General features: G+C 58.1%; 2 protein-coding genes across 2 annotated transcripts; one reads left to right on the forward strand and one right to left on the reverse strand.

Moving 5' to 3' along the window:
* On the reverse strand, positions 8,293-13,638 carry LOC108638510 (collagen alpha-1(I) chain-like). The gene is made up of 3 exons (XM_018066210.1): positions 13,570-13,638; positions 10,273-10,378; positions 8,293-9,257 (listed from the first exon to the last, which is right to left on the reverse strand). Exons 1-3 carry the CDS (start codon positions 13,636-13,638, stop codon positions 8,293-8,295), a joined length of 1,140 nt encoding a protein of 379 aa, XP_017921699.1.
* LOC108637086 (rho guanine nucleotide exchange factor 10-like protein) lies at positions 8,948-59,637 on the forward strand (the record flags this gene model as incomplete). Its single annotated transcript, XM_018054718.1, is given in 4 exon segments — positions 8,948-9,039; positions 50,315-50,390; positions 58,737-58,922; positions 59,598-59,637. Coding segments are annotated over 3 exon segments (260 nt in total), but the record flags the coding sequence as incomplete, so codon positions are not given.

A 67,456-nucleotide genomic window follows, 5' to 3' on the forward strand; every position in this document is an offset into this window, starting at 1 on the left:
TCACTTAACCTCTCTGGGTCCATGTCCGTATTCACAGAACCGGACAAAGCCATGTTCCTTGCAGGGCTCCCTGGAGGCCGCGCGCACAGTGGGTTCTCTGTAAAAGGGAGTGATCTGTGCAGGCTCCGCAGAGGGCGCGGGAGTAGATGGTAATGAACGCTGGGGCTGGTCCAGAAATCCAGTCTATGAAACTCCTGCCTGCAGCTTCTGTTGCACTGCTCATGGGAGTTTATGTGAAGGACACAGCGGGATAAGGGCCCATTGTTCCGAGTGGGGACGGTTTTATGACTCTTAGAAAGCGTCTTTCATCTGGGAGACCAGGGAGCGTATGGAACCTCCCAGCCCTGGGCGGTGAAACTGGGGGATGCTGAAGGCCCTGGGGCCGGTGCCAGGCCACAGCCACGGTCAGGCCCTCCTGCTGGCACAGGCCGAGGCCTCCCTGGAGTGTCACCGTGGCCTCAGGCTGCCAGCTGCCACGCCTCCCTTTGCCCAGGCCCGGGACCATCTCTCCTGGAGACCTGCTGTCTGGCCCCTAGTCCGCAGCCCGGTCTGCAGAGGCTGGAGGCTCACAGGTCTGCAGGGTTCCCTCTGCTCCCTCCGTCAGCGGCCGGCGCCGCAGCCTCTTCATGCTTATGGCAGCTTCTAGAATAGGCCTTGGACTCTGTCTGCTGTCAGCTGACCGGCAACTCTCCCTGCCTGGGAGGCTCGCCTGGCCCCCAAGCCCTGGGCAGGGGCAGTAACCTGATGCCAGGAAGCAAAGACCTTGTCTCTCTGTCCTTTCCGACTCCTTGGCCAGGGGCCAAGCAGAGAAACCCAGCCTCCCCTTGGCTCAACAGACAGCCGTGCGCTCTGCCTACTTCTACCCTGCGGAGGCTGCAGACAGCACCGCGAGCGGATGACGCTGGCTGCCCAGCTTAGAGCTGCGGGCACACGGGGTCTATGGGGTCTGGACTGATGGGCGGAGTGTCTTTATGTGTTTGTAGGTGCCTTTGATGGCCCGGTCTGGCACTTCCCCCTTTGTCTTTTCCCTTTTGGGCGATGAAGAAAGGCTAGAGCAGGATGTTTAGATATGCAAATTGTCCCAGAATCCCCGCTCATCCTGCAGCAAGACAGTGGCCATAGGCAGTGGGCACCAGCCTCCTTTCGTGATTGGACTAAAAATCCACTCAGGTGAGTGCAAGAGGAGTGTGTACGTGGGGTCTCTGTAACGACCCCAGTTGCTGGGATGGACGTTGAAGGCTAGGACAGAATATCAGTGTGCCTCAGTTTCCTCATCTGTAAACCGGGGATCAAAGTCCCCGCTTTATAGGGTTGCTGTGAGGGTGAAGTGAGTTAACGCATGCTCGCCGATTAAACAGCGGCCAGCAGAGAGTGGCTAGGGTAGTCCGCTGTTACTGCTGCCGCTGCTTTTGCTAGCGCTGGCTGATCTCTGTCTCCCTGTCTTTTCTCCAACTTCACTCTTTTTTTTTTTTTTTTGGCCTTTGCTGTGGCGTTTCTGGTCTCCCAGAACCTCAGCTGGAACTTGGCTGAGGTTTGCTGCTTCGTGAACGCGGCCCTGGCTCTGCCCCGCTTTCAGGCTCAGCGCCCTGCGGTCATTGGACTGACTCTCAGCTCCGCAGTTAGGAATTCCTGGGTGAAGTGAGCTGATTGGCCCCGCTTTGGTCAGCTGTCGACCCTTTGGCCCAATCAGGTGCTCCGGGAAGGAGCGGGGTGGAGGGTGGAGGAGGGGGGCGCTGTCCCGGCACGTGGCTGCGCATGTGTCCTGCCGCATCGAATCCAGCCTCTTCAGAGGCTGAGTTGTAAATCTTTATGTGAGTTGTAAATGTTTGGCAGGAATATCATGAAGTGGTGGTGTGTCTTTTTCACTGAATCACATCAGGAGCCTCATGATGTCCAAATGTCCCCAGACTGGTCATGTTAACCCAATCAGACCACTGGGTGAGGAGGTGTCTGCCCAGTTTCTCTGCCGTAAAGTTGCTCTGTCCCTCTTTGCAGTTAATGACTATTTCATGGGAAAGTACTCTGAGTATGCAAATAGCATTCCTCACTTTCAATTTATTCATTTACTTATTACATCAGTGTGGACTCTTGGTTTCCTACTGTGTTTAGTAGAATATGAATCGTTACAATCATTACTTATTTCAATGCTTAAATTGCCCTCCGTTTGGCTAGTGGAGGTCCGTCTAGTCAAGGCTATGGTTTTTCCAGTGGTCATGTACGGATGTGAGAGCTGGACTGTAAAGAAAGCTGAGCGCCAAAGAATTGATGCTTTTGAACTGTGGTGTTGGGGAAGACTCTTGAGAGTCCCTTGGACTGCAAGGAGATCCAACCAGTCCATCCTAAAGGAGATCAGTCCTTTGGAAGGAATGATGCTAAAGCTGAAGCTTCAGTCCTTTGGCCACCTCAAGCGAAGAGCTGACTCATTGGAAAAGACCCTGATGCTGGGAGGGATTGGGGGCAGGAGGAGAAGGGGACGACAGAGGATGAGATGGCTGGATGGCATCACCGACTCAATGGACATGAGTCTGAGTGAATTCCGGGAGTTGGTGATGGTCAGGGAGGCCTGGCGTGCTGCAGTCCATGGGGTCGCAGAGTCGGACACAACCGAGCGCCTGAACTGACCTGAGCTTGGCTAGTGGAGCCTCTTCTGAGTTGGTTTCTGTGTCCTTTTGCTGTGTTCCCATCACTTGTTGAGCAATTTATTAATTTCTGGCCCAACAATATGCTTCAGGCAGAGCTTGTTCTTCCCCTGGAGTCAGTCATCTCTCCAAGGAGCTTTGGTCTCTTTCAGCAGAGAGTGCTATTTGGAATCCATGGCCTGGCTGCAAAGCGTGTTCGTTGCGACTGGGCATCCCTGCTCCCAGGCTCTTTCAGGGCACAGAGCTCTGATCTCACACCAAAATCTCCAGTTCCAGTCCAACACCACAGAATCCATTCTCCTTCTCTCCCTTTCCGTATTTGTCATTCCTTTAAACAGGGTTTGCAGGTTGAACTCTTGGCTACCACTACACTAGGCTGTCTCTCATCTCTCATCAAAAATATGATGTAGGGTAAGTACGCTTATGATACTGTGGTATCAAATAGCATGTGTATCTAATTCTGTCAGTGAGATGTTGAATAATCTGTTAGACTGCGTTAGATCAATCCTTCAAAATCCTACAGGATTCAGTTCAGTTCAGTTCAGTCACTCAGTCATGGCCGACTCTTTGCAACTCCATGGACTGCAGCACGCCAGGCTTCCCTGTCCTTCACCAACTCCTGGAGCTCACTCAAACTCATGTCCATCAAGTCCGTGATGCCATCCAGCCATCTCATCCTCTGTTGTCCCCTTATCCTCCTGCCCTCAATCTTTCCCAACATCAGGGTCTTTTCCAGTGAGTCAGTTCTTCACATCAGGTAGCCAAAGTATTGGAGTTTCAGCTTCAACATCAGTCCTTCCAATAAAAATTCAGGATTCCTTTAGGATGGACTGGTTGGATCTCCTTGCTATCCAAGGGACTCTCAAGAGTCTTCTCCAACACCGTAGTTCAAAAGCATCAATTCTTCTGTGCTCAGCTTTCTTTATAGCCCAACTCTCACATCCATACATGACCACTGGGAAAACCATAGCCTTGACTAGACGGACGTTTGTTGGCAAGGTAATGTCTCTGCTTTCTAATATGCTGTCTAGGTTGGTCATAGCTTTTCTTCCAAGGAGCAAGCATCTTAATTTCATGGCTGCAGTCACCATCTGCAGTGATTTTGGAGAACAAAAAAAGAAAGTCTCTCACTGTTTCCATTGTTTCCCCATCTATTTCCCATGAAGTGATGGGACCAGATGCCATGATCTTCGTTTTCTGAATGTTGAGCTTTAAGCCAACTTTCTCACTCTCTTCTTTCACTCTCAGCAAGAGGCTCTTTAGTTCTTCTTCACTTTTTGCCATAAGGGTGGTGTCATCTGCATAACTGAGGTTATCAATATTTCTCCCGGCAATCTTGATTCCAGCTTGTGCTTCATCCAGCCCGGCATTTTGCATGATGTACTCTGCATAGAAGTTAAACAAGCAGGGTGACAATATATAGCCTTGATGTACTCCTTTCCTGATTTGGAACCCATCTGTTGTTCCATGTCCATTTCTAGTTGCTTCTTGATCTGCATACAGATTTTTCAGGAGGCAGGTCAGGTGGTCTGGTGGTCCCATCTCTTTAAGAATTCCCCCCCCTCCCCGCCATCTCTTTAAGATAGAAAGGAGCAAAAGGATTATTGTGCTTTTACAGGCACTGGGACTGATGGAAGGGGCTGAGGGTCCTATGGAGGGTGGGGGCAGTGCCCCGTGCTGTCTGTGTCCAGCTCTCTGGACGTGGGTGTCCATCACCCCCAGCAGTTGTTTTGGGAGAACTTTGAGACTACCTCCCTAAGAAAAAGAGCTATTCAAACTGTCCTCTCCCTTACACCAAGGGCCATAAAGTGGTAGCTCAGGAAAGTCATTTCATTCTCTACCTGAGCCCCTGGAACCACCTCCAGCTGTGGCTACGCCTTTGACCTCAGCGTGTGTGCGTGCTAAGTCACTTCAGTCATGTCCAGCTCTTTGCGACCCCGTGACTGTCGCCCACCAGGCTCCTCTGTCCTTGGGATTCTCCAGGCAAGAATACTGGAGTTGGTTGCCATGCCCTCCTCCGGGGGTCTTCCCCACCCAGGGCACAAACCGGCATCTCTCACGTCTCCTGCACTGGCGCCACCTGGGAAGCCCCACCTCAGGTTCTTTCCCCACAAATGGGGGTCTTGCCTTGCCAGGAAACTAGAAGGCAGTGAGGGGACAGCTCAGTGCATCCCAGCTCCCTTCAAGATGCCTGTCCTACTCAACAGGGACAGCAGTGTTATGGAAAGAGGTTTCATTTTGGTAAGAGACCCCATCGTCCTCATTCATGATCAAAATGCGACCCAGCATCTCTTAGAGAAGAGTCTGTGATTGGTTTGATGGCGTGGGAAATAAGAACTAGCTGCTTCACGCACGCTTTCTCGTTTATGCTGCCTGTGCAGGGGTGGCATCTCGGCTTGGGAAGCCCACTTTCCCATCCACCCATTTCTTTCCTGATCTGCTACAAGGCTGGGCTGATGGCACTCGGGCTGGGCTGGGAGGCAGAGGCAGGAGCCCCGGGTTCTCACCCTCGCTGTGTCGTCTGTTTGCTAAGTGACCATGGCCAGGCCGCTGAGCTTCTCTGGCCAACAGAAGACAGCGCTGTGCCCTGGTCCTCCCCCCTCGCCCGCTTGGCAGTGGAGCCCAGGGAGAAGAGTGCCATCCCACCCAGATGCAGCCTTCGTGATTATGCTTACACAACGGATCCTGCACCACCAGAATGCTCGGCGAGTGTGGAATTTTGGTTAATTGAATGTTCTGGGACATGGAAACAGTCCCAGAAATCCTTTTTGTTCCTTTTGTGGCTATTGAAAGCCACTCGCTCATCTATTTAGCAAATATTTGCCTCGTGCTTCCGCTCCATCAGGCTCTGTCCCAGGTGCTGGGGACTCCGGCCTGAGAGAGGCAGCAGAGTCCCCGCCCCCGGGGGCTCACACGCCGGGGCGGTGGGGGGGGGGCATGGGGCAAATCCCGCACGAAACACTGCAGGAAGGCGAGGGGGAGACTGTAGGGCGCGATGGGAGCCTGGGAGCCCCGTCTCGGGCTCTGGAGAGCAGATCCTTGAGAAGGTGCGGTCTTTTGGAGAGCATCCAAAAGCCAGTGTCTTGCGGGGCGGGGGGCGGGCGGGGGGATGTGGTGTGGAACAGTACCGGCATCCCAGGCAGGAGGAACGAAGGCAAAGGCCCAGGGAGATGCCTGCCCCTTCGTTCATGCTCGGAGCCCGGCGTGGCAAGTTGGGCAGGTGGGAGAGAAGGGGTGGGCATGTGTCAGGGCGGGACGACGGAGACAGTGAGAGTGCAGGATTGGCCTGGCCTGTGCCTGCCCGGTGGCTCGGCTGGTAAAGCACCTGCCTGCGGCGCAGACCCGGGCTCGATCCCTGGGTCGGGAAGATCCCCTGGAGAAGGAAACGGCAACCCACTCCAGTATTCTTGCCTGGAGAATCCCATGGACAGAGGAGCCTGGTGGGCTGCAGTCCAGGGGATCGCAAAGAGTTGGGCACATCTGAGCGACTACTTCTGGGGCCTGGCCTGGCCTAGAAGGGGAGGGCTGCGGGCTCATTTATTCTCGAGTATGTGTCTCCGTGCTGTGATTGTCTTCTCATATAAGTAGAACATAGAGAGAAAATGAAGTGAAAACACTAATTCACAGAGGGGTCGAGGTCAAAAGGGTGGCACAGGGCTGGGAGGGACGGTGACAAGTAGAAAAACACAGCTCTTTCTACGGGGCCCTGGCCCTTCGGGGCCTACAGAGTGTGGCCCGGGGGGACAGGCATCAACAGATCTTCAGATGTGTTAAGAGAAGCCAGCAATCCAGCAACTTATGGGAAACCTCTCAATTGTTAAATGTTGGGAGCTAATTAACAACAATAACAGAATCACTGTGGGCAAAACAAAATGCTTCTGTAGGCTGCATCCGTTCTATGAGCTGGTAGATTGCAATGCTGGCTCCAGAGGGTTCTACTGATAAGGGTCTGAGGGTGCTCACTTGGTGTGCTTCTAACCTCTGCCGGGTTTTGGGGACACAATGGGAGCCTGAGGTATGGCCTCCACCCCCAAGCTTGAATCATAGCTCCCCCCAAGACAGTTCAACTGCCCCGGAGACAGTTCAAGTCAGTACCTGCCCAGAATCAACTAAAGTGCTAGCGGAAGCAGCTAACCAGAGGATGAAGTGCTGGAGAGCTCAGCGGGAGAGGTGGTCGGGGAACAGGGGCCATGTGGAGAGGCGTCCTGGAGATGCTGGGCCTTCTGTTAGATCTGGGAAGAGGGTAGGCTTCAGTGCAGCCAGACATGGGACAGCTATTCCAGACCAGAGGACTCAAGAGGGCTCAGGCCCAGGAGGGAAACAAGCCAGCCAGAGAGGGGGTTGGAATAGGTCTGAACGGTTGTGGATGCAGGTCCGGGGGCTTGTACTGGTTCTTTCTGTGCCAGTAGAATCCGAATGTCTAAATTCTGGTCCAGGGCTTAATGTCTTGAGCTCTGAGGTCACCTGATAGACACCTGAAGATGTTCTTGCCGCTTTTCTCGCATTCCGGAAGCCTTCCTCCATTGTTTATTTGTCCCAGGAACGGACAATCCAGAAGTGCAGGGGCCTTGCCTGTTTTGCCCCTCGATGTTTCCTGTGCACCTAGAAAGATGTCTGGAAACATAATAGTGTTAGTCACTCAGTCGTGTCCAGCTCTTTGCAACCGCATGGACTGCAGCCTGCCAGGCTCCTCTGTCCATGGGATTCTCCAGGCAAGAGTACTGGAGTCGGTAGCCATTCCCTTCTCCAGGGGATCTTCCTGACCCAGGCTTTCCTGCATCTCAGGCGGATTCCTTACCATCTGACCCACCGAGGACGCCCGGAACATAGTAAGTGCTCAACAGATATTAACTGGCTGCACACTCTGAGCCGTGTTGCCCTGGGCCTGGGGGTTAGGATGACTCTGTGAACAGCTCTTAAGACAAGCTCTATGGGGTTTATGTTCTCTTGTGGAGACGGACAATAAACAAGCGACCCCAACAATGAGGGAGATGATTTCAGAGAGCGCGGACTGGTGTGGCCTGTCTCGCTCAACGGCAGAGGCCTGTTATCTGTGTCTCCTCCTTGTTGAGGGGGCAGGGCCGCGGTCTCTCTGGTTGCTTGTTTCATTCCTAGCCCCTAAGACTGCTGCTACTGCTACTGCTAAGTCACTTCAGTCATGTCTGACTCTGTGTGACCCCACCAGGCTCCCCCGTCCCTGGGGTTCTCCAGGCCAGAACACTGGAGTGGGTTGCCATTTCTTTCTCCAATGCATGGAAGTGAAAAGTGAAAAGGAAGTCACTCAGTCGTGTCCGACTCTTCACGACCCCATAGACTGCAGCCCACCAGGCCCCTAAGACTGGTGCCTGCCAAACAGGGAGTAGTTAAAAGAAAAAAATAGTGGGTTTTTTTTTTTTTTTTTTCTGATTGTTTGAATGAATAAACACAGGCCAACACAGACTCCAGCCTGCGTAACACCTGTGCCCTTTGGAGGCTGCAAAACTCATCATTATCAACCCGAGTAATTGCTGATAAGCCTGAGTGTGAATTTCTTTGCAAATAGGGAGGTAGCAGGGCAGTGTTTAACAACAGGAATAATCTTAATTAATGGCCTGATAGCTGTAATTAATTGCATCATATCCGGAGGTGTCTTTGGATTTCTGAGGGGGAGTAACTAGTGTTTGGCAGCTTTGGGAGCTGGAAGGGAGCGGTGTGCTAGGGTCTCGGGTCTACCACTTCCTTGCTGGGTGGGCTTTGCCAAGCCACAGCTCCAAGCCGCGGATTTCTCGTCAGGAAAATGGAGCCACATGGCAGGCTGGATGCTGAGCTCAGAGCCCTCAGTGCCTGCCGCTGCCAGTGCTGTGGTCCTGAGGCTGTTACCAGAAACGTGCGCGGGGCTGGCCGGAGCCCTCAGGAGGCCCCTCTGCGGCTGAGACTGGATGGGGGCCATCGCAGGTCTGCCTTTTCGTCTGGGGCCGGCCCAGGCATCCTCACCCTGGGGGAGAGCCCGGGGCAGACTCCTGGAAGGAGGAGAAGCAAGGATGGGCGCGAGAGCCCTCCCGGGAGGCCTGGGAGGGCGAGGCGACGCGCGGTGGGCGGTGAGGGAGTGGGGCCCTGTGTGACCCGGGGGCCCTGCGGGCGGGCGGGGTGCGAGCCGCGCGGCCGCGGGGGAGCTCCGGGCGCGGCTCGGGGCGCCCGGCGCGCAGGGGTTAAGCGGTGACCTCAGCCGCGGCCGCGCGGGGGGCCGGGGCGGCGCCGAGCGCGGGGCGGCGGCGGCGGGAGCCGGGCGGCGTGACCTCGCGGCGGCGGCGGCGGCGGCGCGGGGCGGGGCCGGCCCGGCCATGGGCGCCCGCGGCCGCCGGGCAGCTGAGGCGCGGCCGCCGGCGCCTTTGTGAGCGGCGCGGACAACAAAGGCCGAGCGGTGAGTGAGTGCGGCCCGCGGCGGGCGAGGCTCCGCGGCCGCGAGACCCCGGGCGGCGGCCCCGCGGGCGCCCCCGCGCCACCCGGGCGGTCCACCCCGCGTCCCCGGGGGGCCGCCCGCGCGTGTCCGGGCGTGTCTCCGCGCGGCTCCGTGCCTCTGGGCCGGCTCCGGGCGCCGCGGCTTCTGTCTGAGTGTGGGGGTCAGCCCTGGGTCCTGCGCTGCCGGCACCCCCGAGCGGGCTCCCCGTGGCCGGCGTGGCCTTTGTGCATCAGCGCGTGCGTGTGGGCGTGCGTGTGTCTGGGTGAGCCTGTGTGTGTCTGTGTGCCTGTGCGGGTGTCTGTGTGTGAGCGTGTGTGTCTATGTGTGTGTGTGTCTGTGTGTGTGAGCATGTGTGTGTCTATGTGCCTGTGTGTGTCTGTGTGTGAGCATGTGTGTGTCTATGTGCCTGAGTGTGTCTCTGTTTTTTTTTGTGTCTGTGTGTGTGAGCATGTGTGTGTCTATGTGCCTGAGTGTGTCTCTGTTTTTTTTTGTGTCTGTGTGTGTGAGCATGTGTGTGTCTATGTGCCTGAGTGTGTCTCTGTTTTTTGTGTGTGTCTGTGTGTGTGAGCGTGTGTCTCTGTGTGTCTGTGTGTGTGAGCGTGTGTGTCTCTGTGTGTCTCTGTGTGTGAGCGTGTGTGTCTCTGTGCCTGTGTGTGTCTCTGTATGTGTCTATGTGTCTGTGTATGTTTTTTGTGTGTGTGTCTCTCTGTGTGTTTCTGTGTCTCTGTGTGTGTCTCTGTGTGTGTCTGTGTGAGCGTGTGTGTCTGTGTATGTCTCTGTGTCTATGTGTCTGTATATTTTGTTTGTGTGTCTCTGTGTGTGTATGTGTCTCTGTGTGTGTGTGTGTCTGTGTGTGAGCGTGTGTGTCTCTGTGTGTCTCTGTGTGTGAGCGTGTGTGTCTATGTGCCTGTGTGTGTCTCTGTGTGTGTCTGTGTGAGCGTGTGTGTCTGTGTGCCTGTGTGTGTCTCTGTATGTGTCTATGTCTGTATATTTTGTGTGTGTGTCTCTGTGTCTCTGTGTGTGTCTGTGTGTGTGTGTGTCTCTGTGTGTGTGTCTGTGTGTGTGTGTCTCTGTGTGTGTGGCAGGCTCTGTGGGGACAGCTCGGGAATTCTCACTCGCACCCAGCGCTTCCCTCCCTCTGGTTCCCACAGGCCTTTAGGTCCTGCTGTCCCTGTGGTTGGGCTCCCCGCGCACCGGGGGTCCCGGGATTGGGAGGGGCCAGGGAGCGCTCTTCTTGTTTCTGCTCCTGCCGGCCTCTCCCACCCTGGAGCCCTGCCTGGAGGCGGAGCAGGGCGGCCTCCTGGAGGAGGAGAGTGTGGGAGGCAGGCGAGGACGTCGGGGTCGGGGCCGCGGGGAGGCCACGGCCGGAGCGCAGTCAGGCCTGGCCTCTGCTGGAGGCGGAAGACGTGTGTCCGGGGTGGGAAGGCGAAGACCAGCCTCCTGGGCCCCCGGGCTGGTCCTGACACGGAGGCGCCCCTGACGCAGCGGAGCCAGGGGGCAGTGCTTCCTGCCTGTCCCAGGCCGGGACCCTGGGCAGGGGGTCAGGAAGCCCCCGAGGCAGGGTCCTCGCGCCCTGCGGGGCGTGGTGGTGGGGAGGGGTCCCTGGCGCTGAGACTGGCTCAGAGCCCTCGGCCCTGCCGGGGCTTCCGTCGGGGGCATCCCGCCCCTCTCTGGCTGCTGCCCTCCGCTGCTCTCCAGACGCCGGGACAGAGGGCAGGCCGCGCGGCTCGCTGAGCGCTCAGCCCTTCCCTGCGGGCCTCTGTCTGTCCTCCCAGCACGGTGCCCCAGAGCGTCCGGGCTCCGGGGATGTGAGCCGCGCACCCTGTGACTGGGGTAAAACCTCTCTGAGGGGGCTCCAAACCCCTCCCGGGGCGCACGAGGCTGCCCTCCTGCCTTCCCATCAGGGCTCCCGGCTCCTTGCTGTTCCCTCTCTCAGGAAAGCTGGTCCCGTTCTCCCCTCTTCACGTCTCTCTCAGGGTCCTCCTCCTCTCTGGGCAGCAGAATTGCTGTTGGTGGCGCTCGTAGAGCCCTCACTGTGGCCGAGTGGGTTTTTACCTGCCCTCCCCCCGCCCGTGGACCTGTAAGCCGGCGAGAGCAGGGTCCAGGTCTGTCCTGATCACCAGGCCTGACGCACAGGAGGTGCTCAGTAAACCGGTGCTGATTACAGGGATCACCAGGAACTGATGGTTCCTAAATTGTGCTGTTTCTCAGTTTAGCTTTGAAGGGGTGTGGGGATTCCACTTGGCGGACTTCCTGGGGCCCTGGTACCAGGTTCATTTAAGAGGAGGGCCCACTGGGTTCCCTGGTGGCCCAGATGGTAAACAATCTGCCTGCAATTCGGGAGACCGGGGTTTGATCCCCGGGTTGGGAAGATCCCCTGGAGAAGGGAAAGGCTGCCCACTCCAGCATTCTTGCCTGGAGAATCCCATGGACAGAGGCTACAGTCCGTGGCGTCGCAGAGTCAGACACGACTGAGCGACTAACACTGTTATTTAGATAAACGGTGAGCCAACAGATAAATGAATAGATCTTTATGGAGCCTGGTGTGTGCCAAGTGCTGGGCTAGCTGGTGCGCATGGGTCATCTTTTAAACAGTGGGAAGGAGCAGAGTGGAAAGAATATAATCTTGGATTGGTTTTGAAAAGATAAAGTGGGTGATACATACCGCGTGTATGCGTATAACGGTAGCTTAGATTTACATTGCTCTTCCCATGTACTCTCTCTCTCTGTTTCTGCAACTGCTCCGATAGTTAGGCAGTGAAGCTGCTCACACCCATTTTACAGGTGAGAAAGACGAAGCTCAGCGTTTAAGTGACTGCCGAAGGTCACGGTTAGTGAAGGACTCAAGCCGGGGTCTTCCTGACTGCCCAGGCCTTGCTCTCTTCTGCAAGCTTGTCTTTAGTTTCTCTGGATTCCCGTCTGCTGTCTTTGTCCTCAAGACCGGGAAAGACAGTCAGACTCGTAGACAGGGAAGGGGCCCAGAGTTCCCCTGCCGCCCCCCTGGGCCGCCCGGGCCCAGCTCAGCTCCTTCCTTGCCGTGTGTCCCCAGAGAGTTCCTTGGTTTCTCTTTGCCTTGATGGAGGGCATTAGTGTCACTTTCCACTGGAGGCCTAGTCTGATGAGCTCCCAGAGTGGCCTGTCCCCACGCAGCCTGTGCCTGGCCCTGGGTAGTCGTGTGCTGGACTCAGTTTGTGCTGAAGTGCGAGAGCCGATTGCTAAATTTTAGCATTTTGTGAGCTGGGCTGTTAACTTGCAAGTTTATAGTATATAGTAAACTGGCTGTAGTGTGTAAATTTATACTTAAATAAATTATCCTGAAATCAAGGGTAATAAATACTCAAACTATAGTACTTCCTCATTATTTCAGTTTCTATTATTTGTGTTTGTGGTTATCTGTATCTTTTGTATGTATATACGTTTCTCTCTTTCTATATATATATATAAATATATATATAGATATGTATCTATGTATATGAATATATATATATATATAAATATATACCTATGCAAATCTCCCTCAACTTACGATGGGTCCTGATAAACCCATAGTCCGTTGAAAATTGAAGTTGAAGGAATTCCCTGATGATTCAGTGATTAGGAGTTAGTGCTTTCACTGCCAGGGCCCAGGTTCCATCCCTGGTCGGGGAACTAGGATCCTACAAGCCACATGGCATGGCCAATAAATAAATAAAATGTTAAAAAAGAAGATATCATAAGTCAAAAATGCATTTAATACACCTAACCTACATTATAGCTTCGCCTCACCTACCTTAAACAGGCTCAGAACACTCCCATTAGCCTATAGTTGGGCAAAAGCATCTAACACAAAGGCTGTTTTGTCATAGAGTATTGACTGTCTCATGCAGTTGATCGAACACTGGACTGGAAGTGAAACGCAGAATGGCTGTCTGGGTGCAGAGTGGTGGTAAGCGTCTGGGCTGTTTACCCTGGAGACCGTGGGTCTGGCCGGGAGCGGGGGCGTGCTGTCCTGCCCCGCGTCACGAGAGAGTGTTGTCCTGCACACACCGACAGCCTGGGAAGAGGCCCAGGCTCAGAATTCCAAGTGCAGTTTCCACTGAACGCGTATTGCTTTCACACCGTTGTAAGACTGAAAAATTGTAAATGGGGCCTTCGTCGGTGGGGGCTGTAACGTCTACCCAGCCGCTGCCGCCCGTCTCCTCCCAGCTCTGGGCTCAGTGATTCGCCTTGTAGCTTGAAACTGGCCACCGCGAGAGAATCGGATGGAGCAGTAAAGAACCCACCTACCAAAGCAAGAGAAGCAAGACACCTGGGTTCGATCTCTGGGTGGGCAAGGTCCCCCCGGTGGGAAATGGCAACCCACTCCAGTGTTCCTGCCTGGAGAATGTGGGCGGAGAGTTGGGCACGACCGGGCGACGGAGCACACGAGTGTTTACAGCACAGAAGCTGGGGACACTGGAAATCAAGCCACCCCTCCTTCCCCCTCTGGGGAACCAGGGGTGAGACACCCGCCTGCATGCCGTACGGCTCTGGCAGGGGCTCCCCGGGCACAGCCCCTCCCTGGAGCTGGCATTCTGGCATGGCGACACGCCATGGTCCTCACAGGAGCAGAGTGAGTGTGGCAATTCACCCGGGGGCGGGGTCTGCCGGGATGGCAGGGTTACACTGAATAAGTGGCCCTCAGATGAGCTCTGTGCTTCAGACACTGAGCGCTTACCTTCCCAGGCACGTGGGATACAGATACGTTTCAGTTAATCGAGAACCTGCTTGGCCGCTGATGGGAAAACCACACTCAAGACAGCCCAGGTATCTGGGAGGCCAAGCGGCTGGCGCGCCCGAGAGGCCATGGCCACGCTGAATAGCTCGGGGCTGGTGAAGGTGTCATGGCTGGGACGCGGGTGGCTGGCGCTGCCTGGGGCTGGCTTTGGCAGCAGTGGGCAGGACGCATCCGTATGGAGTCAGGGGCAGAGCAGAATCAGACTGTCGAATGGGCAGGCTGCAGCTCTTGGACAGTTTGAGAGCCCTGGCTGGGAGAGGGGTGTGTGCCCAGCTACATACAGGAGGGTGAGCAGAGTGCGGCAGAAGAGTGGGTGGGGAGAGGCAGGGGTCTGGGTGGAGGGAATAGCCAAGGCTGAGAAGCGTGAGCTATCGGGAGCTTAGTGAGCTAGGACTCAGTGAGCTAGGAGTCCGCAGGGCTTGCGACAGAGCAGGGCAAGTCCTGAAACTGTCTCAAGTCTGAGCGCCCAGCACCATCGGGGTACCTGCAAAGGAACCCGCCACACCTCCCCTTCCAGGGGCGTCCTGCTCTGTGGGTCACCCGCTCCCCTCAAAGTCTTCAATTTGGAGGTAGTTTCTTGTTATTCCCTAAGCTTGCTGCTACCAAGCATCTGTGGCTGGTGGACTCTTAAAAAAAGATTTCCATTTTAATATCAGGCCAAAAAAAGACAGAATTGGGAAGGTGTGTCTGCTTCCTTCTGTTCACCCCAAAGATAAAAGGAAGGGTATTATTAGGTTATTATCATTGTTATTAGCTAGGTTATTCAGTGCCTTGTTTTCCGGTGTCAGCTTGTGGCATGCGGGATCTCGTTCATTGCTCCCTGACCAGGGACTGAACCCAGGCCCCAGCACTGGAGAGCAGGGCTTAGCCGCTGGGCCGCCAGGGAGGGCCTGGTCACTCAGAGCTTTGGTCACTCAGCTGCTCCTGCCCTTCACTTAGGCAGATAATCAGGGGCTTGGATTTTAAAGACAACTCAGGCTTATATTTTATGGAAGACGTTTTTCACGCGTCGATTCATTCAACTCCCGCACTGAGCTTGCCGGTGGGTGCCATTACCCCACCTTATAGATGAGGGAGTGGGTTAGTTGCTCAATCATGTCCGACTCTTTGCAACCCCATGGACTGTAGCCCGCCAGGCTCCTCTGTCCATGGGGTTTTTCAGGCCAGAATACTGGAGTGGGTTGCCATTCCCTTCTCCAGGGGATCCTCCCAACCCAGGGATCGAATCCTGCATTGCAGGCGGATTCTTTACCATCTGAGCCCCACAGATGAGGAAACTGAGTCTTAGAAATGTTGAGTGACTTTCCCAAGGCCGCAGCGTAAGGGGCAGGAGCCAGACCCGGTGGGCCCTGAGCTCGTCCTACAGTCCCGCTCTGTTCCGTCTCCCTTCTCGCTTTGAAGAAGGGAGGCGGCGGAGACGGACACACGTCTGCACTCACACACCCTGCCCTTCACTGGAAGGGGATGTGTCTTCTCACCCACATAGCTGTGTTCATCGCCCTGCAGTTTAGGGTCAAGGCCTGGAACAGAACTCGGTGCTCAGAGGGACCGCTAGGCCTGGCGTCTGGAAAAAGCAGATAATAACGACTGGTATCTTGGAGAGCGCTGATGGCCGTAGCTCTTACTGACGCGTGGCAGGCTTGGCGGCGGGCACAGGGCTCGGAGCTCGTTCCACCCTGACGAGTGGGCTGTGTCATCAGCTCCCCTTGCAGCTCGGGTGGGTTCTCTCACCTGCCCAGAGGATCGGACACAGCCCTGGCTCTCACCCCTGTACCCTGGAGCCATGCCACTCTTTTTGGGGCCTGGCCCAGCTGTGCCCCCGAGGACCCCTGGCAGCGGGACGCACACACGGTGGGGACTCGGGGCAGGTGACAGGTCACTCGATCAGAGGTACAGGTTGTGCCCACCCTGGGTCAGAGTCTGTGCCAAGCCACGGGCTTCCCCTTTCCCCGACCTGCTGGTTTGCAAGCAGCCCTTCTGCCAAGGGGTTCATCTTGCCACCAGCCTGCTAGGAGGGCGGCTTGGTCCAGGCCTCCCCGCTGCCTTCGTGCAGGGACAGCCCTGGTCCAGGACAGGGTGGGTGGCTTGGGATGACCCCTGTGCACAGCTGCGCTTGGGGCTTGAGGCGGGGCGGTGTTTCTGGGGCTGAGCCCCCTGCTTCCCAAGAGCCTGGCCCCCGCAGGACGCCCCTCCAGCGGCTCCTGATCGGGCGCGTCTGCAAGTCCAGCCCTGAGCGGGAGGCAGGAGCCGGCTCCCGTTGCTGACCTCTCTGCACTGTTTGAAGTGGCAGGCTTGGCGTGAGCTTTAAAAATGTGGGCTTTTTATTCAATTTCCCTACGAAAACAATGGTTTAAATTAAGTAGAGGAATAACGGTCTCTGGAAATTGAAGAAGAATATTCCTGAACCCAGACATTACTCAGAACCTTTGAATTTCTTTTAAATCAGGGTTTATTTTACTTTTAAATCATGCATGTATTATGTGACCATTGACGAAAACTTGGAGAGTTCAGGGAGACTTTTTAAATCGCCCTTTGTTGCGCACCTGAAGACAGCCCCTCTCAGCACCGCGGTGTGCGGCCTCCATTTCTTCAGCGGTTCACCTGCTCAGTCGGCAGGTGCCGCTTCAGGACCCACAGAGGGCTGGGTCTGTGCCGGGCAGTGGTGCCCTGCTTCCCGCCAGGCCTCTTTCTTTGCCGCACCTGTATCTGCCCCTCTGTATCGGTTTCCTCGTCTGTAAAGTGGGGTCACACAAGCATGCTGCTCAGGACCGTGCCTCGCCCCCGCCTGAGCCTGGCAGGGTTGCCCGCCGTCGCCACAGTGAGAGGACTTGCCCCTGTGGGTCTTCTGTGCTGGCGGAGGAGGCAAAAGCCAGAGAAATCGAACAAGGCGACAGACTGAACGGCGTCATGAAACTAGTGCCGCCAAGGGAGCAGAGTGATAGGGCGGGGACAATGGGGGCGGGGACAATGGGGGCGGGGACAATGGGGGCGGGGACAATGGGGGCGGGGACAATAGGGGCGGGGATAACGGGGCGGGGATAATGGAGGCGGGGACAATAGGGGGCGGGGATAATAGGGGGGATAATGGGGAGCGGGGATAATAGGGGGGATAATGGGGGCGGGGATGACGGGGGCGGGGATAACGGGGGCGGGGGTAACGGGGGCGGGGATAATAGGGGGATAATGGGGGGCGGGGATGGTGGGGGCGTGGACAATGGGGGAGGGGATAATGGGGGGCGGGGATAACGGGGGCGGGGATAATAGGGGGGATAATGGGGGGCGGGGATGATGGGGGCGTGGACAATGGGGGCGGGGATAACGGGGGCGGGGGTAACGGTGGCGGGGATAATAGAGGGATAATGGGGGGCGGGGATGATGGGGGCGTGGACAATGGGGGAGGGGATAATGGGGCGGGGGTAATGGGGTGGGGGTGGCGGGTGGCGGGGATAATGGGGGGCAGGGATAATGGGGGCGGGGATAATGAGGGGGCGAGAAGGGGCTGCCTGTGGGACGAGTGGCGCAGAATCTGTCAGCCCGAGGCGGTCACGGGGCCTCTCTGAGGGGAGGCATTTAAGCTGAGTCTTTTTTAAAAAATGTTTTATTTTCAAATTTTGGGGCCACACCACGTGACAGGTCGGATGCTAGTCCCTGGGTCAGGTATCAAACCGTGCCCCTTGCATTGGGAGTTTGGAGTCTTAACCACTGGACCCCTGGGAAGTCCCCAAGCTGAGTCTTGAATGACAAGGGGACCCCTCTCCCAGCACAGAGCAGAGAGGAGTGTTCCAGGCAGGGGCACAGCAGATGCAAAGGCCCCGAGGCCAGAATGATCCGGCTGGTTTGCAGCAGGCGAGGGGAGGGAGCAGTGTGAGAGGCCGTGGAGGGCCCTTCTGATCACAGATCATGGCAGGAGATTGGGATCGTTAATCCAGGTGCAACAGGAAGCCGTTGGCAGTTTCCCTTTAGTTACCCGTGAATACTTTATTAATGAAATATGATCCCCAAGATTTCAGCTATTAACAGCGATGGAAAGAATTTTACCTTCTTTCAGATAATTTATTCAGAAATAAACTGAGTGCCTATGACGTGGAAGCACTGGGGTGGGTGCTGGGGGGTGAGGGCCTGACGCACGGATGGGAAAGGGGAAGCCCAGCCTGCAGGTGGCCGTGTGCCCCCAGCCGTCCCTCCAGCCCTCCACGGCCCGCTGGAGCCTCGTGGGCTCCGACGTACCTCGGGGAAACGCCCTCTGGCTGCAGGAGGAGAACCGGCCCAGGGGCTGGGTGAACTCGGGCCCAGGAGAAGCGTGAGCATGGCCTGGGTGTGAGTGGAGGCCCCGGGTCTGGAGAGAAGTCGTTGCATTCAGGTTGCTTACCAGAAAAAGAGTCAGCTGGAGTTTCTGGTGGGTTGGTCATGGGGTGGTCACCGCTTCCCTGGTGGCTCAGACAGTAAAGCGTCTGCCGCAGTGCGGGAGACCTGGGTTCGATCCCTGAGTCAGGAAGATTTCCTGGAGAAGGAAATGGCAACCCACTCCAGTATTCCTGCCTGGAAAATCCCATGGACGGAGGATCCTGGTAGGCTACAGTCCATGGGGTTGCAAAGAGTTGGACACGACTGAGTGACTTCATTTTCCTTGGTCATGAGGTGAGGGAAAGAGAGAAATCAAGAGGAGTCAAAACTTCTAGAATCTACTTTTGAATGTCTAGGTGGATGGTGATGTGATTAAAAAAAGGTGGTTCAGAGGAGGCTGGAAGCATAGCTTTGGAGAATCCAAGAATCTAATTGGGTTCGGATTTGAGAAACTGGCTGAAAAGTCCAGGCACAACGTGGGGGCCCCTTCCTTGGGTGTCAGTAGCACAGAGATGGTGCAGGCGGGACCATGCAGGGGTCAGGGGGATCCTGGAGGCTGGGAGGAGGCAGCTGGGCACTCCGGGAAGGGAGAGTGGGGTGTCCGGGAAGCCGGCACGATGCCTGGGACCTCCGCAGCGCAGAGCTGGTGGTCGCCAGGGCTGCAGGCTGTTGAGAGTGCAAGTCAGACCAGATGGAAGCACAGAGGCGGTGTGGGCCTGTATTGCAAGAGCACCTTTGGAAGACTGATGGGGCTGGAGTCTGAAGTGGGAGTGGCTGAGGGGCCAGGAGGGGACCAAGTGTCGAGATGCTGGCCAAGCAAAGAGGGGTTGGGAAAAGATGTCCTGGGGGAGGGAAGTGGGGAGACTCAAGGGGGTGGTTTGTGCTGGGGGCCAGGCCTGCTTCAAGAGGGGACAAAAACGAAAAAGGTTGTGTTTTAGCTTTTTGGCTTCACCATGAAGCATGTGGGATCTTGGTTCTCTGACCAGGTATCCTTGTCGTGCATTAGAGGTTGCAGGCTTAATCACTGGACTGCCAAGGACGTCCCCAGGAGCCTGTTCTTTAGGCAAATGAGAGAGGGTGGTCCCCGGTGTGACTAAGCAGGGGTGGTGGGCTGAGGCGCTGGGCCCTTGATGGGAGTTCAGTTCAGTCACTCAGTTGTGTCCAATACTTTGCGACCCCATGGACTGCAGCATGCCACGCCTCCCTGTTCATCACCAACTCCCGGAGTCTACCCAAACTCATGTCCATTGAGTTGGTGATGCCATCCAACCATCTCATCCTCTGTCGTCCCCTTCTCCTTCCCCCAATCTTTCCCAGCATCAGGGTCTTTTCAAATGGGTCAGTTCTTCACATCAGGTGGCCAAAGTATTGGAGCTTCAGCTTCAACATCAGTCCTTTCAATGAATATTCAGGACTGATCTCCTTCAGAATGGACTGGTTGGATCTCCTTGCAGTCCAAGTGACTCTTAAGAGTCTTCTCCAACACACAGTTCAAAAGCATCAATTCTTTGGTGCTCAGCTTCCTTTATAGTCCAACTCTCACATCTATACATGATTATTGGAAAAACCATAGTTTTGACTAGACGGACCTTTGTTGGCAAAGTAATGTCTCTGCTTTTCAATATGCTGTCTAGGTTGGTCATAGCTTTTCTTTCAAGGAGCAAGCATCTTTTAATTTCATGGTTGCAGTCACCATCTGCAGTGATTTTGGAGCCCAAGAGAAGAAAGTCTCTCACTGTTTCCATTGTTTCCCCATCTATTTGCCATGAAGTGATGGGACAGGATGCCATTATCTTAGTTTTCTGAATGTTGAGTTTTAAGTCAGCTTTTTCACTCTCCTCTTTCACTTTCATGAAGAGGCTCTTTAGTTCTTTGCTTTCTGCCATAAGGATGGTGTCATCTGCATATCTGAGGCTATTGTTATTTCTCCTGGCAATCTTGATTCCACCTTGTGCTTCTTCCAGCCCAGCATTTCTCATGATGTACTCTGCATAGAAGTTAAATAAGCAGGGTGACAATATACAGCCTTGACTTACTCTTTTCCGTATTTGGAACCCGTCTGTTGTTCCATGTCCAGTTCTAACTGTTGCTTCCTGACCTGCATACAGATTTCTCAGGAGGCAGGTCAGGTGGTCTGGTATTCCCTTGTCTTTCAGAAGTTACACAGTTTTCCATCCCAGCTCCTTGATGGGACAAGGGATGCTTTTAGGAAATGGGAGATGGGGTAGATTTGGATTGTACAGAAGGAAGGTTGGAGACAGTCCCAATGGACAGCCTCACGTTTCTCAATAAAGCCTTGAGCGGAGGGTGGAGAGGTCAGGGCCCACCAGGACTGTGAGGGTGAGCATGGGCAGGGTGCGGGCCCCCCGGGAGAGGTCATTCGGTAGCCCCTGAAGGAACGGGCAGAGATGCCTCTGACCCCCGTTGTGTGGTGAGAAGGGAGCAGGGAGGTCAGCGGCTGGTCTGAGATGGCTCAGTGGGGCTGAGCCCCCGTTCCCTGACTCCACGGGGTCCGTGTTCTCCAGGGCACTGGGTGCTGGGTCGCGGGACATGGGTGGCAGATGAGGGCAGTGTCTGAGCCGGTCAGGAGTGTGGTGTCCAGGCGCTCGGAGGACCCTGCGGCAGAAGGTCAGCACCCCGTCACGCCCCCCTCCCACTTGCCTTCCCCAGAGGTCAAGTGCAAGGAGCCCCCTTTTCCTGCCAGACCGAACTCCGCCCCCGGGGGGGATTGACTCCCCGAGCCCTCACCACGGGTGAGCTGCGGGTGCTGTTCCTGTGCTAACTCTGCAGGGGGAGAGGGAGAGGCCCGAGAGGTGAGGTGCCCCGCGGCAGGGGGTGAGGGCACGCAGCCAGCGAGCCGGCCGCCTTCCCCCAGGGCTGCCCAGCTTGCACAGGCCGCCTCCCCCCAGGGCTGCCCAGCTTGCACAGGCCGCCTCCCCCCAGGGCTGCCCAGCTTGCACAGGCCGCCTCCCCCCAGGGCTGCCCAGCTTGCACAGGCCGCCTCCCCCCAGGGCTGCCCAGCTTGCACAGGCCGCCTCCCCCCAGGGCTGCCCAGCTTGCACAGGCCGCCTCCCCCCAGGGCTGCCCAGCTTGCACAGGCCGCCTCCCCCCAGGGCTGCCCAGCTTGCACAGGAGGACCGGAGCTCAGGATCGGTTACCTTGCTGTTGTTTGCTTGTCCTCGCGTTCCTCCCCGCCTGGGCCTGGCGCGTTTGTGTCCGACACTTACCAGGAGCCGGGTGCTGGGCTCGCAGCTAGAGATGAGCGAGGAACAGCGGCCACGTGTCTGGGGCGGGTGTGGGGCCGGAAGGTGACTGATGGGGGGTGCGCCTGACCCGGCAGAGGTGCTCAGGGAACTACCCCGGGGTTGGGGGGGGCTGGGCAGAGGTGCTCAGGGAACTACCCCGGGGTTGGGGGGGGCTGGGCAGAGGTGCTCAGGGAACTACCCCGGGGTTGGGGGGGGCTGGGCAGAGGTGCTCAGGGAACTACCCCGGGGTTGGGGGGGGCTGGGCAGAGGTGCTCAGGGAACTACCCCGGGGTGGGGGTGGGGCTGGGCAGAGGTGCTCAGGGAACTACCCCGGGGTTCGGGGGGGCTGGGCAGAGGTGCTCAGGGAACTACCCCGGGGTTGGGGGGGGCTGGGCAGAGGTGCTCAGGGAACTACCCCGGGGTTGGGGGGGGCTGGGCAGAGGTGCTCAGGGAACTACCCCGGGGTGGGGGTGGGGCTGGGCAGAGGTGCTCAGGGAACTACCCCGGGGTTGGGGGGGGCTGGGCAGAGGTGCTCAGGGAACTACCCTGGGGTGGGGGTGGGGCTGGGCGGAGCAGGGAGTTGGTGCAAGGAGAGGAGGTGGCCCTGGTGTGCTCAGGGGCTGGGTGAGTGCACTGTGCCTCCCGCCTGGCAGGGGAGGTGTGGCCCAGGGCTCCGCCTGAGAACCCACCGTCTCACTAGGAGCTCACAGTTCAAGAGTTTCAGTCTGGGGAGGGATGTGATCAGTGTGCTCAGAACTTTCTGTCCTGGGTGGAGACTGCCTTGGGAGGGACAGGCGAGGCCAGGGAGGCCTTAGGGCTGTCGCAGGCTCTCTGACTCCTGGGTCATTGTTCGAGCTCTGCTGCCTCCTCTGCGCTTCCCAAACTCTGCTCACTTCCCTTGACTAAAGAGGTTCCTGAGACGCAGAGAGGTTAAGCAACTTGCCTGAGGCCACACAGCATGGCAGGGCACCCAGGTGCTGGTTCCTCAGCCGGAGTCTCAAGGGTGGAAGCAGGTGGTGAGTAACTTGCAGAGAGGGGCTCGCCGGAGTGCCACGGACCATCATCATCCGCAGGCCCCCTCGTGCCTTTAAGTGTTGCCCTTTGGCCTCTCAGAGGACGGGTGGTGCCCCTGGGGGGCCGGGGGAGGAGCTGGGTCACTGCTGGTAGCTGGGAACCTGCCTTCCCAGTAGCTGGAGCCGTGTTTAAGCAGTTTCCTGGGGCATTGGCTTCCTCCCCAGTGAGTGATTGGAAAACTCTCAGGCTGGGCCAGGTCATGTGAGGCCTGCAGGGGCGGGGGGCGGTCTCAGGGCGGAGGGGGCTGGGGGCCCCCGGCTGTGTATTACTGATGCCAGGAAGAGGCCTCCTCCTGGGGGCGGGGAGACATGGGGAGGAGGTCCCAGGGCCCGGTCACTTGGGGCGGCTGTCTCGGCTCTCTGGAGTCTTGCTTTGCCCCACCTGTGAGGCAGGGATGGTACTAAACGTGCTTCCAAGGGAGTGAACACATAAGCAGTGTTTGCTGAATGTGCCTGGCCGCACGCGTTGTCCTCTTTTGGCTCTCTGTGGCAATCTTTTCAGGTTTGTAGGGTTATTATCTCCATTTTACAGATGGGGCAGCTGAAGATCAGAGAGGGTAAGTAATTTGCCCAAAGTCACACAGCTCATCAGTGACGGAACGTAAACCTTGGTGTGCCGGGCTCTGGAGCCTCCCCTTGAAGCCCCTCTGGGCCCCATCAGACTTCCTTGGCAAATCGCCTGATGGAGTCCCGAGGGGCTTCTGCTTTCTGGCCACCCCACTTTGGGGGCACCCCAAATCTGGTCCAGCCCCTTGAGCTTTATCACGAGGCCTCGGAGCCCCAGTGGCCCGAAGCCCCTTGGTCGTCATTTCAGGAGCTTCCCAGGTGGCTCAGGGGTGAAGAATCTGCCTGCCGATGCAGCAGACGCGGGTTCGATCCCTGGGTAGGGAAGATCCCCTGGAGAAGGGAATGACAACCCACTCCAGTATTCTTGCCTGGGATTCCGTGGACAGAGGAGCCTGGCAGGTACAGTCCACGGGGTCACAGAGAGTCGGACACGACTGCAGGACTAAACAGCAGCGTCATTTCACAGCCACTTGGGGGCAGCATTTCAGAGAGTCTGACCCTCTGCTCTTTCACCGCGCAGGGCCTCAGGAAGAGCCCTGGGCTGGGAGCCCAGCACCTGGGTTCTACTCCCACCCCTTCCTCAAACCAGCCAGGAGAGCTTGGGCGACATTTCACCCTACCCCTGACTTCACCCTCAGCCTCAGTTTTCTCTTCTGCAAAATGGGCAGATGGAGAATCTAGGGTCTCTTAATTTACAAGTGTGAGGTTTCTGGTTTCCGGGAGTCTGCAACAATCAGGCGTTTGCCACTTTCCTCCTACTTCCCATTCTCTGTCCCTTGAGGGGAAGGGGGGACTGGATTGAGAAAACCTCTCAGGGAGCCGTACAGTTAGATAGCGCTTATGGTGTGAGCACTGACGGGGCACCTCTGTGTACCTGGCCTGGAGCGGGCCGCTTTATGTGTAACTGAGCGGCAGGCTCCCTGATACCGCGGAGGTGGGTGTTATTGGCTACGCTGCAGATGTGAAAAGTGAGGTCTAAAGAGTTTGGCTGACTTTCCCGAGGGCCACGCCATAGTTACCTGCATGCGAGGGCTGGACTTAAACGCCCAGGGGCAGCGCTGGGGGTCTGTGGGGGATCGTCTTGCCTCTCAGCCCATCATATGGAGGTTTGGGCAAAACCTGCCCTCTGGGTCCCACCCTGTCCACCCACCCTGGAGCAGTGGTGATGGGGGCCCGATCTGCAAACCCTCGCTGGATGAGTCACAGTGGAGATGTTGATGGGACCACGTCCGGGAGAGCAAAACCGCGCTTAGTCCGCTGTTGGCCAGAGCTCAGCCTCACGGGCAGCCCGGCCCTGGAGTGCAGGCCGCGACCGTGTACAGAGTCCGGGGAGAGCTGGGGGGTGGTGGGGGCTGAGGGTGGGACAGTGGGGTTTAGGACTGGAAGGGCCTTCTGGGACTATCCAGTCGCCGCTCCTGATTTTACATACGGGACATCTTAGCCTGGAGAAGGGCTGTGGCCTGCCCCGGGGCCCACAGCCAGTAGCGGCAGACCCAAGAGCCGCAGAGGAGTGGGAAGCTGGATTCTCAGCCGCGCCTCCTGGGCGCGCTCACAGGGGTGACTTCCTCCTCCCACTTCCCGCCCCCTGTCCCCCCATCCCCCGGCCTCCCATCAGAAGCCCTAGAGCAAGAACAATGATAGTAAATGAGGGATCTTTTTTTACTAAGGATTTCTGCTGCAATTTTCTTTTTAAAAATTGGAGTATAATTGCTTGGCAGTGCTGTGTTAGTTCCTGCTGAACGGTGTGAACCAGCTGTGTGCACACACATCTCCGTCTTCAGCCTGCCTCCCGCCGCCCATCCCACCCCCAGGCCACCCCAGGGCTCCGCGCTGAGCTCCCGGGTGGGTGGCGCAGCAGCCTCCCGCCGGCTGCCTCCCGCGTGGCAGTGCGCATGCTTCGGTCCCGCCTCCCCGTTCGCCGCCCCCTCCCCTCCCCTCACTGCGTTTGCGGTCTGTCCTCTGTCTTGCTGAGAGGAACCCTGTAAGCACGCTGGGTGCCGTGGGGACCCTGGAGGCGGCTGCAGGCTCACCACCCGCCCCCCCCCCCCCCCGCCCCCCAAGCCCTGTGACTTTGGGCACGGCCTGTAATCCTCTCGGCCTCGAGCTTGCTTCGTCTGTGTCACGGTTTAAGCAGACTCTGGAGCCCTAGCGCTTTGATTTCTGCTCTGGTGCTTCCTGGTCTGACCACCGAACACGTTTGTTTTTGTTTTTGGTTTTTTTTGCAGTAAGACTCTGTTAGCGTATTTCAGGACACAGGTGTTCCCCCAGAGCGCTTGTGCAGATGGAGAAACGCTGATGTCGGTGGTTTCCCAGGACGGTTTAAACTCAGGCTCTGCGGACTGATGGCTCAGTTTGGGGAGCCTCCCTACTGAGCTTGATAATGAGACCTTCTCCCGTCTCCCTGGGATCCATACCAAACTGTTTCTGCTCCTTCCATTTTCTGAGGCCCCTTCCTCCCTGGAGCGCGAGGCGCTGTATCACCGTCCGTGGTGGAGACGGCAGGAGTCTTCCGAGTAAAGCCATGCTGTCTTCCAGGGGCCATAGGGCTGGCTGAGGTGCTCCGCTCACCTGGAGCAGACTCGGAGGAGGGGAGGCAGGTGGCCGGGCCATGGGGAGGCTGGAGCGCGGGCCCCTGGCTGCCGGGCTGGCTCTGCCCCTCACTCGTTGCTGACCGTGGACAAGACGCAGGCCTCAGTCCCCACACCCGTGCGATACGCGGCTGTGTGCAGTGCTTTGCTTATCCCCTGCAGGGCTGATGCTCTGAGCAGTGGGTGCACTTCACATGGCATGCAGGATAGCGCCCTGACCAGGGGTCAAAGCTGCGTCCCCTGCAGTGGAAGCACAGATTCTTAACCAGGGAAGTCCGTGGGAGTGGGCACAGTTGGTGCCTTCCCTTGCTGGGTTCTTGGAATCATCCAAGATGCCCTGGTTTTCTTTTTTTGACCATGCCATGTGGCTTGCAGAATCTCGCTTCCTGGATCAGGCATTGAACCTGGGCCCAGAGTCCTAACCACGAGGCCACCAGGGAACTCCTAAGATGTGCAGATGGGAACTTTTCTCTCTCAAGATGTTAGATGTGCCTGAAGGTGCCGGACGCAAGCAGGTGCCCTGAGCACCCTGGGGACCAGGAGTCAGTAATTCTCATATGTTCGTGCCGCCATCGCCCTGACAGCCTGCAAAGAGTGCCCATTCTTGAGCCTCACCCCAGGAGACTGTAAGCTTGTAGGTTGGGGTTGGACCTTAGAATCTACATTTTAAAAAGTCCCGCTTTCATTCAGGTTGTTCTGAAGTCAGTAGTCCAGGGGCCACACTTTGAAAAGGGCTGTTAGACTCTCTGAGTCGAAGTAGACTTAGGAGCCTGACAACCTGCCAGGCGTGGTGCTGGCTCCATGTGACCCTTCCCTGGTCACAGCCTTCAGTCGCCAGCTACTCTGCTTCCCACAAGCTCACATTTCCCAAGCCTGGCCAATTATCAGCATCTCCAGGAAGCTTTAGAACAAAATGTGAATTCTTGAATCTAGCAAGAGAGTTCCAGAAAAACATCTATTTCTGCTTTATTGACTATGCCAAAGCCTTTGACTGTGTGGATCACAATAAACTGCGGAAAATTCTGAACGAGATGGAACTACCAGACCACCTAACCTGCCTCTTGAGAAATCTGTATGCAGGTCAGGAAGCAACAGTTAGAACTGGACATGGAACAACAGACTGGTTCCAAATAGGAAAAGGAGTGTGTCAAGGCTGTACATTGTCACCCTGCTTATTTAACTTCTATGCAGAAGTGAGAAACGCTGGACTGGAAGAAACACAAGCTGGAATCAAGATGGCCGGGAGAAATCTCAATAACCTCAGATATGCAGATGACACCACCCTTATGGCAGAAAGTGAAGAGGAGCTAAAAAGCCTCTTGATGAAAGTGAAAGAGGAGAGTGAAAAAGTTGGCTTAAAGCTCAACATTCAGAAAACGAAGATCATGGCATCTGGTCCCATCACTTCATGGGAAATAGATGGGGAAACAGTGAAAACAGTGTCAGACTTTGTTTTTGGGGGGCTCCAAAATCACTGCAGATGGTGACTGCAGCCATGAAATTAAAAGACGCTTACTCCTTGGAAGAAAAGTTATGACCAACCTAGATAGTATATTGAAAAGCAGAGACATTACTTTGCCGACTAAGGTCCGTCTGGTCAAGGCTATGGTTTTTCCACTGGTCATGTATGGATGTGAGAGTTGGACTGTGAAGAAGGCTGAGCACCGAAGAATTGATGCATTTGAACTGTGGTGTTGGAGAATACTCTTGAGAGTCCCTTGGACTGCAAGGAGATCCAACCAGTCCATTCTGAAGGAGATCAGCCCTGGGATTTCTTTGGAAGGACTGATGCTAAAGCTGAAAGTCCAGTACTTTGGCCACCTCATGTGAAGAGTTGACTCATTGGAAAAGACTCTGATGCTGGGAGGGATTGGGGGCAGGAGGAGAAGGGGCCGACAGAGGATGAGATGGCTGGATGGCATCACGGACTGGATGGACATGAGTCTGAGTGAACTCCGGGAGATGGTGATGGACAGGGAAGCCTGGCGTGCTGTGATTCGTGGGGTCGCAGAGTTGGACACGACTGAGCGACTGAACTGAACTGAACTGAACTGAACCCTTAGCGATTCTAACCCAGCAGATCTTGGCTGGGATCAGAGGTCACCGTGTCTAGAAAGCTCTCCAGGTCTTTTTTTCAGTTGCTTGTCATTCTCTGATACAGTGGTCTAGGCCCGGGGAGGTGTTCAGGACATGACTGTGAGGTCAGACGCGGCCTCGGACACCACGTCATGCGTGCCACAGCCTGGTGAAGGGGCAGAGCCATCGCATAGGGATGTTCAGCCAGATGGGAGACGTGTCTAGGAAACGACTGGGTCAGACTAACACCTGGGCAAAGCTGGCTGTTGCTGTCCCGTCGCGCAGTCATGTCCGACTCTTTGTGACCCATGGGCTGCAGCACGCCAGGCTTCCCTGTCCTTCCCTATCTCCCTGAGCTTGTTCAAAGTTAGGTCCATTGAGTCGATGATGCCATCCAACCGTCTCTGCCTCTGTCTGGCCTCCCTGGTAAATTCCAGATGGAAGCAGAGCCCTGAGACCAGAGGCCTTGGGTCACTACTTGTGGACCCCTGTCATTTTTCATTCACTTGTCATTTTATCTACCCATCCATCCACCCATGCATCCATCCATGCACCCATGGATCTAATGCACCTGTTTCTTTACCCATCCGCCCATCGCTCTTGAATCCCTCCCATGTGCGGAGGGCTGCACTGGGCACCGGACGGACGGATGTGGAAAGCACCGTCTCTGCCCTCAAGGAGCTCGCTGTCTGGTGGGGGAGTCGGAAAACAAAGCAAATGATTCCAGTCCGGAGAGTTAGTCTCTCCGAGGGGTGAGTGGCTGGCTCCCCCAGTGGGCCTCTCGGAAGATTTCCCTGAAGTTGGCTTGTGTTAAGGTTCAAAATGTAGACGGGCGGGTCCCAGGCAGATGACACAGGGCACGGCTTCCAGGCCGAGAAAGGGTCGGGGGGAGGCAGGTCAGTCTCACGTCCGCAGCTGCCTCCCTCGGTCCCGGCCTCCCCTTCACAGGCCCACACTGGTTTCCAGGGCCTTTTGGAAATGGATCATCATCTGAGGGGCTTGGAGTCTTCAGAGCCGGCTGCTGCAGGCAGGGCTTCTCACTCGTCTGTAGGGTCATGGGAGGGACCTTCCTTCCTCCACCAGCCTGGGCCTGGGGGCCTGGAGGGACTGGGGTCCATCACCCCTCCTGGCCCAGCTCCCTACCCCTCCCACTTCACGTCCCCACTTGGTTTGAGTTCTCAGGGCTGAGTGATTCAGGCAGGCCTGATGCCCTGGAAGATTTGGGTCATAAGCAGGTGAATATTAACCACGGAGTCTACTCCCAGGGAAAACCTGTTTGGGCTGGCTGCCTGGAGGACCGCCAGGCTCTGCGCCTCCCACCCACCTGAGGGGCGGGATGGGCGAGCACCCTCCAGCAGGGGAAGGGGCAGGTGCTCCGTTCCCCATGACCGCGTTCGCCTGGCGCTCCTGTCCCGCGGTCAGCAGCGATGGTGTCTGGGGAGGAAACCGAGGCACAGCGAAGGCAGGAGGTCTGCCTCAGTCTGAACAGCCGGGGCGGGGGGGCCTGGAGCTGGGCCGCGAGGGTCTCCCAGCAAAGCCCTGCTTTCCACACTGGGCCCCCAGCGGTTTCTCCACTGCCCTGGGGCCGCGCCGCAGTGCTGAGGTCTGCTCTCTGGCTCCGCTGAGCCGGGGCCTCAGGGTCTCCTTCTGCCAGGTGGGGGCAGGCTGGCGTGGGCTCCCTGGCAGGCGGGGCCAGGCCCAGGGCACCCGGATGTAGTGATTCTGCAGGTAGAACCCCAGGGAGCTCTTCTTTGCAATGTGCAGAGCTCTCCTGGGGCCTGGGCATGGCTGTGGGACTGACCGCTCGGCCAATCACCTAAGCCTTCTCTTGGGGACCCTGCACAAGGGGGACACCCAGGCCCCCCATCCCTGTCCTCCGGGAGCCGACCTGCAAGCAGGAATGAGGGCGTAGGGTGGGGGCTTCAGGAGCTGGTCTCGCTAGCTTTGTGAGCACGGGCAGTGCCTTCATCTGGCTTAGCTTCCACAGCTCCCTCTGAAAGATGGGAACTATACCTCATGCCTCATCAGGCCATTGTTGGGGTGGGGTGAGACTGTTCCCAAAGCTCCTGGTGTAAAGTCGGTACTCAGCTGCGCACCCTCCTCAGGCCCTCAGCGGCTAGTCGTCTCAGGCTGAGAGTGGCCCGCAGGTCTGACAGGAGCTTCCTGGTGAGGCCCGCAGCCCTGGAGTGTGGGATTGTCCTGCAGGCATTGGGGATGGGGTGGAAGAGGGTCCGCTCTGCAGCAGGACGGGGGGATGTGGGTCAAGCTTTGTCCAGGAGGGAGCGGGAGGCTGCCTTTGGCTTGGCCCTCCCCCCCAAGCCCCGTGGGCAGTAGCAGCCCCAGACCCTTGGCCCTTCTCCCAGACCAGACAGTCAGAGCGTGGGAGAGGAAGTGACTTGTCCTGCGCTGGTGGGAGTTCGTGGCAGAGACAGCCTGACCCCTCGCCCAAGGCCCACGGGTCCTGCCACTGCTCTGTCAGTTGCTGGGGCCCGGGCCTGCCCTAGAGCTGGCTGAGACCCGGGTATTCTGGGCCGTGTGACTCACAGGCTGGGCCTGCCTCCACCAGCGTGCTTTGGGTATCCCTTTCTTTGCTTTGCCTTAATAAGGTTTCCCGCGGTGCTCACCCGTGCTTTCCTGGGGCCTGGCGGGGCAGTGGCTTCACCCCGGGAAACGTGTCCTGGGGGGCTGCTGGACGGCCTGGGCTCAAACCTGGGGAAGTTTGGAGGGGGGTGGGCTCTCTGCTCTCCAGCTGCCTGACTTCGGGCAGGTCGCCGTGCTTCTCTGAGCCCCCGCTTTCTGGCTTGGTTCAGTCCCCCCCACATTTATTGAACCGCTGTTGGCTGCTAGATGTGGCGCTAGGCCTTTCGGGTAGAGCAGCAAGCAGACTCAGCCGCGGGGCTCTGGGAGCCTCGAGAGAGAGCAGCCCGTCCCGTGGGGACCGGGCTGGTCCATCCCGAAGCGCGCATGAAGCCCCGCACCCAGCTCCTGGTTTTACTAGAAGCTCCGCAGTCCAGTGAGTCCGAGTCTGAGTCCGTGCCAGTGAGAGCAGTCGCTGGGCTTTCCTGTCAGTTCCTGTCACTTGGATTTCACACTTGTGAGCAGGAAAGCGCAGGACCTAATTCTGGAGGGACAGCCTCGCTCGTCCATGCATGTGGGCAGTGTGAGTCAGCGTCCCGGGGGTGAGCTGAGCCTGCCGTGTTCCTGCGTGCGCCCTGACCTTGGTGAGGAGGATGTGCGACCCAGGTCACATCGCAGGCCGTTCACCCCCTGGCGTGTCGTGGGCACCCAAGAAGTGTTTGCTGAGCTAAAGAGGGGGACCGTGGCAGCCTGGGACACCTCCTAGCAACTGACACTCGGAAGGAGGGCCAGCTAATGAGCGTCCATGCAGCCGGGAGGAGCCTTGTCCTGGGAAACTCCACAGGGCTGAATGAGGGCAGGTTCATCCCTTTCTAACGGGAGACCACCCTGGTGGCTCGGACTGTAAAGAGTCTGCCTGCAGCACGGGAGATCTGGGTTCGATCCCTGGGTTGGGAAGATCCCCCGGAGAAGAAAGTGGCAACCCGCTGCAGTATTCTGGTCTGGAAAATCCCATGGATGAGGAGCCTGCCCTGAGGGGGTCCTGCCTGATGTGTGGTAGCCCTCCCCCCAGCAGAGGGGAGGGTGCTGGCTGGTACCCAGCAGGCACAGTGGGGCCTGAGTCACGGCTGTCCCTGCCTGGGGGCCTGCTCTGGTGCTGGGCTGGGGGCTTAAGGGGTGAGGGTGAACCCCTGGTCTCTCGGGAAGCTGTCTGCCTTCAGCTCTCAGGTGGTTCCTGGCGAGAATGTCACACAAGACTTACCGTGTTTGTGTCCTGCTGCCTTGGGAGGGGCCCGTGTATTGAGGCTTTGCTGGGGACAGCGTGGCTAGACCCCTCGCCGGGGCCTTGGTGGGAGCACTCTGTCCACCGGTCCCCCAGCTTCTCCTCTTGACGTGCTGCCCGTGGGGGCCCCATCCCACCAGCGCCCCCCGAGTGGGGTCCTCCCGGTCCCACCCCCTCACCTGAGTGCTTCCCAGACAGCAGGGGAGCCCAGTGCAGGGTGCCTGCTCGAGGCTGAGGGACGAAGGTGTGACTGTTCCAGGGGTTCCAGGCACAGCCCTGCAACCAGGTGGCCCGGGGTCCAAGCCAGGCTCCCCCGTGGGTCGGCTGCGTGACCTTGAGCCCTTTTCTTACCCTCTCTGTGCCTCTGTTTCCCAGTCTGTAGAATGGGAGTGCTAAAAGTTCCTCTCTCGAAAGGTTGTTACAAAGATGGTCGTGATCACAGGACTGAAGGGCCTGGAGTCGCTCTGGGCCCCTAGCAGGGACGGCTGCGTGTCAGGTGCTCCTTCTGGAACTTGCTCCTAGATGGCGCCGGGCCTAGTGCCTGGGCCCTGGATTCCACCCACTCAACTCTGCCTGCAGGGGTGAGCTCCTGGGCCAGGTTGCTGGGGAGAGGCGAGTCGGGGCCGCGGAGGGGCCCCCGGCTCCCGCTGGAAGCCCCTTCCGCCTCCCTCCCTCCCTCCTGCTCCCTGCTCCAGGGCGTGCAGAGATGAACTGTATGTGGTTTCCCTCACTGTTTCAAGGACCATCAACCCCCCGTCTGTGTTCAGGGCCACTCCCAGGAGTGCCCCAGGCCCCAGGTCTCCCCTGCAGAAGCCCCCCGTCTGCTTTCGACCGTGGGTGCCCAGTCGGTTCACCTTCCCCTGCTGGACCACGAGCTTCGAGTCTCGGGGCCGCGTCCGTCTTTCTCACCACCGTGCCAGCCCAGCGGGGCTGCACCTGCACCCAGCTTGCTGAAGGTGCTTGGTGAGTAAGCCGTGCACCTCGGCGAGGCTGGGGGTCGGGTGGGGGGCCTCGCCCCTGGCCCGGGACAGCGCTCCGTCTGGTGGTTTGTTCATGAAATCAGTGATGGCTGCGAGGTACCAGAAATAGTGCTGGGCACTGAGCCCGGGAGGGGTAAGCCACTGTCCTCGCTCTGAAGAGGCTGCCCTCTCTCCCCACTTCCTGCCCGCTGCCCACGTCCTGTGTTCCGGATGCCATGCCGGGTGGTGGAGGCGCACGGAGAAGCCGGCCGTGGTCTCTGCTCCGAGATCCACGAAACAGTGCAGGTCCTTTGCAGACTTGGAGCCTGGTATTACCCGCCATGGAAACTGGTGGCGGAGACTTTGGTCTCTGTGTCCCTGTGACTGATAGCAGTAAGGTGACCCAGAATTAACACGCCAGGGTCTGCTCTGATCCTCAGAGGACTTGACCAGACGCCCCGTGACCAGGGGTTTCTGCCTTGGCCCCGTGGACGCCGGAGCCGGACGATTCTCTGTTGCGGGGCTGGGCTGTGCGGAGCATCCCTGGCCTCTGCCCTCTGCATGCCACTCGCTTCCCCTGCCCTCCCAGCTGTGCCAACGCAAATGCCTCGAGATGTTGCCACATGTCCCTGGGGGGCAAAGTCATCCCCGTGGAGAGGCACTGCCTTAGCTGGATCCGTGAAACTGTAATTGTGTAAGCCAAATGGAATGGAAAATTTGAAATCCAATACTGCCTCCCTCCAAAAAAAGCAAAAGAGGAAAAAAAAAAGCGCCCACAACATCCCGTATTCCTTGGGTTTGGCTTAAAATCCAAACATCCGTTGGGAGGTGGGAGGGCCCTTGGAAGCTGGAGCAGCTGTGAGCTTCGCCGCCTCTGGGGAAATGGGCGGGGCCATTGCCAGGCCCGGTCCTCCTGTTCTGAGCAGCTACGATGTAGGGCAGGCCATCCAGTGACCACGTGGAGTTCATGGGACCAGCATCAACCCTTGGAGAGTTGAATTGGAATGTTGGACTACTGCCCTCAGTCTCAGCTCAGTTCAGTTGCTCAATTGTGTCCGATTCTTTGCGACCCCATGAATTGTAGCACGCCAGGCCTCCCTGTCCATCACCAACTCCTGGACTTCACTCAGACTCACGTCCATCGAGTCAGTGATGCCATCCAGCCATCTCATCCTCTGTCGTCCCCCTCTCCTTCTGCCCCCCAAGCCCTCCCAGCATCAGAGTCTTTTCCAATGAGTCAACTCTTCGCATGAGGTAGCCAATGTATTGGAGTTTCAGCTTTAGCGTCAGTCCTTCCAATGAACACCCAGGACTGGTCTCCTTCAGAATGGACTGGTTGGATCTCCTTGCAGTCCAAGGGACTCTCAAGAGTCTTCTCCAACACCACAGTTCAAAAGCATCAATTCTTTGGCACTCAGCTTTTTTCACAGTCCAACTCTCACATCCATACATGACCACTGGAAAAACCATAGCCTTGACCAGACGGACTTTTGTTGGCAAAGTAATGTCTCTGCTTTTCAATATGCTATCTAGTTTGGTCATAACTTTCTTCCAAGGAGTAAGCATCTTTTAATTTCATGGCTGTAGTCACCATCTGCAGTGATTTTAGAGCCCCCCAAAATAAAGTCTGACACTGTTTCCACTGTTTCTCCATCTATTTCCTATGAAGTGATGGGACCAGATGCCATGATCTTCGTTTTCTGAATGTTGAGCTTTAAGCCAACTTTTTCACTCTCCTCTTTCACTTTCATCAAGAGGCTTTTTAGCTCCTCTTCACTTTCTGCCGTAAGGGTGGTGTCATCTGCATATCTGAGATTATTGATATTTCTCCCAGCAATCTTGATTCCAGCTTGTGCTTCTTCCAGCCCAGCGTTTCTCATGATGTACTCTGCATAGAAGTTAAATAAACAGGGTGACAATGTACAGCCTTGACATACTCTCTTTCCTATTTGGAACCAGTCTGTTGTTCCATGTCCAGTTCTGACTGTTGCTTCCTGGCCTGCATATAGGTTTCTCAAGAGGCAGGTCAGGTGGTCTGGTATTCCCATCTCGTTCAGAATTTTCCGCAGTTTATTGTGATCCACACAGTCAAAGGCTTTGGTATAGTCAATAAAGCAGAAATAGATATTTTTCTGGAATTGTCTTGCTTTTTCGATGATCCAGAGGATGTTGGCAATTTGATTGCTGGTTCCTCTGCCTTTTCTAAAACCAGCTTGAACATCTGGAAGTTCATGGTTCACGTATTGCTGAAGCCTGGCTTGGAGAATTTTGAGCATTACTTTACTAGCGTGTGAGATGAGTGCAATTGTGCGGTAGTTTGAGCATTCTTTGGCATTGCCTTTCTTTGCGATTTGAACGAAAACTGACCTTTTCCAGTCCTGTGGCCACTACTGAGTTTTCCAAATTTGCTGGCATATTGAGTGCAGCACTTTCACAGCATCATCTTTCAGGATTTGAAACAGCTCAACTGGAATTCCATCACCTCCACTAGCTTTGTTCATAGTGATGCTTTCTAAGGCCCACTTGACTTTACATTCCAGGATGTCTGGCTCTAGGTGAGTGATCACACCATCGTGATTATCTTGGTTGTGAAGATCTATTTTGTACAGTTCTTCCATGTATTCTTGCCACCTCTTCTTAATATCTTCTGCTTCTGTTAGGTCCAGACCATTTCTGTCCTTTATCGAGCCCATCTTTGCATGAAATGTCCCCTTGGTATCTCTAATTTTCTTGAAGAGATCTCTAGTCTTTCCCATTCTGTTATTTTCCTCTATTTCTGTGCATTGATCACTGAGAAAGGTTTTCTTATTTCTCCTTGCTATTCCTTGAAACTCTGCATTCAAATGGGTATATCTTTCCTTTTCTCCTTTGCTTTTCACTTCTCTTCTTTTCACAGGTATTTGTAAGCCCTCCCCAGACAGCCATTTTGCTTTTTTGCATTTCTTTTCCATGGGGATGGTCTTGATCCTTGTCTCCTGTACAATGTCACGAACGTCCGTCCATAGTTCATCAGGCACTCTCTATCAGATCTAGTCCCTTAAATCTATTTCTCACTTCCACTGTATAATCATAAGGGATTTGATTTAGGTCCTACCTGAATGGTCTAGTGGTTTTCCCTACTTTCTTCAATTTCAGTCTGAATTTGGCAATAAGGAGTTCATGATCTGAGCCACAGTCAGCTCCTGGTCTTGTTTTTGTTGACTGTATAGAGCTTCTCCATCTTTGGCTGCAAAGAATTATCAATCTGATTTCAGTGTTGACCATCTGGTGATGTCCATGTGTAGAGTCTTGTCTTGTGTTGTTGGAAGAGGGTGTTTGCTATGACCAGTGCATTTTCTTGGCAAAACTCTATTAGTCTTTGCCCTGCTTCATTCCATATTCCAAGGCCAAATTTGCCTGTTACTCCAGTATGAAAAGGCAAAATGATAGCATACTGAAAGAGGAACTCCCCAGGTCGGTAGGTGCCCAATATGCTACTGGAGATCAGTGGAGAAATAACTCCAGAAAGAATGAAGGGATGGAGACAAACCAAAAACAATACCCAGCTGTGGATGTGACTGGTGATAGAAGCAAGGTCTGATGCTGTAAAGAGCAATATTGCATAGGAACCTGGAATGTCAGGTCCATGAATCAAGGCAAATTGGAAGTGGTCAAACAAGAGATGGCAAGAGTGAATGTCGACATTCTAGGAGTCAGCAAACTAAAATGGACTGGAATGGGTGAATTTAACTCAGATGACCATTATATCTACTACTGTGGGCAGGAATCCCTCAGAAGACATGGAGTAGCCATCGTGGTCAACAAAAGAGTCCAAAATGCAGTACTGGATGCAATCTCAAAAATGACAGAATGATCTCTGTTCATCTCCAAGGTAAACCATTCAATATCACAGTTATCCAAGTCTATGCCCCAACCAGTAACGGCGAAGAAGCTGAAGTTGAACGGTTCTGTGAAGACCTACAAGACCTTTTAGAACTAACACCCAAAAAAGAAGTCCTTTTCAATACAGGGGCCTGGAGTGCAGTCTCAGTTAAGCCCTGGCGTTCTCCTCCACCCCGCAGCGCACACCCTGGTTTGTAACGATGGATTCATGTGCGTACGTGTTGGTCTTTGCAACCCCACGGACTACATCCCGCCCGGCTCCCGTGTCCATGGGCTTTTTCAGGAAGAATGCTGGAGTGGTTGCCATTTTCCTCCAGGGGATCTTTTCCACCCAGGGGTTGAACCTGCGTCTCTTGGGTCTCCCGCTTTGCAGGCAGGTTCTTTGCTTGCTGCGCCATCAGGGAAGCCCACAGTGATGGATTTATGTGACTGTTAAGCATCTGCCTGCCTGTGGGGTTGTGGACTTCAGGGAGGCAGGGACCGAGTTCCCAGAACCTTCATGGCACCTGGCATGCGGTCGCGCTCGGTCAGTTTTTGTGGAATGATTAGGAGACGCTGTTGGGTGGATCCAGGAGATAAAGCCTGGCTTTCCTGGGAATGTCCCTGGTGGTCCAGTGGTTAAGCATCCACCTCCCAGCTCAGGGGTTGTTAGGGAACTAAGATCCCACCTGCCTTGGGGCAACTAAGTCACAACAAAGACCCAGCTAGGCTGAAAAAAGAAGCCTGGTTTCCAGCCCTGCCCTTGAGCGCTGTTAGGTCCCCAGAGGAGGGCAGGGGGCCTGGAGAGAGGTCTCCTGTGTGGGGCACACACGTGGGAGGGGGGCCCTTCATCACTCACTTCCCGGTTTGCCTTCTCATGGGAAAGGAGATGCTGTCTCCGCCCCGACCGAGACCTTGGCCACAGGACAGACCTCGGGTGAACCTGGCGAGGGGCTCAGCCTTGGCAGGGAGTGCACGGGCGTCTGTGCTGGCATCCACCGTCCATCCCCCCAGCCCACGCCAGTGTGGCACTGTGGAGCGCCTGTTCGGTCTGCTGGCTGCAAGCAGGGAGGAGAGCGCTGGATCCTGCCTTCCCAGGTCTGTCTCTTCCCACAGGTCAGTTGAGGAAGCTCCTGATACGGTGTCAAGTGACAGGCATGGGCAGCCGTGGCGGGGGGAGTCACTATGAGCTTGTTGCCTGGAGGGGGCTTGCTCTCCCTGAGTTTAGCATTTGGGTTCAAGCAAGGAAAGCAGCCTGGTATCTGTGGCTCTCTGCAGGCTGGGGGCTTTGCATAAGGCCAGCGTCCAGGTGGCTAGACTGTCTCCCTGACACCACACACTGGGTTTTGGTGGTCGCCGTGTTTTGCCCCAGCTGAGGAAACTCAGCGTCGCTGCTTCTTCTTCTTCCCTGACTGCGACCTCTCTTTCTGGAATCTGGACCTTTTTTTGTTTGGCTGTGCCTGGTGTTAGTCTCAGCACACAGGGTCTTCGCTGAAACACCCAGGATCTGCACTGCAACGCACAGAATCTAGTTCCCTGACTGGGGATCGAACCCGGGCCCCCCGGCCCTGGGAGCAGAGCCTTTCTTAACCACTGGGGCACCGGGGAAGCCCCTGGAGTCTTGACTTTGAGGGGGCAGGTCGCAGGTGAAACTCCGTGCAGCCGAGTGTTCACCTCAGGCCGGGCCCAGCAGTCCCCGAGCCCGTCAGTGGGCAGCCCTGGCTCTCAGTGGGATCACGGCCCAGTCAGACGCTGCGAGAGGGGCTGCCCCCTTCTCATCTGGCTCTCACTGGCCCAGGAAGGCTCCTGATGACAGTGATGGGGAGGGCCCGGGGACCACTCAGCTCTGCCTGGGACCCCTTCCTTGTAGATGGGGCTGCTGGCCAGTTAGAGGGAGGTGCTCATTCATTCACTCAACAAACATTTGTTGAGCACCTACTGAGTTCCAGGCTCTCCTCAAGGCATTTTATGTGAATTATTATCTCAGTTACTGTTAAAGTGTTAGTCGCTCGGTATTGTCTGACTCTTTGCGACCCCATGGACTATAGCCCACCAGGCTCCTCTGTCCGTGGGATTTTCCAGGCAAGAGTACTTGAGTGGGCTGCCATGCCCTCCTCCAGGGGATCTTCCTGACCCAGGGATTGAACCTGGGTCTCCTGCATTGTAGCTGGATTCTTTACTGTGTGAGCCACCAGGGATATCTCATTTAATCCTTATGAAAGCCCTCTGCAGTGGGGATCTTTAGAGTTTTCCTGTGGGAGAGGAACCAGGGAGAGACTGGTGGAGTAGCATCTCTGTGTCATAGTGAGGAAGTGAAGGGCCGGCCACTGTCCTGCCGGGGACTTCCGGGTGGTTCAGTGGATCAGACTCCCACCGGGCAGTGGGCGGGCTCGGAGCCCGCGGGGCGCCCGTGGGGGTTCTGCGCCAAGGGCTGTGAGGAGGGGCACAGGCGTCCTCTGCGGGGCGGGCTATGGGCTACCGGCGGCGTCTGAGCTGCCCCGCCCCCTAGGGGTCCAGTCACAGGCCTGCTGAGCACCGCCCGGCTGTGCTCAAAGCTGAAAACGAGAGGACTGGTGTTTGGGACCGTCCCCCCCGCCCCGGGGTCAGATTCCCAGCTTTGACTCCCTCCTAGGACAGCAGGCTTCAGGGCCAATCCGTTTCACGGTTGAAACCACCTCCTTTCCCGCTGAGCTCCTCCAGTCCAGCCTCCTGTGCTCTCTGCCCTGAGCCCCAGGCAGCCTCTGGGAGGCGAGACGTTCACTGCAGGGGTGTGTGGTGATGGATCCCTTGGTCTGTTGAGGAAGAGGCAGCCGCTACAGGGGACAGACGTGGCCGGACATCTCCACCTGGGGCTTCATCACGGATCGGCCTCTGATGACCTTGACCGTGGATGGGTCTCTTTACGTTCCTAAGCCTCAGTTTCTTCCTCTGTAAAATGGGCTGATTCCGTCCCTTGTGGGCGCCCTGCCCCCTTTAGAGCTTTTCTGTCCCTCCCTGGCAGGTGCGGAGGACAGGGAGCTCCTGGAGCACACTCACGTCTTCCCTGCGGGAGGCTGTGGCGCACAGGTAAAGGGGCGGCTTGAATCTCAGTGCTGCGCCTTGGGGCTGAGGCCTCTGGGTCCCCTGGAGCTCCGCACAGGGCATTTCAGGAGAGCCCAGAAGCTGCCCAGACAGCTTGCCTCGCCTTGCCGCCTTGCCGGGGTGGGCTGAGCTATTTTTTAGCTCCGAGTTCTGCACGGGTTATTTCTTCCTGCCCAGAGCTCTCTCTGGGATAAAGTGACAGCCTCTTCGCTGAGGGAGGCAGAGCTTGGGGCAGAAGAGGAGGCTGGAGCCAGGGTGGACCCCTGTGGGCCGCGACCAGGAGGCTCCCTCCACGCGGGCAGACTGCCCGTGGGGGCTGTGTGACCCTTCGCGGGAGAGCCGGGCGTGTGCCAGGGTCCCTCACCTGCCCGCTGGAGCAGCCGAGGGCTGCAGCCACGGCCGCCTCAAGGTCCCATCCCCTCTCCCAGCCATGTGCTCCGGACTCACCGGAGCAAGAACCTGGTCTTTGGGGAGCGAGTTGGTAACAGTGGTCCCGCCCACCGCACCCCTCCTCTGATCACCGCCCGGGCCTCTTCCCAGGCGGGTTTTGGGGAGCCGCCTCCTGCATGGCTTGGCCCTGAGTCTGTGCAGTTCTCAGGGAGGGGCCGTCCTGGCTGAGGCTGGGTTCCGCCGGGCCTGGCGTGCAGGCACCCGGGCCTCGGCTGCCTTCTCCCCGCCCCTGAGGGTGGAGGTGGGGCAGGCCTCGGGGCTGGTGTGGACTGGCCTTCCCTCCCTCACGAGAAAGTGTGTGTCGAGCCCCGCTGTGTGCCAGGCGCTGCTCCAGGGCCGTGGATAGAGCGGTGGGTGTAAACGATGATGTCCACGTTTTGGTCAGTGCAAGCAGCTGGATGTATAGACACCTGGAGGATTAAATACCACGAAGATGAGGAGAGCAGAGGCCGAGGACACGGTGTGCTGTGGGCACGCGTGTGCTGTTGGAGAAGCGGGTGCTTGGAGGGCCTCTGACAGCGGCCTTGGAGCAGAGCCCCGACGCGGTGCAGGAGGGCCCCTGGGTGTGACTGCGGAAGAGTGTTTCAGGCAGAGCAGCCAGCCGGGGCAGGGCTGCTGGTGGTCCAGTGGTTAGGGACCCACCTGCCAATGCAGGAGACACCGGTCTGCTCCCTGGACTGGGAAGATCCCACGTGCCACGGAGCAAGGAAGCCTGGGCCCCACGACGATGGGCCTGTGCCCCGGAGCCCGGGACTGCAGCTGCTGAGCCCGTACACGCTGGAACGCATGCTGCACAAGGGAAGCCCAGTGAGCAGCCCGCACACTGCAGGGCAGAGGCGATCCAGGCAGCAGTGGGGGCCCGGCACAGCCAGGAACAAGCGAGCAACGCCGTCGGTGCGGACGCCCTGAGGTAGGGCGTGCGAGAGCCTGCACGTGGCCCCGTGACTCTGGGGGAGAAGCTGTGGGGAGAGGTAGGGTGTAAGTCGGGGGGCGGGAGGGACTCACCAGGTGGGGTCTTGTAGGCCAGGGTGAGGAGTCCCGTTTCCACTGTGAATGAAGTAGGCATTTGAGGGTTTGAGCAGAGGAGTGACTCGGCTGCTGGTTGGGAACAGAGTGTGTCGGGCGAGGGGTGAAGGGGGAGCAGGAGGCCCGTCAGGGGCTGTGCTGATGGCCCTCAAGGTGATGGCGCTTTGGAGGGGGTGGTGGAAGGGGGAGTGGCCAGGAGTGGTCAGATTCTGGACGCATTGGGAAGGCAGAGCCACCGAGGTTGGTGGATGGGAGGCACGCAGGTGTGAGGGGCAGAGGAGCCAGGGCTGGGCCCGAGGGGTTCAGCCTGCGCCCCCGGCAGGCTGGAACTGCCGCCAGCTGAGCTGGGACGCTTGGGAGCAGGGAGGGCAGGTGTCAACCCTGGAACGCACCTGCTGAGTAGGCGCACTTCTGGGCAGAAGTCTGGAGCTCCTGGGGAGGTCAGGCTGGCAGTGTGACCGTAGAGGTGGTCTTTAAAACCACAGAAATGGGATGTTCCTGGTGGGCCAGTGGCTAAGGCTCAAGTGGCCCAGTATCTGGAGGTCCTTGGCGCTTTCTGCAGCTTGGACCATCCATCCTTCGCCACGTCCAGTTCCGTTAGACTGGAGTCAGACAGACCCAGACTGGAGGCCTGGGGTCAGTCCCCTCCACTTCCTGGTCCCACCTCGTGTTTCCTGGGCGACTTCGGGAAAGTTGCTTCCCCAGTCTGAACCTCAGCTTCCCCATCCATGAGAAAGACCTCTTGGTCTTCCCTGGTGGCTCAGCTGGTAAAGAATCCGTCCACAGTGAGGGAGACCTGCGTCCGATCCCTGGGTCCGGAGGATCCCCTGGAGAAGAGAAAGGCTGCCCACTCCAGTGTTCTGGCCTGGAGAGTCCCATGGACTGTGTAGTCCCTGGGGTCACAAAGACTCAGACACGACTGAGCGACTTTGGCTATTCCCTTTTTCCAGCCTGGAAATGCTCTGCTGACGGTATGAGTATTCTAGAGCCACGCTGGTACTGCATTGCCCGCGAGGTGGGCTTTGGATGGGGAAACTGAGGCGCAGAAAGGTGAAAGGGTGGTGCAGAGTCCATGCTTCCACGTGTGTGTGCGGGCCCATCGCGTGGGCCACCCAGGATGTGACCAGGGACGCAGAACTCTCCGATCGGCAGTTTTCCTCCTGGCCCTTTAGCCGGGGGCCTCCTGCCTGGACTGGCTTGCTGGGGACGAAGGGGTTAACGTGCTGGAGGCAGAGGTTGGGGGGGGAGGAGGAGGAAGGGGAGAAAGAAGGGGAGGGCTGTTCTGGGGGCTGTGCTGGCTCTGGTTTCCTAGCAACAGCCCCCACGAGTCCCTGCCGCCAGGGGCCGGGTGCGATCCTCTGCCCGGTGGCCCCCTTTGGGTGGCTGTGGAGGGGAACTGCCCCCCACCGGTCCTGCCTGGGGATCCTGGACCCGGAGCGCGCCCAAGAGGTCAGTGCAGGGAGAGGGGACGCTCACCCGGGGCCGAGACAGGGCCTCCATTGTCCGAGGCCCAGCCACTGGCCAGCCTCACCCCTGCCCGCGGCAGGAAGCCCACTGAGCGGCCTGGCGCCCAGCAGGCAGGGAGCGGAGCTGGTGCTGCTGAGCCTCCAGCACTTGAGGCTCCTGTCCGTCACCCCTGCCCTCAGCCACAGTCCGTCTCCGTGACTCCCTGTCCGCGCTGCTCTCCCGTGAGAGCCACCCTGTGCCTCCCTGCCCGCAGCCCAGGGACTCAGCTCAGAGCATCTGTCTCTCTGCCCCCTTTTCATCGCCTGTTGTGGGAGCCCAGTTGGGCAGGGAGTCTGGTGCACTGCAGAGCTCAGAAGATACCCACGATGACCACTTCCAAGGCGATTGCTGTTTGATCTCATGGGTGGCGAGGGTCCCGGAGGTCAGGCCGGGCGTTCTTGCGTTTGGGCCGCCTGGCCTCTGTGGAGCGATCAGCAGGATGGGGCAGTGGAGCCCCGGGAAGGGGCCTGAAGTCTGTGAAGGCCCCTCGGGCGCCATCAGACGTCTCTCCTCCTGGACTGGCGTCTGACGGGCGACGAGAAGCAGAGGGTGAGTGCCTGCCTGGGTCTAGCCGGAAGGGCAAGCTGCAGCTTCAGTGTCTGGAGCTGGTCTCTGCGGCCTCAGCGGAGCGCGGTCCACGCATCTCATCGCGCTCTGTCCGGGGCTGTGAGCCCCGGGCGTGTCCTTGCTGTCGCCCCGCCGGTGTTTTCTCGGCTGAGCCCCTGTCTCTCCGGAGCCCCCGTGAGCCAGCGCCCTGAACGGTCTGCAGCTGGGGGAGCTGCGTGCGCCGTCCTCCCGGCCCTGGTCCTTCTGGGCAGAGGACCCCCGGGGGCGCGGAGGTCGCCTGCCGGGCCGTGGCCCTCTCCCGGGGCAGGGGCGCCCCAGCCCCCGGTTTCCTTGGTGAGGTGCCCTGGGCAGAGGCAGGTCCTCGGCTCTGTTCAGTGAGTGCGTCTCCACGGTGGCCTGTTTGCAGACCCTGCTGCAGCCCCTGAGAGGAAAGGAAGCGGCCAGCCTAGGCAGGGAGACAGTTCCGACGGGGCGGCAGGCGTCCCACGGTCACCTGTGCTCCTTGGAAACAGCCTTTCTCTGGCGGCACACGTGAGCTCCCAGTTCAGGACTGCGAGCTGGAGCACAGGGCTGGGGGCTTTCTGGCCACACCACGCGGCACGTGGGGGCCTGGTTCTCTGACCCTCGGCCCCTGCCTTTGAAGCGTGGAGTCTTACCCGCTGGACCACCGGGGCAGTGCCCCCTGCAACAGGCCTTCTCAGTGTCCTTTAGAAAATTACTGTGACCGTGCTGGTCTCCGCTGCTGTGTGTGGGCCTTCTCTGGCGTGGTGCACTGGGGCTCGTCACGGCGGCCCCCAGGCGTCTCCTTGCCGTGGCTTCTCTTGCCGTGGTGCACAGACTCTGCGGCGTGTGGGCTCAGAAGCTGTGGCTGAGCTGGGCTTCGGTGAGTGGGCTCAGGAGTCGTGGTCCAGGGGCAGTTGCCTCGAGGTATGTGGAATTTTCCTGGGCTGGGGATCAAACCCGTGTCTCCTGCCTTGGCAGGCGGACTCAACCCCTGGACCTCAGGGGAAGTACCCTCTCCCCCCGCAACACGCACAGGTATTTTTCTAAACCAAGCTTGGGAACCACTGCATAAGATGAGTCTGCGGAGGCCTCGCAGAGGAGCAGAGTCTGGGTTTAAAAGGTTGAATAGGAGTTTGCTTATTGGCTCTGAGAGATCTCACTGGAGGGAGTAAACAGACCGAGCAAAGACCCAGAGACACAGAACAAGTGGGCTCAGGGATGAGCCTGAAGCTGGAGCAATCAGGCCAGGCCTGGGAGCTGCTGAGTTGGCGGGGAGTTGGTGGGTGGGGGCGCGGTGGGGGGGGTGGTAGGGGGTGGGGGGGCGGTGGGGAGGGGGGAGCAGGGGGAGTTGGGTTTCACTTTGAGGCGACAGGGAAGAGCCTGAGGGTGTGTATTTCAGGACAGTAACTGTGACGGCAGAGTAGGGGGTGGGCCAAGCTCACAGCTGACAAGGGCTGAAAGCAAGCATGGCCCCTGGAGGGTGTGGCTGCAGCAGGACCCCCCCCACCCCCATCCCGGTCTCACCTCTGGTCCAGCACTTTCTTCCTGGCTTCCAGGAGATGGACCCGGTGCCTCTGAGGCCAGAGTTGGCGGGGAGGCCAGGCCAGAGCCTGGCCCTTGTTTGGCTCTGTAGGACGGGCTGGCGTCTCCCCTTCCTCTGGCGAGTCTGCAGCCCACCCTCCCCTCCCCAGCTGCACTCTCCCTCCAGCGTCCAGCCTTCCCGGCCATCACCCTCCTGGCCTGATTTGTGACGATCAGAGAGGCTTGCTTGTATGTCTCTCTCGGCCTCATTCGGGCGAGTGGGCTGGAGTGGGAGGTGGGAGATGGTGCAGTGCCACAGAACCCGCCTGCCAGTGCAGAGACGTTAGAGACCTGGGTCCTACCCTGGGTCGAGAAGAGCCCCTGGAGGAGGGCGTGGCAACCCCCTCCAGTATTCTGGCCTGGAGAATCCCATGGACAGAGGAGCCTGCGGGCTACAGTCCGTGGGGTCGCAGAGCTGGACACGACTGAGCGACTTAGCACGCACGGCCAGTTTCAAGAGCTAGTGAGCAGGGCCCAGTGCAGGCAGCCCAGAGGATGACTTCCTGCTGGGCCTCTGGGTTGGATGGACCTTGAACTCTAGAGGAAGGGCAGGCTGACGAGGCTTTGCTTAAATTAGAGCCTGGGAGACACCTGCTGTGGCGAGCAGGGCTGTTGAGGGTGGAGGCAAGTGTGAACGCGGCTGCTCTCGGGGTTCCGGTCGCTGAACCTGACCTGCTTGGTGGGCACACCCGGAGCTGGCCTGGCCCTTTGCTTCTCTCTCTGCCTGAATGAGCTTGAGAAGCGCTGCCTGGTGGCTTCTCTGCCGGTCCAAGGGCTAAGACTCCGAGTTCCCAATGCAGGGCCCCAGGCTTGATCCCTGGTCAGGGAGCTGGATCCCACGTGCTGAAACTAAAGATCCTGGTGCTGCAACAGAGACCCGGTGCAGCCAATTAAAATATTAACAAACAAAAACAAATATTAACAAAGCACAGCCTGCTTCTGGCCATGCTGTGCGGCGCCACCAGAAAGCGCCGCGTGCAGGGGGCTCTGCGTGCCTGTCCAGTGCTGGCGGCCGTTTTGAGAGAGCGATGACCCCCAAGAGCAGAAAGTCTCCTCTGACCCGCCCACCCACGCGGAGGGCTGTGAACGGCACCATGACGACGGTGGCCAGGTGCGCCGAGAGCTACACCCGTGCGTGCCGCAGCCCCGGGGTCAGGGGCGCAGGTCTCCGCGGGGCGGGCGGGGGGAGAGGCTAGATTGTAACGGTGGCGAGTGGCGGAGCTGGGGTGTGACCTCTGATCCACCAACGGGTTCCACCCTTTCCGCGCCGCCTTGAGGCCACTGTCTGCTCCGACCTGTGATGTTATTTAGCCTTTCTGAAAATGAGAATGCTTGGGGCATCTCTGGCAGCCCAGTGGTTAGCACTTTGGCTTCCACGGCGGTGGCTGGGGGCCTGATCCCTGGTCAGGGAGCTCAGAGCCGAGATGCTCACGGTCAAAACACCAAAACGTGAAAGAGAAGCAATATCCTAACAAATTCAATGGACTTTAAAAATGGCCCACATCAAAAAAATCTTTAAAAAATGAGAACGCTTATCTTCATCTTCCCTGCTTGTAATGCTCGCTGCAGAAGACCTCCAAAATTCAGAAGAATGGACGGAGAGTGGGGAGGCCACTAGGTTGCACCCTAGTGAGCACTGCTCAGGCCCCTTGGTGCGCTTCCCCCTGCCCCTCCCTCCCTGCGCTTTAGGGGAACCCCTGGATGTGGGCCATCCGAGCCGCTCTTGGTTTTCAGTCGACTTCCCTCCCCAGCCAGGCCGCCTCTTCTGCCAGAGACCGGCCGGCAGGAAGGTTCTGGGTCGCTTTTCAGAGAGAGGCTCGTTTTAAGGGATCACAGCACATTTCTCCTGGCTCAGCCTCCCTCCCTGAAGCTTCCAGGCCACGCGCAGCTCAGGGGAGACCTTTAAGAAACTAAGCAAGGAACTAGTCAAGCAGCCTCACCTGCTTCTTCCACACGCTCACACCCATGCCCCGCTCCTGGCCCTGCCAGCCTGTGGCGTCCTCTGGGCGGGGGCTGTCCTGCCCACTTTACGGAGATGTAGCCCGAAGCCCTGGGAGGCCAAGGGGAGGCCTGAGGTCCCACCGCGCAGATGAGGTGGAACCCCGCCTGCAGATGGGTCTGACTTCCCCCAGGTTCCCGCCGCTTGAAGCCCTCGGGTTCCCCCCAAGCCTCCTCCAGGGTCTCTTGCACTCCTGGGGTGTGGAATCCAGACACGTGGTCCCAGTCACTGGTTCCATTTTGGTGGTGATATTAAGAACGGGCATCTTGGCACCGACCGAGCCTGCCAGGGCTCTGAGGCTGAGCTCGGGTGCTGCTGGGAGTCCCGTGGGCGAGGCACCAGGACCCCAACTTTATAGACGAGGACACTGAGGCTCAGCTCACCTGCCAGTGGGGAAGACACTTCCAGCCTGGGTCCCAAGGCAGAGCTGGGTCGTCACAGCCTGTGCCCTGGATGCTAATGACAGCCGAAGAATGGTGGGTCCCAAGGAGCCTTCCAAGAGTGTTACCTGTATTTACTCTTAATTTTCTTGAGGACCCCACGAAGTCGGTCCTTTTTAATCCCCATTTTGCAGATGAATAAACTGAGGCCCAGAGGTGGTGTTAAATAGCTCATCCGAGTATGATAGCCCCTGAGCAGTGGGGCCTAGGCGGTATCAGGTAGCTAGCCTTGAACTCTGTGCTGACTGCTGTGCCAGGAGGGTCTCTTGCAGGGCCCCTGGCTGCTCTGAGCCTGCCCTCCTCACGTGCTCGCCCTGAGCCCTGGCACACGCACAGAACGGTCGCCGCGGGCTCTGGGTGTGCCGGGGGCTTGGTGGCGTGTGTCCTTGCCTGGGGAAGAGAGAAGTGAAAACAGATGTCTGTTTGGCCACTCGAGTTAATCATTGCGCCTTGGGCTGTGTGCTAGGTCGCTTCAGTCGTGTCCGACTGTTTGCGACCTTGGCTCCTCTGCCCATGGACTTCCCCAGGCAAGAATACTGGAGTGGGTTGCCATTTCCTCCTCCAGGGCATCTTCCCAACCCAGGGATCGAGCCCACATCTCTTAAATCTTCCCCAATCCTTTGCTGAGAGTTTTCAGCATGGGACTGAAAGACGCAGTCACGCACTTTGTGGAAAGCAGTTGGCTTTTAATCAGAATGGAAAGTGCAATTCTCTGACCCAGCCCATCCCGCCTAGGAGGGTGCCCCACAGGTTCACGCATCCATGGCTCAAGGCCAGGTGTGTGGAGAACGGTTTATAGCATCAAAGCCTGGAAACAACCTCGGCGTCCACGCCGGGATTATGTCAGTTGCGGGAGACACCGCCCCCAGCAGTCTGCAGGCATTAAGATGCGAGGCCGATGCTGATGCGCCTGCTGTTCCGAAGTGACCCTGGAGCTTCTCCAGCAGAAGCAGCGGTTGCTAGGGCTCCCGGGCGAGGCATCGGTCGAGTCTGCTGTCCCCCTGCGGCGGTTGCGGGTTCAGTCCCTGGTTGGGGGGCTCCTGATAGGTCCCCACATAGTGCACGTGGCCAAAAAGGAGGCGCTGCTGAGGGGAGTAAACCAGACAGGGAAAGACAAGTATGTCGTGTCACTCATGTGAAGTCTTAAAAAACTGACACAAATGAATTTTTTAACAAAACAGACGCAGACGGCAAACTTACAGTTATCAAAGGGGAAAGCGGGGGTGGACAGCTAGATCAGGCGTTTGAGATTGACGCGCTACTGTGTGTAAAAGGGGCTTCCCCGTGGCTCGGGGCAAAGAGTCCGCCTGCGCGCAGAGGACAACGCAAGAGGCGCCAGTTCGATCCCAGGGTTGGGAAGATCCCCTGGAGGAGAAAATGGCTACCTGCTCCAGTCCTCTTGCCTGGAGAATCCCATGGACAGAGGAGCCTGGTGGGTCACAGTCTGTGGATCGCCAGGAGCTGGACCCCACTGAATTGACCTACGTGCACGCACGTGTGTTAAATACATAAACAGTCTGTATAGCACAGGGGCCCATTCGATATTGTGCAAAAACCTATAATGGAAAGAATCTGGAAACGAATAGATGTGTGTGGCTGTGTGCACACACACGTGTGCCTGAGTCACTTTGCCGCACACCGGAGCATCGTGAATAGACCGTGTGTGTGCTAAGCCGCTTCAGTCGTGTCCGACTCTTTGCGACCCCATGGACGGTAGCCCGCCAGGCTCCTCTGTCCGTGGGATTCTCCAGGCAAGAACACTGGAGTGGGTTGCCATTTCCTCCTCCAGGGCATCTTCCCGACCCCGGGGATCGAGCCCGCGTCTCTTAAGTCTCCTGCATTAGTGGGCGGGTTCTTTACCCCTAGGGACGCCGGAGAAGCCGTAAATAAACTAAACTTGAGTTTTGAAAAAAGTGGTTGTACCGCAGGGAAGGTGCAGTGTGCTTCCTTCGGTATGAAGCAAGGCATCTGCACAGATGGACAGGCTGGTGCGCACACAGCATAGTTCCGGAAGGATTCACAGAAACGTGTAACGGCGGTCACTCCCGGGGAGTCTGAGAGACTGACTTCCATTGTACAGCCTCAGCCTCTGTGTTGTTTGGACTTTGAGAGACAGTGGACACAGTGGTTATATAATGAGCACACGCGGGGGTCCATGGACCGGATTCATGCCCTGGCTCTGCCGGTCACCAGCTGTGTGATCTTGGGCTACTTCACTTATCCCCTCTGGGCCTCGTTTTTGTCCTAATTTGGATGAATAGATACTAATATTTGTAAAGTGCTCAGAATAAGGTCTGAGGTATCGTAGGCACTGATGTTTGCTATTATTAATCAATTGCTATTTGCGTGCATTCTATTTTTATTTAGAAAGCCCGCTATTGTAAACAGAGGCTTTAGGGTTGGAAAGGGAATCAGGCAGGCAGCCAGTCTGCGGCAGGCACTGATTAAAAAGGAGGGTTTGGAGCTTTCGCTCCAGGGTTGAGCCCCTCCTCCTCAGGGACTTCTAGACAAAGTGCCCCCAGCTCAGACTCAGGGGTGCAGAGAGGGAGTGGGGAGAGCTCGGGCTGGGCGCGCCTGGCAAGGTTGCTCCAGGGCCCAGGAAGCCCAGAGGAGGCTCTGGCGGCTCGGTGGCGGGCTCCTCCACTGTCAGGCCTGGAGATACTGCCCCCTGCTCCGAGCACTTGGGGTCTGCCCCGATCTGGAGCCACCTGCGTCCACGAAGCCCTTTCCTTCCCTCACACCCACATGCCCACCGGCCAAGCTCGGGGGCGGCGCAGGGGGAGACGAGAGAGAGAGAGAGAGCGTGGACGGCCTTCGGTGGGGCCTGTGGGGCGGGGGTGGCTCTGGGGCACCCATGGTGACCGGGCAGCCGGGCGCAGGAAGTGTCCGGCCCACGCCTGTGACCCTTCAGGCTGATCCGGTTCTGGAACGCGGGGGCTGAGCACCATCCTGGCATCCGAGGCTGGAGCTCCCCTGCCGGCCAGAGGGGCCACCTGCGAGCCCAGCTTGGCGGCGTGGGCTGGGCACAGGGAGGCCTGGGCCGGGTGGTGGGTGGCCGTCCTGCAGCTGCTGGTCTCTCTGCGGGTTAATGATTCACCGTGCTTGCGCCGTCCTGGGCTCCCGAAGCTGCTGGGAAATGGGCCGAGAGCGGCCGGCTGGCGTGCACCCGTCGGTCGCGAGCCGGTGACCCCTCTCTGTGGCTGGAACTTTGGCCTTGAACGCCCTCTAATCAGATTCCTGGCCTTCTTTTCACAGGCGAGCGGCTGGACAGTGCTGGTCTGAGCTGGGCCCCGTCTGATGGCTTCCTCCCGTCCTCCACAGGCTGCCGCAGGTACGGTCCTCTTGCCCGGCGTCCACCCAGGGCCTCTGACCCTGAGTGTGGATCTGGCCCCACGAGTGGTTAGCTGGATGCCTTGGGCCAGTGGCCTCTGCAGCAGGGAAATGATAGGAAGTGGGCTCTGGGCAGGGGCTGGAGACTCTTCACCTGTCCACCTGAGGGCCCCTGGGGAGATGGGCAGAACCTGGGACTGTGGCGTCGTTGGGGGTAAAACTAAGAACTGAGAGTAGGAGGTAGGGGCTGGGGGTGCTGCCCATCCACCTCCATCTGCTGAGGTTCCCAAGCCGGGCCATCTGGCCGTGGTGGGGTGGCCAGAGTCGGCAAAAAAAAAAGGAAAAATACATACTTATGCTGAAAAAAAATGTTTCATAGAAATTCAGTTTGATGTCCTGTAGTTTTACGTGGCGATCCTAACACTGGGGGCATGGATGGTGCTGGTAGATCTGGGCCCCGGAGGAGCTGGGCTCGAGGCCGTCTGTCCCACTGGGCCCAGCCTCCCGTCCTCTTGTTCTTCCTGGGGGACGGCCGACGGCAGAATGGTAACGAGCAAGGGCTGCTTCTCGAGTCCAACCAGCCCAGTGGCTTGGTGTCTCTCTGGCTGTCTCATCGCCCACAAGCGTGGTGTTAATAACGACAGCCTCTCCCGTGATTGCAGGGTTTAGGTATAGGTGGGGCTCCAGAGTGTGCTAATCAATGGCTCACTGCCTGGGAAATGTCATCACTGGGGCGTTGGCAGGACCGGCTGCCCGTGCCCCGCTCTGAACCCCGGGGCCGAGCCCAGGAGGAATCTCTTCCCCCTTGAACCTCCGTGTCCTTCTCCGTAGGGTAGGGGACCAGCATGGTGGGCCCGCCTCCGCAGGGTAGGGGACCAGCATGGTGGGCCCGCCTCCTCCATAGCGTGGGCTGGCTTCCTGGGTCCCGGCCCCCTGGACTCGCTGGGGGCTCACTGGGGTTGGCTCTGCGGGGAAGGGGAATGTCCAGGAACATCACAGGTGTGTGTGGCTCCACCCAGTCCTGCCGTCGTCTGTCTGGGTGGGGAGAGCGCAGTTCAGCTCTCAGTCACCCAGGGATGATGGGCTGTCTGACTTTCCTTCTGATAAGGCGCCACGGCTGGTTGCCTGGGTCTCAGGATCCTGGGAACAGAGTCTGGGGGAAAGGGCATTTCCTGATTCATGGTTCCAGGATGTCCCCGCTCCTCGTCATCAGCAGCCTGCACCCTTTCTCCTCCACACCGAGGGGCCAGGCGTGCAAACTGAGAGCAGAATTACCTTATGATGAAATCAACTCAGTTTCATTAAGCAAGCGTTTGGTGGGTGTATCTGATGTTACAGGCTGACATCTGGTTGAAGCAGGCTCTTGGCTACTCTTTCTGATTCTCTGAGTGCTTTGCACCGTCTTCCCAAATAAATTCACCCCCCCCCCCCCCGCAGCCGTGTTCTTACCCCGTCGTCCTCAGTCGCGTCTCCGTTCTGACTGGGCCACTTACTGTTGCTCTCTGCTCCTGCTGTGGCCCCAGCCGCCCCCCAGCCTGAGCCTGTCAGGCCCTTGCTCACCCTCTCGGGCCCCGTACAGGGGCAGCCTGGTGCCAGAGCTGTGCCCCAGGCCCTGGCGGGCTCAAGCCTCTCCTCTCTTTAGCACTGACTCAGTCTTCGGGGTTTTATGTTTTCCTCTGGTCAGACCTGCCTGCCTCGCCCTGCAGTGAACTCCTTGATGTTGAGGGACTGTGTCTCACTTTTGTTTCAATCTTCTGGCCCAGGGGCTCCTGGGAACAGTTCACTGGATACTGTACAATCTATATGGTCTGACCAGTCCATCCTAAAGGAATTCAGTCCTAGATATTCATTGTAAGGACTGATGCTGAAGCTGAAACTCCAATACTTTGGCCATCTGATGCGAAGAACTGACTCACTAGAAAAGACCCTGATACTGGGAAATATTGAAGGCAGGAGGAGAAGGGGACGACAGAGGATGAGATGGTTGGATGGCATCACCGACTCGATGGACGTGAGTCTGAGTGAACTCCGGGAGTTGGTGATGGACAGGGAGGCCTGGCGTGCTGCAGTCCATGGGGTCGCAGAGAGTCGGACACGACTGAGCGGCTGAGCTGAACTGAACTGAACTGAACGATTGCTGGGCTGACCGAAGCTATTTGCTTTTTTTTTTTTTTAATTTCGTGTTTACTTGGCTGCATCGGGTCTTGCTGCGGCGTGCGGCCTCTCTGTCGTGCAGGCAGGAGCTTCTGTTGTGACGCGTGGACTCTCTCGTTGTGGCGACTGGCTCGGTCGCATGGCGCACGGGCTTGGCTGCTCTGCAGCGTGTGGGAGCTTGGCTCCCTGACCGGTTCCCTGCATCTGCTGCGTCGCAGTGTGGACCCTTAACCGCTGGGCCACGAGGGAAGTCCTGCTGTTTGTACTCGGCTGGCTCGGTAAAGAACCCGCCTGCCAATGCAGGAGGCCCAGGAGATGCTGCTTCGGCCTCTGCGGGGGGAAGATCCCCTGGAGGAGGGCATGGCAACCCACTCCAGTATTCTTGCCCGGAGAATCCCTTGGACAGAGGAGCTTGAGGGGCCACAGTCCGACGGTCACAAAAAGTCAGACTCGACTTAGCAACTCAACCACAACAACAACAAAGAGAGAAAATAGAAAAGTAACCTAAGTCCCTGGACACAGCCTGGGGGCTGGGTTGCCTGGGGCTGGGCCTGGTCTGTGGATAGGGAGGCGGCCTCCATCCCACCTGGGGTCAGGGCCTGGGCTATATGACTCAAAGCAATAACAACAGTCATCACGATGACTGCTGGGGCTTCCCCGACGGCTCAGTGAGTAAAGAGGCCGCCTGCAGTGCAGGAGACACAGGAGATGCGGGTTTGATCCCTGGGTTGGGCAGATCCCCTGGAGGAGGCAATGGCAGCTCACTCCAGTACTCTTGCCTGGAGAGTCCCACGGCAGGGGAGCGTGGAGGCCTACAGTCCAGAGGGTCGCACAGACTCAGGCACGACTGAGTGAGTGAACACAGCGACAGGGGTAACCACACGACAGTGCTGACGAGCAGAGCCGGGTCGTGAGAGGCGCTCGCGCTCAGCCTGCGAGCCCCGGGCTTCCGGCTGCCCTAGTGCGGGCCGGTGTATCCCTCCTCCCAGCGCTCTGTCAGGCAGTTACTCTTGCTGTTCGCGTTAGACGGGCCGGGAAACTGCAGCCTGAGGGTGAGATAGCCGGCTCGCACCCAGCAGCCAGTATATAGGAGAGCTGGGGTCTGAACCCAGGCTAGTCACTGCAGGGGTGCAGGCTGCGTGCAGAGGGAATCCTTCCCACCGTCCGCCCAGCGGACTCAAGTGGGCAGGACCGTGGGCCCTGAAGCCTCCTTGGTCAGGACAGGTCTGACTCTGGTAGCCCAGAAATAGTCGTGGGCAGAGACTTCGTGGTCACTTATTCCAGTATTTTTAAAAATAACTTTCTGTATTTATTTGTTTTCGGCTCTGCTGGCTGTTCCTGGCTGTGCGGGCTTTCCTCTAGTTAGTTAAGGCGAGCCGAGGCCACTCCCAAGTTTTGGCGTGTGGGCATCTCAGTTTTTAATTGTATTTTATTTTCTTTCTTTACGGCTGTGCTGGTCCTCCTTGCTGTGCGGGCTTACCTCTAGTTGAGGCGAGCCGAGGCCACTCCCAAGTTCTGGCCTGTGGGCTTCTCTCTCTCTCTTTAAAATTCTATTTATTCCGTATTCACGCCTGTGCTGGTCCTCCCGGCTGTGCGGGCTCTCCTCTAGTTGAGGCGAGCCGAGGCCACTCCCAGGTTCTGGCCTGTGGGCTTCTCTCTCTCTCTTTAAAATCCTATTTATTCCGTATTCACGCCTGTGCTGGTCCTCCCGGCTGTGCGGGCTTTCCTCTAGTTGCAGGCACAGGCTCCTCCCTGCAGCGGCCTCTCTCCTTGCGGAGCACAGGCCCCGTCGAGCTTCAGCAGCTGCAGGTGCAGAGGCTTCGTTGCCCTGTGGCATCTTCCCAGGCCAGCGGTCGAGCCCCTGGCCCCCGCATCGGCAGGCGGACTCTCAGCCACGGGGCTACCGGGGTGTCCGGGCTTCTCGCAGCGGTGGCTTCCCGGGTTGTGGAGCGCCGGCTGCAGGGCGCCCAGCAGCACGTCAGCAGTGGCTGTGCAAGGGCTCAGTGACTGGGGCCCCCGGGCTCCCGAGCACGGGCTCAGTAGCTCCACGGCACGTGGGATCCTCCCGCACCAGGGACTGAACCCGTGTCTCCTGCACTGGCCGGCAGGTTCTTCGTCACTAAGCCACCGGGAAGCCATATTCCAGTCTTTTTTAAATCGCTTATAATCGCAGCCCACAGACCTGCTGATAGGAGCGTACGTGTGTGTTCACCAAGTCCTTGTTCCGTGCCTGTCATGTGCTGGGCACAGTACCAGATGCTGGGAGTACACAGTGACTGAAACACCCGCCCTCAGGAGGCGTGCGCTCTAGTAGAGGAGACAGACAGAAAGATGGGGAAAGAACGTGCCACGTGCTGATAAGGGCCGCAGAGATAAGGGAAGCAGGCAGGGCGCCTCAGGAGCCCTAGCTGTCACTGTGGGCAGTTCTGGTCCCCCGGAAGCCTTGGTGGGAGGTGACAGGTGGTAAACAGACGTGGAGGCCCCCGAGGGCGGGAGATGCTCCCTGGGGCAAGGGCAGCCTGGACCCCAGGACTGAGGTGCAAATGTCCCGAGGCAGTAGCAGAGCGGCCGCTGGCGTGGCCCAGCAAGGAGGGCCACACGGCTGCAGGGGAGTGAGCAGGGGTGAGTGTTGGGAGGGTCTGCGCTACAGACTGTATGTATGTGTGTGCTGAGTGCATAAATCCAGAACGGAAGGGTCAACAGCAGCCTCCAAAGTAAAACCATGTGTGAGTTTATTAATAGCGTGGTGGTGGCTGAGCCGTCAGGTCAGGTCTGACTCTTGCTACGCAATGGGCTGCAGCCCGCCAGGCTCCTCTGAGTGTAGTTCTCTGGGCAAGTCCTGGAGTAGGTTTGTCGTTTGCTTCTGCGGGGATCTTTCCAACCCAGGGATCCGATTCAGGTCTCTTGTGCTCAGGCGGGTCTCCCGCGTCACAGGCGGATTCTTTACCGACAGCCACTAGGGAATTAGTGTTATAAAATTTTAAAAAACATCTTCAGTAAGCAGTTCATAAAGCAAAAAGCTTTATAAAGCAAAAAGCTTCCCGGGAGCCCCCTAATTGATTTTATGACCTACCAGTGGGTTGAGAACCGTTTGAAGGTTACTAATCTGGCCTCTGGCACAGCCTCTGGATCTCCTCCTGAATTCAGCATCATGGGGCCAAGAGTACAGGGGCTCAGGAGAGACTTCCAGGAGGCCACTGGGCTGAGCGGAGTGGGAAGCAAGGCAGACCAGGGTTCAAACCTGGCTCCCCACTTTCAGCTGGTGACTGGGTGCTTCGCCACACCTCGAGAAATCTCTGTGGCTTCGTGTAAAGCGGGGGTGGTTGGGAGGCTTCTGCAAGAGTCACGTGGGCTCATCGCAGGCCCTGAGTGTCTGCTTGTCCGCCGCTGGGGGAGGAGCTCGTGCCCCTGGCCACGTCACCACCCAGAGGAGTCCACCCCGACGGCCTGGGCCTTAGGGTCCCCCCAGCTCCCTGGAGCAGGGGCTGCATCCCCGCCTCCTTGGTCTTGTTTTGGTCATCACCCCCGGGAGTCAAGGAGGTGGGGTGAGCCCCGGCTTTCTACTGTGCTCACACAGCGGAGGAAGGGGCTGCTGCTTTTTCTTCTTCAAGATTTTTTTTTGATGTGGACCATTTTTTGAAATGTTTTTATTGAATTTGTTACAATATTGCTCTTACATTTTTATGTCCCCCCCCCCACCCTGCTTTGGTCACACGGCACGTAGCATATTAGCTCCCTGAGCAGGCATCGAGCCCACACCTCCTGCATTGGAAGGCAAAGTCTTAGCCACTGGACCGCCAGGGAAGTCCCCGAAGGGGCTTCTTGCATTTCATACACTTGCACCTGAAATATTCTGCTCTGGAAACCCGCCCCAGTCACTGTGGATTTTTGTTTTTTTCTGGTCAGAGAGACTCCCAGAATCAGATACGCCCATCTGTCCATCTGCTGTTCTGTCCACTTGCCTCTCTGCTCCATCCACCTCCCCACCCACTTGCTTATCGAGGCATCTAGGGACAGCCCTGTCCTCAGGGATCTCGGGCTGGGAGGGGCCAGAAAGTACAATAGGTGTCATTGTGTAACACGTAAGGGGCAGTGTGCCGAGAGCTGGGGCAGTGTGCCGAGAGCCACGTATGCTCCATCGCTTCTCCACTGGGGCCAGTTTCGTCCCCCAGGGGACATTTGGCTGGCAATGTCTGCAGACACTTTCGGTTGTCACAGCTGGAGGGCAGAGGCCAGAAAGGCTGGTACACCTCCTGTAGCGGCCCCCACACAGAGACCTTGCAGCCTGGGCTGAGAAACCCTGACCTACATCTTGGGTCACATTCACAGCAGCTTTATCAGGTAGGTGCCCTTTCATCCTCTGCCTTACAGGGGAAGAGACGAAGGTTCAGAGAGGTGAAAGGCACTCGGACAGGACCCGGCGGGCCCAAACCTCATGCCCTGAACTGTGTGACGGGTTGTGAGCGGGCTGCTCAGGGCAGCCCAGGGGTGATCAGCTTTAGACTTAACCCAGTCGCTCTGTCCTTGGGTTTTAGAGTGCGTTTGGACAAGGTAGCTTGTTCAGTCCCTAAGTCGTGTCTGAGGTTTGCACGAGCCAGGGAGATGGGCTAAATGAACACTTGAGGTTCTGTTTGGTGTCAGATTCCAGGAAAGAAGTCTTCCAAGGAAGAAGACTGGGAGGCCTCGGCCAGATGAAACGGGTGGGAAGGCGAGGGCTTGCGATGCCCTTGAGGATGGAGAGCCCATTTCTTCACCCGTTTAGTGAAAGTTTCTGAGTTATCTCTGTTAGTTGCTCAGTCGTGTCAGACTCTTTGTGACTCCATGGACTGTGGCCCGCCAGGCTTCTCTGTCCGCGGATTTCCCAGGCAGGAATACTGGAGTGGGTTGCCATTTCCTTCTTCGAGGGATCTTCCCTACCCAGGGATCAAACCTGGGTCTCCCACACTGTGGGCAGATTCTTTACCGTCTGAGCCACCTGGGAAGCCCCAAATTCTACTTGTTGACTAAGAAAAAATGCACAACTTAAAAACTGAGAACTGTGTTTTACTTGGAGAACTTGCTGAGGACTGGAGCCCTGCAGGATGCTCTCAGGCAGCTCTGAGGATCTGCAGAGGACAGTGAGGAGCCAGGATGCATGGGAGTGTTCGCAGCAAAGACCAGGGCGTGAGACCCTCAGAAGATCTCTGTTCAGGAAGACCAGGCCCCTCAGGCTGATGAATTCAGCACTTTCCAGTGTGTGAGAGCTGCAGGAGGCTGGGCTTGTCGACCGCACTTCTTCGGGGTGCGCTCCAGCTCTCTGCAGCCGCGTCCTGCGCTCTCCCCCGAATCCCCCCAGGGCGCGCCATCCGGTGCCGCGCATCTGATGCCCTGATGGCTGCCGCACCCTCTGTTTACCCACCTGGCTGGTGACGTTCATCTACATACCCCAGGCCGGGACCTGTCCCCTTCAAGGGGGCAGAACAAATCGTCACACATGGTACAGGAGCAGATGAAGAAAACAGGAGGCAAAGACAGAGAGTGGATGCGGGCAGGGGGCCGCCCCTGCCTGAGCTGAGCTTTGAGGGACGACGAGGCAGACCTGGCCCCGAAGGGGGTCTCCCAGGAGGGAGAAGCAGGCTCTGAGGCCGGGAAGCCCTCCAGGCTGGGAGCGCGGCCCCCAGCCCCGCCGCAGCTGGTCTGTGCCCTGGTACCCCAAACTGGCTGTCTTCAGGCTCCAGACACTTCCAGACAGCTGCTCCCTGCCCTGTGCACGCAAAACACAGCTCAGGGTGCCCAGCAAGCCTGGCTGTGCTCATTTGCATGTATGCAAAATGCACAGATGGAAACGCACATGTGGAAACACACCCAAAGGTGTGTGCCCCCACCCCAGGCAGATGCATTAATAAACTCCCCCTTGCTTACAAAATAAGGAAATGGAAAGCAAGAAAGTCAAAGGCTCCCTTGCATTCGAGCCCAGATGCACTCACCTTGGAAGCTTGTCCCTGCCCTCCGCCGACTGCCCGTCTGTTTAGAGTCCCAACCCAACCCCAGGCCGCTCAGGAGACAGGAGAGCCCCTTGCCCTCACGTAGGTTTGATCTCGTCCCTGGGGCCTGCCCTCACTTGGACCCCAGCTGCTCCCCACTTGCAGCCGTCTCTCTGGACCAAACACAAACGCGGAGACCCTGCCACGGGCTAACTCCTCCTTCCTTCCAGGAGATCTACTGCTTCCCGGAGGCCCAGGCCCCTCCCCCGAGGCGGAAGAGGACCCTGGCGAGGCCTTTGAGTTTGACGACAGCGAGGATGACGAGGACACCAATACCGGCCCCGCCGTCCCAGGCGCAGCGCAGGAGACAGAGGCAGACACACCCCTGACCCACTTGGACTCCGCCCCCGTCGCCGGTAAGGTGCTCTGGGAGCCTGATGTCTTCGCGGCTCAGGGTCTGCAGGACTCCAGGGGGCTCAGGGCCGCCTGGAGGCTTCCAGCTCCCCGTGATGCCACCTCATGCTGTCCCCAGGACGCGGGGACCAAAGAGAGACCGCTGGGCGGAAGCCGCGTCCCGTCGCCTCCCTTGGGCCCTGGAGATTCCTAGCATGCCTGCAGCATCTGGTGCGCTCTCGCATGGCGAAAATGGAAGCGACTGGCCGTTGGTCGTGCTTCGGGGACAGTTACTGCCCAGGGCTTGTTTCTCCCAAGCTCCCCCTCCCCGCAGCTCCTTCCAGGGAGTCACCCCAGCCGGAGCAGCCTCTCCCAGAGCCCTGTCGGCGGGAAGGCCCCGATAAGACCCGTGTGAAACCAGCCTCTGTCCTAAGGAGGGACTGGGGACTAAACCGGCAGGAACTTCCTGCAGGCTTGAGGGCAAGGAGCTCCTTGGGGAGCTGAGGGTGGGGGCAGGCAAGAGCTGGCCGGGGGACCAGTTCTGGGAGAATGTGGGCCGTGGCCACAGGGTGGGGTCCGGCAGGACAGGCAGGGGAGCTTAATGACAGTGTGGGGCTGGGGGAGGCCGGGGAGGGGGTGGGGTGTGCAGAGTCCCTTGGGCCGCCGGCCTCATGGATGCTCCTGTTCACCTCCCGCAGACCTAGAGCCCAAGCCAGAGCCCGCACGGCCTCAGACGCAGTAAGTGAGCCTCCTTCCTTTGCTTTGGCGGCTGGGAAACGGGGAGAGACTGGGCGGGAGGTGTGAGAAGGGGTGGAGCTGGAGCCACGGGGGCTCAGGGCAGTCCTTGGCTGAGGACCTGCTGGGCCAGAGCGGGGAGGTCAGTCCTGAAACGTGCTACTTTTTGCTTTATTTTCCCCACAAGCCTGTGGAGTAGAAAGCAGGTCTTGCTCCACACCCTGGCTTTGTCCTTTGCCAGCTGTGTGGCTGGAAGGAGTCACAGAAACACTCCAAAGTCAGGTTGTGTGCGTCAGTCGCTCAATTGTGTCCAGTTCTTTGGGACCCCCGTGGACCGCAGCCCGCCAGCCTCCTCTGTCCTTGGGGATTCTTGAGGCACGAATTCTGGAGTGGGGTGCCATTCCCTTCTCCAGGGGATTTTTCCCGACCCAGGGATTGAACCCGGGTCCCCTGCGCTGCAGGCAGATTCTTTACCATCTGAGCCACCAGGGAAGCCCCCAGAGTCACACTGTTGGTAAGCAAGATGGAAGCAATGAAGTGTCCCTTCCACTGGGCTGTCGCTGGGAATTGACAGGCCCGCTGGCGTGGTCTTTGCCGTCCTGTGTATTCTGCCCACTTTCCTGTGACTCGTCGGGGACTCTGCCCCTCTCCGCCTGGGAGCCTGCCTGAGGCAGGGCAGCATGATGGCTAGAAGTCTGGGTGTTACGTCATCCTCTGGGCCCAGCGCTGGCCACAGTCCTGGTGTCAGTCTCAGTCTTCCAGGTCTTGGTTTTCTCATCTGTAAAGTGGGCCATTGCCGCCTCCACAGAAGAATGAAGACCTGCTGGGTCAGACAGCCGGAGACACTGCAGGCACCCAGTCGAGGCAGTTTTACCACTGTTTCGCCTGTGGTCTGGGCAAGTTGGACGGTGCCTTTGGGGGTTGGGGGCCATGCAGCCCAAGGCCTCTACGAGCTCTGGTCACACCTGCTCACTACCAGACTTTGGGGGCCTGGGGCTTTAGAGAGTCCTTTCCCCTGGCAGCTCAGATGGTAAAGAATCTGCCTGAAATGCGGGAGACCTGCGTTCAATCCCGGGGTCAGGAAGACTCCCTGGAGAAGGGAATGGCAACCCACTCCAGTATTCTTGCCTGGAGAATCCCATGCACAGAGGAGCCTAGTGGGCTACAATCCATGGGGTCTACAGTCCATGGGGTCACAAAGGGTGGGACATGACTGAGTGGTCATACTTCTAAGGAAAGCCTCAGTGGTTGATGGCCCTGGCATCTGGGACCTTGAGTTTAAATCCTGGTTGCTTGGGTTGGGAGGTGGGCACGATCTGAGCCTCCTTTTGTTTTCTGGGAGTGAGCTGAACCTGGGGAGCTGACCCTCAGGCAGGTATTGCCAACCTGGAGGTGCAGGCTGTGGCCGGGAGCCCCTGGAGCCGAGGCAGTTCTGGATAAAAATTCAAGCCTAGGGCAGCTCGTTTGTGCTCATCTGCCTGTTGGAGTGGGTGGCCCCGGGAGGGTTTCTGCTGGGCCTGCCCCTACGTGACTAATTACATCCAGAAGTAGGGGCCAGGCGCTCCTCCCTGATTGGAGACCTGAAATGAATCAGTGCTTCCGCACTGGCCTGGCAGTCCCTTCCTGGGTGACCTCCCAGGGGTTGTGTCCCTCCAGGGTGAGCCAGGTATGCAGCCACCTGGAAACTCCATCTGGGCGGGGATACAGACGCGCCCAGGTGGGACGCAGGAGACGGGGTGCTGATGGGGAGGCGCTGGGGAAGGGAGCGTGAATTCACCGGTGGAGAGAGGGGAGGGGTCTGTGTATACAAGGAAGCCGCTGAGCGGGCACGTGTGTGTGTGTGTGTGTGAAAGAGAGAGAGAAAAGCGGTGTGGGCAGCCAGCCAGGGCTCCCCTCCCAGGGGGCTGGCTCTTGGCTTTTCTCCGGCCACCCTCATTCCCTGGTCTCTGGGTCAGGACACGGCAGCCCGGCCCGGCCCTGCCCACCTCCTCAGTGTGTCCCGGAGGCTTGGTGACGGTGGCCAGAGCGGGTGTCTGGCCGGCACTGGCCCCACGCAGGGGCCTGGTCGCAGCGGCCCCGGAGCTGGTGCAGTGCTCTGTCGAGATGGTCCAGCAGGTCACCGGGTTCTGGGCAGGAGCCCAGCCTCCGCTTTACCCACCGCCCGCCCTCCACCTGCTCCTGGAGTCAGCCTAGCCCCCCTGAGCACCAGCTCCCGGAGCTTCCAATCCTCCCTGAGTGCTTCTCCAGCCGGGTGGCTCTGCGCTGCCTGTGAAGCTCTCCGAGCCCCAGTTTCTGCCTCTGAAAGGTGGAAATGGCATCCTGAGGAACAAGAGGCTGGTAGGGGGAAGCACTCAATAGCCACACCGCGTTTGCTCCTGCCCCGCTCCCGACCAGCCTGGATGTTCCCAATGCCGTGGGCCGGGGCGCAGAGGCCCTGGGCACCATGCCGCTGACTCCTGGCTGGGCCTGCAGCGCCAGCGGCTGTGGTGGCCCCGGTGGTTAGAGACCCCGCCTGCCCGCGCAGGAGACGTGAGAGACACAGGTTCCACCCCCCGGTCGGGAAGACCCCCGGAGGAGGGCATGGCAACCCACTCCAGTGTTCCTGCGGGAGAATCCCATGGACAGGGGCCTGGCAGGCCACAGTCCATTGGGTAACAAAGAGCCAGACACAAGTAAGGGGACTTAGCATGCATGTGAGGAAGCATCGCTTTGAGATCCCTCACTGGGGCAAACACTCACGGCCCCCGCGGAATGTTGACCTCACTGGGAGTCCTGAGACTTCCAGTCCAGCCCCTTCTCTGCAGACCCAGAGACCGAGGGGCGGGCCTGCCCCCAGGCACCCAGGGAGCCTCCTCCTCCAGAGTCTCTGAGCTGCTCCCAGCTTCCCTCCCTCCCTTCCTGGTCTCCGTTCACTCAAGCTCCAGCCCCTTCTCGGGACGGTGAATTCCCACGCTGGTCTCCTCTGGGAGAAGAGCCAGTCCAGATTGCTTTCCTTCTCTTTGTTATCCGAGAGAAAGGGGAAAAAACTCTTGATTTTCTTCCTTTTTTTAAAAAATGTACCCCAACCTAGTCACTAAGCAAACATTGCTTTGGAAAAAACCAAACTCCTGAGCGGAGGACATTTCACCTCTTTTCACTGTGTTTCCTCCACGGTCCCCGCCCCGAGGCTTGGAAATGGCCTTGGGCTCTGCCTGGCTGCCTGCCTGCCCTCTGGAGCCGCGGGGCTGCCTGACTCCTGAGCCCGTTAGAGTCACTGCCCCCATCCGGCCGGGCTGCTGCCTCAAGGTGAGGGAGGGAGGCAGGCAGGGCCACTCCTCACCTTCCGCATCCCAGGTGAGAGCTCCGAGTGTGAAGTGAGGCCTGGAATCCGGGGTTCCAGGGCCCAGGAGCTTGGTTCTGAGCCTCACGGAGCTGGCCTCAAGTCTCACCTGTTACTTGCCAGCTGCGTGTCACTGGGAAAGTTGTTTTCTGAAAGTTCTCCCTTAATCAGTGAAACGGGGATGATAGGTTGGTAACCCGGGGATAACTCTGTGAGGTGCACGTAAATCAGCGCTTATTCGGTGCTGTGCCCTCCTGGCACGCGTTGGCTGCTCCAGATGTATTTGCAGCTTCTGGGTCCTGGTCTGAATGTGATGTTAGGGAAACTCGCGGGGGTCTGCCTCTGAGGAGTCAGCAGCCCTGGGTCTGATCCATCTCCCTGACCGTCCTACAGAGGATCACAGCTGGGCCGGCTGGGCCTGTGTTACGAGGACACCTGGGGCCGCTGGGGGCGTCCGGTGACCTGGGCAGGGCCGCTGGGTCCATCTCTGGCCTTGAGGCCCGAGGACTTCCCGGTCCCTTCACCTGGAGGGGGGGCGTTGCCTGCTGGAGGCGGCCAGGCTGACGGGGAAGCAGAGTTGAGGGCATTGATGCCACTGTGCTGTGCCAAGGCCCCTGGGGCGATTTCAGGGTGGTCCCCGCCCCAGTCCAGGGGTGAGATGGCTGACTGCATCCACCCTTCACAGTGCCCAGCGGGCTGCGGCCGCCTTCTCCCTCCACAGCGGGCCGTGCTGGCAGATGGCAGCAGCAGCAGCAGCTGATGACGATGGTAGTGACGGTGGTGACGGTGTTCACTGCGTACCCGGCACCAAGCTCAACGCCCAGTCCCATTTGCGTCTCCCCTCTCTCGGAAGTGACATGTGGGGAGAGCTGGGCTCTGCCCCCCGGGAGTCAGACAGACCTGGGCTGCAGATGGATTGTGCCCGTCCATTCACTGGGGCGTCTCCGAGCAGAGGCCAGTGTTCGACCATCACGCTGCCCGCAACGGTGCACTGGCGACTCCGGGTCCTCGCTCAGGACCCCAGACCTTGGTTCTTGCTGGGGGATGTGGCCGGCTCCACATGGACAACCCCCTTCTGTGTGTGCTTACTGGGGGTTAAGAACTCGGCTTCCTGTGAGAGCTGACTTGACCTCTCTGAGCTCTTGGGAGAGTAGTTTTAAGCTGTCACTGGAATGGCACACAGACCCCATCTGGGGAGCCAGGGAGTGGCCTCGACTCTGCCTGTGTGCTTCTGTGTGGGGCCCTTCCCTTGAGGCGGAAGCAGTCGGGCAGCCCTCCCCTCTGGCCCACGCGGGCTCCTGTGGTGGTCGCGGGCGGGGTCTCTCCTGCACGGTGGCTGCGCGGTGCGGGTGGGGGCATTTTGCTTGCTGCTTGGTCCTCACGGCTTGGTGCGGAGCCAGTCCAGGGCCGGGGCTGAAGGCATCCCCCTGGAATGAACGAAGGTTCCGATGGGCAGAGGGGCAGGTAGGGTCTGCAGGGCGATTCTCAATGTCTGTGAAAAGGAGACTGAACTGCAGAGGCAGAATCTCTGAACCAGCGGGGCGAGGACGGGCCAGCGGGAAGGCAGGCCTCCAGTGGAGCCTCCCGGAGCTCTGAGCTGCGTGTCTGCTGTGCACCATCTCACCTCCCGGTGGCGCAGCCCCAGGCAGTGGGGCCACTCCTTGTGCCCATTTTGCAGATCAGAGCTGAGTAGAGCACGGAAGCAGTTTGCCCGAGATGTTGCTGGTCAGTAGCGGGGCTGGAGCCCGTCTGACTGCAGAGCCATCCGTAGTGGAGCTTGTGGGGTCGGCCTTTCTGGTGCACTTTGAACCCCGTGAACTCAGGGGTTGCTGGCTTCCTGTTTCCCTGGACGCAGGCTGCCTCTCGCCCCCGAGCCCTCTGGATTTGTTTGCTTTTCTTGCCGGGTTTCACTGCCATCCCCACGGCCCCCCGTGGCCTTGGCATTTCCTGTTGGCTCCGGCCTGGCTGCAGGGACTCTTCGTGGCTCCCAGGGGCCCTGTCCTGCCCCTTCCTGGCTTATCCAGACAAGATGGACTGTGTTGCCCACGGGCTGGAATCACCTGGGTGGGCCCAGCGGGATCTCGAGGATTCCCATGCGGGGGGCAGGGCAGGGTCAGAGAGGGATCGAAAGATGCTGCGCCTTGGCTTTGAAGACGAGGAGAGGCCACGAGGCAGGGCTGCTCCAGAGGCCAGAAGGAGACAGGGAGCAGATTCCCCCAGAAGCTCCCAAGGAGCCGGCCCCGCCAGCACCTTGCTTCTGCCAGCGAAACGCTCTGTGGGCGCCTGACCTCTGCGGCAGCAAGATAATGCATCGGTGTTGTGTGAAGTCACTTAAGTTTGCGGTCATTTGTCATAGCCGCAGTAGGAGGCCAGCGCAGCAGCCTTGGGAAGAGGGGCTGATCGTGGGTCCCTTTGTGCAGCCCCACAGAGGCGCCCGCACAGCTCCGAGGAGCTCGAGCGGCTGGTGGTGGCGTTGGGTTCACAGCCAGGGGGTGGGGGGCGGGCAGGGGCTCTGCCTGTTCCTCCTCCGGAGCCCCCTGCCCACCCAAGTCAGCTCTTCAGCTCCGTCCTCCACCCCTCCAGCCTGCATCTCTGTACTGAGTGCCTGCCGCCTGCCACGCACTGTGGTGACTAAGGCGGATAGGGCTGCCCCCAGGGGGCTGATGGGCGGTGCCTGGGTGCCTTTGTCACCTCTGGAGCCGCGTAATAATGGCCTGCACGTCTTCTGCACGCATTACTCACCAGGCCCTGTTCTAAGAGACTCGCCCCCCTCCATTAATCCTAAAGACACTCTGGTGGGGGCTCTGTCGTCCCCGTTTTATAGGCACAGAGAACACACATCATCAGCCTGAGGTCACGGAGCCGGGAGGAGGCAGAGCCTGGGTGGCACCCCTTCAGCTTCCAGACCCTTCCAGCATGGAGCTCTGCGCTCCCGCAGGGATCTGGTTTTGATCCCACCCGCCCGCCACATCCCGGGACCTGGTCATGTCTGATCCGCCTAAGCTTCTGTGTGGTCCCTGTGAAGTGGAGGCTGGATGAGACGTGAGGACCAGACGCTGTCAGCGAGCTGCTCACCTCACTCAGCGTCTCCGAAGGATGCGGGTGTGTCCGGGGCGGCTCCAGGCTACCGAGGGACCCTGCGCCGGCCAACATCCAGTGTTCCCTGGGATGATTGCCTTCTCCCTTTGTTTCTTTTAATTTCTGTTTTTGGTGATAGTCGTGCATATTTATTATAGAAAAGTTGGGAAGTACAGAAAATGGCACACTAAGAGCAACCTGGAATGCTGCCACTGTGTTCCTGCTCAGCTTCTTTGCTTTGTCTATAAAGCGCGCGCACACACACACACACGCGTGCACACACACACACACTCTCACACACACACACTCTTTCACACACACACACACACTCTCACACACACACACACTCACACACTCACACACTCACACACACTCTCTCACACACGCGCACACTCTCACACACACACACACACGTTTTATGGACCACAGTTTTATTGCGCGTGCTGGTTCCCGGCTCACCTTTTGATCTAATTACAGAGGGTAAGCGTTTTCCCATGGGAAGCTGTCTTCAGCACCCCACAAGGCGCTTGGCTTGCTAGGGGAGCTCTGTCTCTCCAGGGTGTGACCTCAGAGTGGACATCAGGGAGGGTGTGGGTGCCCCCTTGGAGAGGCTGGGTCTGCGCAGTGGGACCAGGTCGAGTGTTGAGGAGTTCCCGGGGTCTTGGTGCTCACCCCAGTGGAGCGTGTCTTATAGACACCACGTCGGCCCCTCCTCCGACTTCCCTGGGGGTTCTGCCCCGCTCTGCTCATTTCCATAATGGATGTGTGACCATGTGGGGGGTGGCACGACAGGTGGCCCAGGACCCTTCCGTATGTGAGGGTGGCGGGCTGCAGTGTGCAGAGAATGAACGCGCAGGGACCCCGTGACCGAGGGGGTGGAGGCAGGGAGGGAGAGGAAGTGGTGTCCTGGGTGTTGGGGACTTATCCTGCCAGATCCTCTGCCGAAGTTTTACAGGCCTTCTTCACCTACTTCTTCTTGGAACCCTAAAAGGGAGGTACTGCCGCCCCATTTCACAGATGTGGAAACCGAGGCGCAGACTGGGCTAAGGGCTGGACGTGTGTTATCACTCAGCCCTCACGGCAGGAAGCAGGGCAGCTGTTCACCGTCTCGCTCCGGGACATGAAGGCACTGTCCTGGTCTGCAGCCAAGTGGTGGAGCTGCAGTCTTATCCAGGGCTGATGGCTCTGGAACGTGTCTCTCTCCCCTTAAGTCTGTAATTCCCCAGTTCTCAACCTGTTGGCACATCGGAGCAGCAGGAGCTTTAAATATACGGATCCCTGGGCCCCTCTGGACCAACAGGACAGAATCTCGGAGGCGGGGCCCCGAGTCTGCATCTCAGAGAGCTTCCCAGGGACTGGCAGTGGGAGCCTTCGGCCCAGGTGATTTCCAGGGGCTCCTGGCTTTAATGTGCTACACATCTTCTC

The sequence above is a fragment of the Capra hircus genome, chromosome 2, assembly GCF_001704415.2.
Source record: "Capra hircus breed San Clemente chromosome 2, ASM170441v1, whole genome shotgun sequence".
Lineage (NCBI taxonomy): Eukaryota > Metazoa > Chordata > Mammalia > Artiodactyla > Bovidae > Capra > Capra hircus.

Coding starts and splice junctions, on each gene's coding strand:
- LOC108638510 (XM_018066210.1), bottom strand. CDS start 13,638: ATGCCAGAATGCCAGCTCCAGGGAGGGGCTGTGCCCGGGGAGCCCCTG. Junction 10,379..13,569: donor CAGAGCCGTACGGCATGCAG/GCGGGTGTCTCA, acceptor CTCCTCCTCCAG/GAGGCCGCCCTGCTCCGCCT. Junction 9,258..10,272: donor TCCCAATCCCGGGACCCCCG/GTGCGCGGGGAG, acceptor GGGTGCCGGCAG/CGCAGGACCCAGGGCTGACC.